The 72,089-nt window shown below is 42.8% G+C and overlaps 2 protein-coding genes across 8 annotated transcripts; one reads left to right on the top strand and one right to left on the bottom strand.

The window, feature by feature from the left end:
• The first annotated feature begins 21,028 nt into the window (after nucleotides 1-21,028).
• Nucleotides 21,029-34,868, top strand: LOC106581096 (ATP-sensitive inward rectifier potassium channel 1-like). Its single transcript, XM_014162813.2, has 2 exons — nucleotides 21,029-21,174; nucleotides 30,520-34,868. The coding sequence occupies exon 2, from the start codon at nucleotides 30,537-30,539 to the stop codon at nucleotides 31,635-31,637; it is 1,101 nt and encodes a 366-aa protein (XP_014018288.1). The 5' UTR covers nucleotides 21,029-21,174; nucleotides 30,520-30,536; the 3' UTR covers nucleotides 31,638-34,868.
• A 5,817-nt stretch (nucleotides 34,869-40,685) lies between these two features.
• On the bottom strand, nucleotides 40,686-71,640 carry LOC106581097 (Friend leukemia integration 1 transcription factor). Of its 7 annotated transcripts, XM_014162814.2 has the most exons (10): nucleotides 71,376-71,626; nucleotides 68,725-68,813; nucleotides 60,613-60,824; nucleotides 60,121-60,275; nucleotides 59,174-59,377; nucleotides 52,360-52,428; nucleotides 44,413-44,472; nucleotides 43,772-43,831; nucleotides 43,579-43,626; nucleotides 40,686-43,306 (listed from the first exon to the last, which is right to left on the bottom strand). In XM_014162814.2, the coding sequence occupies exons 2-10, from the start codon at nucleotides 68,767-68,769 to the stop codon at nucleotides 42,780-42,782; spliced, it is 1,380 nt and encodes a 459-aa protein (XP_014018289.2). In that variant the 5' UTR covers nucleotides 68,770-68,813; nucleotides 71,376-71,626; the 3' UTR covers nucleotides 40,686-42,779. The 7 variants fall into 7 exon arrangements, with proteins under 7 accessions (XP_014018289.2, XP_014018292.2, XP_014018296.2 ...); XM_014162817.2 differs by lacking the exon at nucleotides 43,772-43,831; XM_014162821.2 differs by lacking the exons at nucleotides 68,725-68,813; nucleotides 71,376-71,626 and adding an exon at nucleotides 65,130-65,148.
• Between the last annotated feature and the right edge of the window lie 449 nt (nucleotides 71,641-72,089).

Below are 72,089 nucleotides of genomic sequence, written 5' to 3'. Positions count from 1 at the left end.
GTCTTCAACAGAACCTTAACATTCTAGAGCAATATTGCCATAATTGGGCCCTGGCAGTAAAAAAAAAATAAAATAAAATATGAATATCATGATTTTCCAGAAAAAACCCAGATGTCAGAAACACAAATATCTATTCACCCTGAACAACACCATAATTGAACACACTAAAAATTACTCGTACCTTGGAACATATCTGCATCAGGAAACTTTAATACGGCAGTTAATGCACTCAAAGAAAAAGCCCGCAGAGCATTGTATGCAATAAAAATGAAATTATTCAAAATCAACATCTCAATTAGAATTTGGACCAAAATATTTGACAGTGTAATCCTACCAGTAGCTCTTTATGGAAGTGAGGTTTGGGGGCCACTCACTAAACTGGACTTTAAAATGTGGGAGAAACATCCTATTTAAGCCCTACATGCAGAAATCTGTTGGAAAATTCTACAAGTCCAGAAAAGTACACCAACTAATGCATGTAGAGCAGAATTGGGCCACTTCCAGTGGAAATGAAAATACAGAAAATATCATTACAATTTTGGCGACATCTAAATTCAAGTCCATATTCAAGTCTGCATTTCAAAGCACTTCAAACCCAAAAGCTGAGGCCAGAAACAAGCCCTCTCAGTAAGCTGGTGTTAGACCTAACCAACCAAGCTGACACCAGCACTGCTTCAAAAGAAAGAATTCCAATTTTATAAAATCATGAACCAATCAAAGGACTCATATTTACAACATTGGAAAAATGAAACAAAATCCCAAAGCCGACTAAATTGCTATCTGGCCCTAAACAGAGAATATGAATTGGCTGATTATCTCAACTCTATTGCACTCCACACTGCCCTTTCCCGCCTGGACAAAAGGAACACTTATGTGAGAATGCTATTCATTGACTACAGCTCAGCGTTCAACACCATAGTACCCTCAAAGCTCATCACTAAGCTAAGGATCCTGGGACTAAACACCTCCCTCTGCAACTGAATCCTGGACTTTCTGACAGGCCGCCCCCAGCTGGTGAGGGTAGGTAGCAACACATCTGCCACGCTGATCCTCAAGACTGGAGCTCCCCAGGGGTGCGTGCTCTGTCCCCTCCTGTACTCCCTGTTCACCCACAACTGCATGGCCAGGCACGACTCCAACACCATCATTAAGTTTGCAGATGACACAACAGTGGTAGGCCTGATCACCGACAACGACGAGACAGCCTATAGGGAGGAGGACAGAGACCTGGCCGGGTGATGCCAGAATAACAACCTATCCCTCAACGTAACCAAGACTAAGGAGATGATTGTGGACTACAGGAAAAGGAGGACTGAGCACGCCCCCATTCTCATCGACGGGGCTGTAGTGGAGCAGGTTGAGAGCTTCAAGTTCCTTGGTGTCCACATCACCAACAAACTAGAATGGTCCAAACACACCAAGACAATCATGAAGAGGGCACGACAAGGCCTATTCCCCCTCAGGAAACTAAGAAGATTTGGCATGGGTCCTCTGATCCTCTAAAGGTCCTACAGCTGCAACATCGAGAGCATCCTGACTGGTTGCATCACTGCCTGGTACGGCAATGGCTTGGTGTCTCTCCGCAAGGCACTACAGAGGGTAATGCGTATGGCCCAGGACATCACTGGGTCCAAGCTGCCTGCAATCCAGGACCTCTACACCAGGCTGTGTCAGAGGAAGGCCCTAAAATTGTCAAAGACCCCAGCCACCCCAGTCATAGACTGTTCTCTCTACTACCGCATGGCAAGCAGTACCGGAGTGCCAAGTCTAGGACAAAAAGGCTTCTCAACAGTTTTTACCCCCAAGCCATAAGACTCCTGAACAGGTAATCAAATGCCTTCCTGGACTATTTGCATTGTGTGCCCCCCCCCCCCAACCCCTCTTTATATATGCATAGTCACTTTAACTATACATTCTACCTCAATTGGGCCGACCAACCAGTGCTCCCGCATATTGGCTGACCGGGCTATGTGCATTCTGTCCCACCACCCGCCAACCACTCTTTTATGCTACTGCTACTCTCTGTTCATCATATATGCATAGTCACTTTAACCATATCTACATGTACATACTACCTCAAATCAGCCTGACTAACCGATGTCTGTATGTAGCCTCGCTACTTTATAGCCTCGCTACTGTATATAGCCTGTCTTTTTACTGTTATTTTATTTCTTTACTTACCTATTGTTCACAATACCTTTTTTTGCATTATTTGTTAGAGCCTGTAAGTAAGCATTTGTTTTTACCCCTTTTATCTCCCCAATTGGTAGTAGTTACAGTTTGGTTTCATCGCTGCAACTCCCATACAGACTCGGGAGAGGCGAAGGTCGAGAGCCATGCGTCCTCCAAAACACAACCCAACCTAGCCACACTGCTTCTTGACACAATGCACATCCAACCCAGAAGCCAGCCATATCAATGTGTCGGAGGAAACACCGTACACCTGGCGACCTGGTCAGCGTGCACTGCGCCCGGCCCACCACAGGAGTCGTTAGTGCGCAATGAGACAAAGATAACCCTGGCGGCCAAACCCTCCCTAACCCGGTGATAAGAGAATGATCTAATAAAGTAAATGAATCAATAAACCATGATGAAATATTAATCATAGAGCAGGGTTAATGAATAATCAATGTAATGATCAATGTAGGGATCGATTAGTCTGATTAATTCATGAAAGTCCAGGAACCACTGGAGAGGGAAAGAAATGTGTGTATGCCATTAGGAGGGACAGCAGGAGACAGATGGTCAAGGGAGTAAAAGCTTCAAAGAGTTCCTAACCTTGAGGGAAAAGAACAGGCTGAGCTCTGGATAGTGATAAACAAGTGTGTGAAGTCTATGGGGGATGCATGTCACCAACAGTTTGTGTGTAAATGCATATGCGTAAGTAAGAACTATATAATGACTGTTTTGTTATCCTGACCTCAGAACGTTCTCTGAATAAAGCTACAGAAACCTTTTGCAGAAAGCTGAGTCCTTGCCTAATTATTTTAACCCATTGTCTTACAAACCTTGGGCATTAGTTAAGGCGAATTGATTATTGATTATTATCATCAAGATATAAAATTATTTTAACACCCGGACAACGCTGGGCCAATTGTGCGTCGCCCCATGGACCTCCCGGTCGCGGCCAGCTGCAACAGAGCCTGGGCTCGAACCCAGAATCTCTGCAATGCAGTGCCTTAGACCACTGCGCCACCCGGGAGGCCGTAAGTAAGCATTTCACTGTAAGGTCTACACCTGTTGTATTCGGCGCACATGACAAATAAACTTTGATTTGAGATACGAAGCAAAGACAGATCCTTACCAAGTACAGGCTGAGTGACCACCGATTGGGAATAGAAACCGGCAGACATAAAAAGACATGGCTACCCAAAGAGGAGCATGTATGTGGTCACTGCAAGACAGGGGAGGTAGAGACAGAGATGCACTTTCTCCTTTACTGTGATAAATATTCCTCACAAAGAGATTCATTTTTCACAGAAATGACTACATTTATTCCAGATTTTAACTTATTAAACCCAGAGGAAAAACTAAAAATACTCATGGGCGAAGGAGCAATGGCTCCTCTTGCAGCCAAATATGTATTTGCCTGCCATAGCCTGAGGGACACTGAATAATAACATCTGCATAGTGAGCAGTAACTTACTTATTATTACTATTATTGTTATTACTATTATTATTGTTGTTTATCATTCCAAATAGTAATGGTATGGGTGGTAATGGTAATGATAGCAGTTTAGTGATGGTGGTGGTAGTAGTAGTGGTAATGATGATAGTAGTTGTAGTACTGATGTAATGGTGAAGATGACCGTTATTTAGTCATAAATTAGTTATAGTTTCATTTTCCATATTTATATTTTTAGATTTATTACATTACATTCTACTATTGACTGTTACCATTTTATTGTTACTATTTTTGTATTTAATTTTGTATTATTATTTACTGCCATTTCATATTATTATTTGTTATTGTTTACAATTTTATTACAATGTATATTGTTGCTTTGGCAATATTTGCACAATGTTTTTAATGCCAATAAAGAAGCTTGAATTTGAATGAGAGAATGAGAGAATGAGAGAGAGAGAGAGAGAGAGAGAGAGAGAGAGAGAGAGAAGTAGAGAGATGGTGAGGTAGAGAGAGAGAGAGAGAAGTAGAGAGATGGTGAGGTAGAGAGAGAGAGAGAGAGAAGTAGAGAGATGGTGAGGTAGAGAGAGAGAGAGAGAAGTAGAGAGATGGTGAGGTAGAGAGAGTGAGTATAAGGAAAGAGAGAGTGAAGTAGAGAGAGAGTATAGGGAGAGATAGAGAGTGTGGGAGAGAGAGGATAGGGAGAGAGGTAGAGAGATAGAGAGTGAGGCAGAGAAAGAGTGGGAGAGAGAGTGAGGCAGAGAAAGAGTGGGAGAGTGAAGTAGAGAGAGAATGTAGGGAGAGAGAGGATAGAGAGAGAGTATAGGGAAAGAGTGGATAGGGAGCAAGAGAGAGGGAGAGAGAAGGAGGTAGAGAGAGGTAGGGAGAGAGAAGGAGGTAGAGAGAGAGGATAGAGAGAGAGTGAGGTAGAGAGAGAGAGTGTGGGGAGAGAGAGAGTACAGGGAGATAAAGAGTATAGGGAGAGAAAGAGTGAGTATGGGAGAGAGAGGATAGGTAGGGAGAGAGAGTGAGGAGAGAGAGAGAGAGAGAGTGAGGTAGGGGGAGAGAGGGAGGGAGAGAGTGAAGTTGAGAGAGAGTATAGGGAGAGAGAGTATATGAGAGAGAGGATAGGGGGAGAGAGAGAGGTAGAGAGAGGGAGTATAGGGAGATAGAGTATAGGGAGAGAGGTAGAGAGAAAGGTAGAGAGAGATCACAGTATACTTGAACAGAGCAATACTCAATCATGAGGCATCAAAGCCAAAGGATCTGAGTAATATTAAGAAATGCTATAGATGGAAGGAATGTAGTTTAGAAACCTACCAAAAAACAATTAGGCAACAACAAATTCAATCCCTTTCAGACAACTTCCTGGACAAAAAGTTCCACTGTAATAGTGAAGGTGTAAACGTGGCAGTAGAAAATCTTAACAGTATATTTGACCTCTCAGCTTCTCTATCAAATCTAAAAATATCAAATAGAAAACCGAAGAAAATGAACAACAATGACAAATGGTTAGATGAAGAATGCAAAAATCTAAGAAAGAAATTGAGAAACCTGTCCAAACAAAAACATAGAGACCTGGAAAACCTGAGTCTACGCCTTCACTATTGTGGATCACTAAAACAACACAGAAATACACTACGGAAAAAGAAGGAACAGAGCGTCAGAAATCAGCTCAATGTAATTGAAGAATCCAGAGACTCTAACCACTTCTGGGAAAATTGGAAAATACTAAACAAACAACACAAAGAGTTATCTATCCAAAATCGAGATGTATGGGTAAACCACTTCTCCAGTCTTTTTGGCTTTAAAACAAAGAACAAACAGCAAAAACATGTACATGATCTTCATACAAATCTTAGAATCATCTATTAACTTTTTATGGTATGAGGGCAGTATTTTCATTTTCGGATGAAAGCGTGCCCAGAGTAAACTGCCTAATACTCGGGCCCAGAGTCAAATATTTGCATATTATTAGTAGATTTGGATGGAAAACACTCTGAAGTTTCTAAAACTGTTTGAATGATGTCTGTGAGTATAACAGAACTCATATGGCAGGCAAAAACCTGAGGAAAATCCAACCAGGAAGTGGGAAATCTGAGAATTGTAGTTCTTTTGAATCCCTATCGAAACTACAGTGTCTGTGGGGTCACGTTGCACTTCCTAAGGCTTCCATTGGCTGTCAATAGCCGTTAGAAATGTGTTTCATCCTTCTCCTGTTACTGGGCAGAAAATAGGAGCTCAGTCAATGAGTGGACTGCCTGGGACCAGTGAGTTGTTTCCTGCGCAGGCACGTTTGGCGCGACGCACCTTCTTTTTCCTCTGTAATGAATACGCTATTGTCCAGTTGGAATATTATTGACGTTTTATGTTAAAAAGACGCTAAGGATTGATTGTAAACAATGTTTGACATGTTTCTATGAATGGTAATGGAACTATTTGACTTTTCGTGTCTGGATTTATGCTCGCATGTTATGCCTTTGGACATAAATATGGAGTATTTCAAACAAAAATAACATTTCTTGTGGAAGTAGGAGTCCTGGGAGTGCATTCTGACGAAGATCAGCAAAGGTAAGAGAATATTTATAATACTAATTCTGAGTTTAGTTGACCCCAGAACTTTGCTTTGATGGCTGAGCTATGTACTCAGAATATTGAAAAATGTTGTCACAAGTATCGTAGTGGAGAGAAGACCAAGGCGCAGCGGGTATGTGGATACTCATATTCTTTTAATGAAAACACGCAAAGCATCCACAGGGAAAACAATAAACAGTACTCACGACAACAGGAACAGTTTTGCAGGCTCACAAAACGCAGTGCAAAAACAACTACCCACAACCCCAAAGAAAAACACACACTACTATATAGGACTCCCAATCAAAGGCAACTCAACACACCTGCCTTCAATTGGGAGTCCAATCACCAACACAACACTTAACACACAAAACCCCTGCCACGTCCTGCTGGTCAGGATGTGACAGTACCCCCTCCCCCTCAAGGTGCAGACCCCGGAATGCACCTTAAAAAAGAAAACACAAAAAAATCCCCAATACCCCAACAAAACCAATAAACAATAACCCCTAAACAATAAGGGAGGGAAGGGAGGGTGGCTGCCGTCAACGATGGCACTGTGCTACACCCTCCCTCCCCAACCCACGTATCCTGGAGGTGGCTCAGGTGCGGGACATGGACCTTGCTCCACCTTTCGGCATCGCCCATTTCGGTGGCGCCGATAGCTGCGCCGGGCAGACGGGCCACTCGGGCTGACCCTGGCAGACGGACCACTCTGGCTGGGCCGGAGGACAGGCGGGCCACTCTGGCTGGGCCGGAGGACAGGCGGGCCACTCGGGCTGGGCCGGAGGACAGGCGGGCCACTCGGGCTGGGCCGGAGGACAGGCGGGCCACTCGGGCTGGGCCGGAGGACAGGCGGGCCACTCGGGCTGGACCGGAGGACAGGCGGGCCGCTCTGGCGGCTCCGGGCAGTCGGGCCGCTCTGGCGGCTCCGGGCAGTCGGGCCGCTCTGGCGGCTCCGGGCAGTCGGGCAGCTCTGGCGGCTCCGGGCAGTCGGGCAGCTCTGGCGGCTCCGGGCAGTCGGGCAGCTCTGGCGGCTCCGGGCAGTCGGGCAGCTCTTGCGGCTCCGGGCAGTCGGGCAGCTCTGGCAACTCCTGACTGGCGGGCAGCTCTGGCGACTCTTGACTGGCGGGCAGCTCTGGCGACTCTTGACTGGCGGGCAGCTCTGGCAACTCTTGACTGGCGGGCAGCTCTGGCGACTCTTGACTGGCGGGCAGCTCTGGCGACTCTTGACTGGCGGGCAGCTCTGGCGACTCTTGACTGGCAGGCAGCTCTGGCGACTCTTGACTGGCGGGCAGCTCTCTCTGGCGACTCTTGACTGGTGGGCAGCTCTGGCGACTCTTGACTGGCGGGCAGCTCAGGCGACTCCTGACTGGCGAGGCTGGGCTGACGCACTAGACGCCTGATGCGTGGGGCTGGTACTGGACGTGCCAGCCTGGAGACACGCACCTCCATGCTAGTGCGTATAGCGGGAAACACCGGACCGTAGGGGCGCACTGGCGGTCTTGAGCGCAGGGTTGGCATCACCCCTTCAGGCTCGATGCCTACTTCACCCTGGCACATGCGGGGCGCTGGTACTGTGCCTACCGGCCTGAAAATCCCAGACCTCACCACAGCCCCAACCCCAAAGCACGGGACCTGTCCCGTCTGTCTCTGCCCTACAAGGGTACGGGGAGCTGGCCTGGGGCTCCAATCTCGCCCCGCCAAATAGCCCTTATGCCCCCCCCCCACAAAAATTATTGGGGCTGCCTCTCGGGTTCCCTTAGCTCCCTTAACTTGTCCTCCCAGAATCTTCGCTCCTTCTGCCAAGTCCATCCATCAACGCTGTTCTCCTGTGGCTCCCTCCTCCTCCGCTGCTTGGTCCTTTTTAGGTGGGTAGTTCTGTCACAAGTGTCGTAGTGGAGAGAAGACCAAGGCGCCGCGGGTATGTGGATACTCATATTCTTTTAATGAAAACACACAAAGCATCCACAGGGAAAACAATAAACAGTACTCACGACAACAGGAACAGTTTTGCAGGCTCACAAAACGCAGTGCAAAAACAACTACCCACAACCCCAAAGAAAAACACACACTACTATATAGGACTCCCAATCAAAGGCAACTCAACACACCTGCCTTCAATTGGGAGTCCAATCACCAACACAACACTTAACACACAAAACCCCTGCCACGTCCTGACCAAAACTAATACAATTGCTCCCTCTGCTGGTCAGGACGTGACAAATGTGCTTTCTCCGTAAAGCTATTTTAAAATCTGACACAGCGGTTGCATTGAGAAGTATATCTATAATTCTTTCAATAACTGTTGTAAATTTTATCAATGTTTATGATGAGTATTTTTGTAAATTGATGTGTTCATTCACCAGAAGTTTTGGTGGGAATACATTTTCTGAACATATATTTTGATATAAATATGAACTTTATCGAGCAAAACATACATGTATTGTGTAACATGAAGTCCTATGAGTGCCATCTGATGAAGATCATCAAAGGTTAGTGAATATTTTAGATGTATTTTTGGTTTTTGTGATGCATGTCTTTGCTTGGGAAATGGCTGTGTGGTTTTTCTTGTGAAGTTTATGTCCTAATATAATCTAATTTTATGCTTTTGCCGTAAATCCTTTTTGAAATCGGACAATGTGGTTAGATTAACGAGAAGTTTATCTTTAAAATGGTGTAAAATAGTTGATTGTTTGAGAAAATGAAATTATGAGATTTTTGCCTTTTTTTATTTCTCGCCATGCTATTCCACTGGCTGTTGAATAGTGTGTCCCACCTAGCCCATAGAAGTTAAAGACTACCAGAACCCACTAGATTCTCTAATGACCTTGAATGAAATACAGGACAAATAAAAACCCTCCAACCCAGAAAGGCCTGTGGTGTTTATGGTATCCTCAATGAAATGATCAAATAAACAGACAACAAATTCCAATTGGCTAAACTAAAACTCTTTTACATCATCCTTAGCTCTGGCATCTTCCCCAATATTTGGAACCAAGGACTGATCACCCCAATCCACAAAAGTGGAGACAAATTTGACCCCAATAACTACCATGGGATATGCATCAACAGCAACTATGGGAAAATCCTCTGTATTATTATTAACAGCAGTCTCGTACATTTCCTCAGTGATAACAATGTACTGGGGAAATGTCAAATTGGCTTTTTACCAAATTATCGTACGACAGACCACGTATTCACCATGCACAGCCTAATTGACAAACAAACAAACCAAAACAAAGGCAAAGTCTTCTCATGATTTGTTGATTTCAAAAAAGCCCTAGACTCAATTTGGCATGAGTTTCTACTATACTAATTGATGGAAAGTGGTGTTGGGGGAAAAACATACAACATTTTAAAATCCATGTACACAAACAACAAGTGTTGCGTTAAAATAGGCAAAAAACACACACATTTCTTCCCACAGGGCCAGTGCTGAGACAAGGATGCAGCTTAAGTCCCACCCTCTTCAACATATATATCAACGAATTGGCGAGGGCACTGGAATAGTCTGCATCAGACCTGGACCCTGACAGTAAATCTCAGTAAGACAAAAATAATGGTGTTCCGAAAAAGGTCCAGTCACCAGGACCACAAATACAAATTCCATCTAGACACCGTTGCCTTAGAGCATACAAAAAACTATACATACCTTAGCCTAAACATCAGCGCCACAAGTAACTTCTACAAAGCTATGTCAGCAAAAGGAACATAAAATTCCACATACCAATTTGGATCTGGCTAAAAATACTTGAATCAGTTATAGAACACGTTGCCCTTCATGGTTGTGAGGTCTGGGGTCCGCTCGCCAACCAAGAATTCACAAAATGGGACTAACACCAAATTGAGACTCTGCATGCAGAATTCTGCAAAAATATCCTCAGTGTACAACGTTGAACACCAAATAATGCATGCAGAGCAGATTTAGGCTGATACACGCTATTTATCAAAATCCAAGAAAAGAGCTGTTAAATTCTACAACCACCTAAAAGGAAGCGATTCCCAAACCTTCCATAACAAAGCCATCACCTACAGAGTAATTAACTTGGAGAAGTGCCCCCTAAGCAAGCTGGTCCTGGGGCTCTGTTCACTAACACAAACAGACCCCACAGAGCCCCAGGACATAAACACAATTAGACCCAATCAAATCATGAGATTATTTGACACATTGGAAATATATATATATACTGCTCAAAAAAATAAAGGGAACACTTAAACAACACAATGTAACTCCAAGTCAATCACACTTCTGTGAAATCAAACTGTCCACTTAGGAAGCAACACTGATTGACAATACATTTCACATGCTGTTGTGCAAATGGAATAGACAACAGGTGGAAATTATAGGCAATTAGCAAGACACCCCCAATAAAGGAGTGGTTCTGCAGGTGGTAACCACAGACCACTTCTCAGTTCCTATGCTTCCTGGCTGATGTTTTGGTCACTTTTGAATGCTGGCGTTGCTTTCACTCTAGTGGTAGCATGAGTCTACAACCCACACAAGTGGCTCAGGTAGTGCAGCTCATCCAGGATGGCACATCAATGCGAGCTATGGCAAGAAGGTTTGCTGTGTCTGTCAGCGTAGTGTCCAGAGCATGGAGGCGCTACCAGGAGACAGGCCAGTACATCAGGAGATGTGGAGGAGGCCGTAGGAGGGCAACAACCCAGCAGCAGGACCGCTACCTCCGCCTTTGTGCAAGGAGGAGCAGGAGGAGCACTGCCAGAGCCCAGCAAAATGACCTCCAGAAGGCCACAAATGTGCATGTGTCTGCTCAAACGGTCAGAAACAGACTCCATGAGGGTGGTATGAGGGCCCGACGTCCACAGGTGGGGGTTGTGCTTACAGCCCAACACCGTGCAGGACGTTTGGCATTTGCAAGAGAACAACAAGATTGGCAAATTCGCCACTGGCGCCCTGTGCTCTTCACAGATGAAAGCAGGTTCACACTGAACACATGACAGACGTGACAGTCTGGAGATGCCGTGGAGAACGTTCTGCTGCCTGCAACATCCTCCAGCATGACCGGTTTGGCGGTGGGTCAGTCATGGTGTGGGGTGGCATTTCTTTGGGGGGCCGCACAGCCCTCCATGTGCTCGCCAGAGGTAGCCTGACTGCCATTAGGTACCGAGATGAGATCCTCAGACCCCTTGTGAGACCGTATGCTGGTGCGGTTGGCCCTGGGTTCCTCCTAATGCAAGACAATGCTAGACCTCATGTGGCTGGAGTGTGTCAGCAGTTCCTGCAAGAGGAAGGCATTGATGCCATGGACTGGCCCGCCCGTTCCCCAGACCTGAATCCAATTGAGCACATCTGGGACATCATGTCTCGCTCCATCCACCAACGCCACGTTGCACCACAGACTGTCCAGGAGTTGGCGGATGCTTTAGTCCAGGTCTGGGAGGAGATCCCTCAGGAGACCATCCGCCACCTCATCAGGAGCATGCCCAGGCATTGTAGGGAGGTCATACAAGCACGTGGAGGCCACACACACTACTGAGCCTCATTTTGACTTGTTTTAAGGTCATTACATCAAAGTTGGATCAGCCTGTAGTGTGGTTTTCCACTTTAATTTTGAGTGTGACTCCAAATCCAGACCTCCATGGGTTGATAAATTGGATTTCCATTGATTATTTTTGTGTGATTTTGTTGTCAGCACATTCAACTATGTATAGAAAAAAGTATTTAATAAGATTATTTCATTCGTTCAGATCTAGGATGTGTTATTTTAGTGTTCCCTTTATTTTTTTTAGCAGTGTATTTTTAAACAGAGCACACTAGTGCTATTTGGCCCTAACAGAGAGTACACAGTGGCAGAATACCTGACCACTGTGACTGATCCAAAATTCAGGAAATCTTTGGCTATGTAAAGACTCGATGAGCCTTGCCCGCTATTGAGAGAGGCCACCGAAGGCAGACGTGGCTTTCAAGAGAAGACAGGCCATGTGCACACTGCCCACAAAATGAGGTGGAAACTGAGCTGCACTTCCTAACCTCCTGCCAAATGTGTGACCATGTTAGAGACACATATTTCCTTCAGATTACACAGACCCATAAAGAATTTGAAAACGAATCCAATTTTGATAAACTCCCATATCTATTGGGTGAAATACCACAGTGTACTATCACAACAGCAATATTTGTGACCTGTTGCCACAAGAAAAGGGCAACCAGTGAAGAACAAACACTGTTGTAAATACAACCTGTCACGTCCTGACCAGTGAAAGAGGTCATTTGCCATAGTAGAGTGGTCAGGGCGTGGCAGGGGGGTTTGTTTTGTAGGTATTTGGGGTTTTCTGTTTCTATGTGGGTTTGTTCTAGTTATCATTTTCTATGTGTTGGTTTTCATGTTTGGCCGGGTATGGTTTCCAATCAGAGGCAGGTGTCTTTCGTTGTCTCTGATTGGAAGCCATACTTAGGCAGCCTGTTTTTCCTTTGGGGTTGTGGGTAGTTGTTTTCCGTTCTAGTCCAGTGTACCTGACGGGACTGTGTTGGTTGTTTGTTATTTTGTCAAGTGTGTTCATTAAAAAGTCTGAAAATGAGCACTATCCACGCTGCGTCTTGGTCTCCATTTTCCATTTTCCCTTTTGTACTTTAACTATTTGTACATCATTACAACACTGTATATAGGCACAATATGACATTTGAAATGTCTTTACTGTTTTGGAACTTTTGTGAGTGCAATGTTTGCTGTTAATTTTGAATTGTTTATTTCACTGTTGTTTATTACCTATTTCACTTCCTTTGGCAATAAAGTCAATAAAATAACATTTTATTGAATTTAAGGGCTTTATGTTTACATTTACATTTACATTTTAGTCATTTATCGGACGCTCTTATCCAGAGCGACTTACAGTAAGTAGTGAGTGCGTACATTTCATACATTTCATTTCATTCATTTCATAAATGTTTTTCCCGTAGTTATGTCAATAAAGACCTTACATTTTATTTAATTCAATTGAGAGAGAGAGGAGGGAGGGAGAGTAAGAGACATATAGAGGGAGGAGGAGCAGAGTTAACAGGAGGAGGAGGAGGTACAGTGAGAGGAGAGGAGAGGGAAGAAAGGATCAGGGGAGGGAAGTTTGAATCTGGTGTTTCCCTGGGCAAGGTCATTAGAACGATGAGCGCATCTCTCCTGTAAAGCTCCCATTGGGGGAGAGGGAGAGGAGAGAGGGAGAGTGAATGGGATCTGGGTGCATGGGGAGTTTATATTAGCATGGTGTCAAGGGAGAGACGTATTGTACAGAATTTTTAAGTTTCAAGCTTGAAGACAATAGTTTAATTCCAGAACCATAGTATTATGTAAATGTGTTCTGGGGGACTTTTTATTCATTAATTCAGCCATTTCCATACCCATGAGTATACATGTGATGTACAGTATTTACAATGGAGTTGCGCTATTTTTGTGAGCTACATTGGATCCCAATAGTAAATAGGAAACTGTGTTTACTGTGCACACAAAAGCTAAACTCTATAAGAGCACGATGGGATACTGTGAATGGAAAGAAAATACAGTACATATTCTAACTAATTAATTTAGCCATGTACACTGAACAAAAATATAAACGCCACATGTAAAAGCGTTGGTCCCATGTTTCATGAGCTGAAATAAAAGATACCAGAAATGTTCCATACACACAAAAATCTGATTTCTCTCAAATGTTGTGCACAAATTTCTTTACATCCCTCTCAGTGAGAATTTCTCTTTTGCCAAGATAATTCACCCACCTGACAGTGGTGGCATATCAAGATGCTTATTAAACAGCATGATCATTACACAGGTGCACATTGTGCTGGGGACAATAAAAGGCCACTCTAAAATGCCACAGATATCTAAAGTTTTGAGGGAGCATGCAATTGGCATGCTGACTGCAGGAATGTCCACCAGAGCTGTTGCCAGAGAACTGAATGTTAATTTCTCTACCATAAGCCGACCGACATCAAACCGCAGACCACGTGTAACTACGCCAGCCCAGGACCTCCACATCCAGCTTCTTCACCTGTGTGATCGTCTAAGACCAGCCACCCGGACAGCTGACAGTTGTGGGTTTCCACAACCGAAGAATTTCTGCACAAATTGTCAGAAACAGTCTCAGGGAAGCTCATCTGCGTGCTCGTCATCCTCATCAGGGTCTTGACCTGATTGCAGTTTGGTGTCGTAACCAACTTTAGTGGGCAAATGCTCACCTTCGATGGCCACTGGCACGCTGGAGAAGTGTGCTATTCACAGATGAATCGCCGTTTCAACTGTACCAGGTAGATGGCAGACAGCTTGTATGGCGTTGTGTGGGTGAGTGGTTTGCTGATGTCAACGTTGTGAAGAGAGTGCCCCCATGGTGGCGGTGAGATCATGGTATGGGCAGACATAAGCTATGGACAATGAACGCAATTGCATTTTATCGATGTCAATTTTAATGCACAGAGATACTGTGATGAGATCCTGAGGCCCATTTTTGTGCCATTCATCCGCCACAATCACCTCATGTTTCAGCATGATAATGCATGGCCCCATGTTGCAAGGATCTGTACACAATTCCTGGAAGCTGAACATGTCCCAGTTCTTCCATGGCCTGCATATTCAGCAATTGAACACATTTGGGATGCTCTGGATCGACGTGTACAACAGTGTGTTCCATTTCCCGCCAATATCCAGCAACTTCGCATAGCCATTGAAGAGAAGTGGGACAACATTCCACAGGCCACAATCAACAGCCTGATCAACTCTATGCGAAGGAGATGTGTCGCACTGCATGAGGCAAATGGTGGTCACACCAGATGCTTACTGGTTTTCTAATCCACACCCCTACCATTTTTTTAGGTATCTGTGACCAACAGATTCATATTTGTATTCCCAGTCATGTGACATCCATATATTAGATCTTAATGAATTTATTTCAGTTGACTGATTTCCTTATATGAACTGTAACTCAGTAAAATCATTGAAATTATTGTATGTTGTGTTTATATTTTTGTTCAATGTAGTAAAAACAGGTCAGGCAGGACAGCTATATTGCTGTAATTGATGAACCTGGAGGTTGACTGCACATCTCCTTCACATCCAGGGACCATATGTCTGACCCTTTACTCAAGCCCTGTCCTCATTTACCATGGACTGATGGGAGGTCAGGCCACAGGGTTGTTGGATGTGACCCTTGAAAATGTGTCAGACACCTCCCTCCCTCCCTCCCTCCCTCCCTCCCTCCCTCCCTCCCTCCCTCCCTCCCTCCCTCCCTCCCTCCCTCCCTCCCTCCCTCCCTCCCTTGCATTCCACTGCCTTTTCCCAGGGTTCATTAGTTGTGATTGATCCTCTTGTCAGAGCGCAATGAACTGAAATGTTACCAGCTCCCAGGAACAAGAAGGACCACGCAGGAGGACCAGGCGGAAGCAGAGCAGGGAAATCAGAGCATGCCAAGGACTCACACCACGTATAAACTCCTCATCAAGGAAGAAACAGGACTATGGAGGAATGGAGGAAGGGAGGGAGAGATTGCTTAAAAAATAATATTCCATAATCACTCTGCTCTGTTGGCTGACTAAACAGTGCAGCAGAAAGTTATAGGTTTTAACTGCTTTTAAGGTACAGTCCCTGCGTTAACATCTACAATATTTCTCCTCTTCACTAAATTATCCTTTTGCATTTGGTATTAAGCAGAGGGCCACCATTGATAGCATGGCAATGATACAATCATAATGAAGCATATCTATTGGCACCAGAAAATGATTCAATTATTAATTTATCGTCTGTGCTAGGACTGACTTCAATAAAAGCAAACATCTTGAGCAAACAGCTCTTGTAGATCATTGTCTTGGATTGAGCTGCTGGTCAAAGAGTGAAAGGATATTTCAAGAACAACCCCAGATTAAACCATCTATTTACCAGCCAAACATCAATATACGTACACATGTTTGATGCAAGAGCTAACTTATGGGAAAGAGAACATCTATTGGTGTTAAATTATGAATTATCTAATCGTGCGTGGACCTACTTCTTTTATCTGGATACATTATTCATCTAGGTCTACTCAATCTCATGTAATGGGTTTTTATCCCGTTGTTCGGACACTTTCATTTCCTCTATGGGGATCTTAACATAAATCACATGGGGAGATAAAAGTTAACATTACAGGACCACTGAACAATTTATCTGCGACACCACAGTTAAAAAGATGGTCAATGTTTTTGAAGTACTGGTTCTCCGGCTTCTACCTCCTATCAGAGACACTATTTAAATTGAGAACTGCAAACATTTCTCTAGAATAGGGTTGGGATTTCAACTTCAAAACAGAAAGCAAGGATGCATTCGACTGGAAGACTAGACCACTTCCACACGATTGTGTGTTGTGCGTGTGAAGGATAGCCCTGACACTGACACCGTGGAGAGAATAAGTATAGCAGTAAATAATTGAAGAATTGCACTGACAGCTGCTGTGGTTTGTGTGCATGTACAGTTGCAAGTATGGCTGCAGGTTTGTTGTAGAGGTGAATAACTAGTACAGGCTGTGGCTGTTGGATGGGCTGGAGAGAGAGGCTTGTTGTAAGCCATCTCTTGTAACAGTGTTTTCTACCACCCAAACAAACAACAGCTAAATGTGAAGAACTGTACCTGTAATTGTAAATGATAGGGGATCTAGTTATGGTGTGGTGGTATCTATAAGAGCAGACGTGGAGAAATTAAACCAGTCAGGGGGAACAATAGGAAGAGCTTGTTGGGCTTTAACTTAATGTTCTCTCTTACAAATGGTACTCTTTCCACCTCTTAGTGGCATATAACATTCTACAGATGTAGGATCTTAATTTGAGCCTGTTTGCTACTGCAAGAAAACAATCCTGCGGCAACAGGAAATGTGAATTATAAGGTGGATTATAATTACTGGACATTTTTGTATAGGTTGATACATATTTCCTAAGGGAAAATCACGTCTGAAAGTGGTAATGACAAACTTTAGAATACTTTTTAAACCTCAAAAACAACACAAGTTTTAAATGTCCTGCATTAGGGTGATCAAATTAAGATCCTACATCTGTAAGAAATTACATTGGCACTCATATCACAACACACGCCACTGCACCTTCACAGAACAGAACAGAGCGAGAAAGGCCGCTGGAGAAAGGAATTGATTTTCAGCTTTTCAGAGGCTCAGATTTAATTTAGGCCTTTTCTTTCACTTCGTTGTAATTACCTTCTTCAAGCTAGACGGCTTCTTAATCGTCATGAAGTCTTGGGAGGGGAGGACGTGCCATGGGAGGACAGGAGCTAGGTAATGCAACCTGTTCTCACAAGGCAGGGGAGGAAGGGAAGCACGCACACACGCACTCACGGGCGCACGCACACGCACACACGCACACTCTCTATGTGACTCTGAGAGTCTCTACCTGCACTTGTAAGATGCCAGCATGGTAACTTGCAGCCACAGTGTGTCTGATGTGTCCTGAGGAAAGCCTGCAAGCCACAACAAGGTATAACTGGAACAGTACCATTGATATGTACAGCCTCACTCTCCTTATCCACACAAATACATCACAACTGTATGCCCCTGTGCTAGAATCATAATGGAAAAAAGCTTGCTTTTCTGAATGTTTTCATTTCTCATCTGTCAGCGAAAGGTGCTCGCCAATGCATTCAGACAATGAGGCAGCTGCATGCCAAACAAATCATTTTAAAAGTGAAGGACTGTTTGTATGATCAAAAGCAGCCAATAATTTCTGAGTGCAAGCCAAATTTCCATGTCAGACAATGCTTTTTATTTTAGCGTGTAGCAGCCTATCGTTTCTGCCAGAGAATCTGCAGGGCAGACTGATGTTTGAAGAATATGAATGTACCTCAATATGATGACTCAGCAGAAAGCAACCCTGTTCAACCCTGTTGAAAACCGTAACTATTCAGAGCAAACCATCATAGCATGCACACTTCCACTCATTGCTGAAACCAAACATTTGAGACAACAGTTTTTTTTTATAATATATTAAAATGAAAAAAATACTAAATTCTCCTGTAACTTCAATTAACTAACTGCAAGCCTTTGCTGAGCGCTTGAGGCCAAATTCTGCAGTTTGCTTTGATTGTAGGCTACTTCAATTGGATTTTGCTCTGCTGAATGTTGTCTTAGTATTTGCTAAAACCTGCTTTTCTGACCAAAACTTCTAAACATTCCATAAAAAACTGCTGGAAATATCATTGATTGAGTGAAGTTGCAGCTTAGAAAGAGTTTTTAACCTTATATTAAGATCATACTGGCTCATACATGCTTATAACAGGTAATAATGCGTTATACCTGGTTGTCACTAGTTACCGCAAAGTCATAAACCCTGCCTATTTTTTAAAATTTCTCTTCTTAACATTTTATTTTAAACCTACACCTAACCTTAACCCTAACTTTAACTAACCCCTGAAATTAAGACCAAAAGCAAAAAAAATGTTTAATGAATTTTTACTATATAGCCCATTTTCCCTTTGTGGCTGTGGTAACTAGTGGGAACCATTATACATATGTAATAATTTCAGTCAGCCATGATCCCTTCTTGTGTGTCGATATACCTATATAAAGGGTAATATTTATTGGAACCCTCTGAAAGATAATAATGCCACCTTTTTCTAGAAACAATACGAGGTGAAAGACGACACGAACAGCAATTCACACCATGTTTACCCCCTACATCTCGCATTCACACATCTCCTCCACGCCCAATGAATGAACATAATACCTGTCTTACACAAGAGAGCTATCTGTTTTGATCGAGGACATGGTCTTGGGTACAGTACATCTCCTTCCTTTGTTAGTCTTTCATAGTCTAACCTATTTATGTTGCTAGGTCTAAGTCAATACAGTACTAAGATTGAATCGTACTACACCGGCTCCGTCCCTTGTCAGATGTGGCAGGGCTTGCACACTATTACAGACTACAAAGGGAAGCACAGCCAAGAGCTGGCCGGTGACACGAACCTACCAGACGAGCTAAATAACTTATATGCTTGCTTTGAGGCAAGCAACACTGAAACATGCATGAGAGCATCTGCTGTTCCAGATGACTGTGTGATCACACTCTCCGCAGTCGATGTGAGTAAGACCTTTAAACAGGTCAACATTCACAAGGCCGCAAGGCCAGGTGGATAACCAGGACGTGTACGTCGAGCATGCACTGACCAACTGGAAAGTGTCTTCACTGACATTTTCAACCTCTCCCTGTCAAGTCTGTAATACCAACATGTTTCAAGCAGACCACCATAGTCCCCATGCCCAAGAACACTAAGGTAACCTGCCTAAATGACTACAGACCCATAGCAATCACGTCTGTAGCCATGAAGTGCTTTGAAAGGCTGGTCATGGCTCACATCAACACCATTATCCCAGAAACCCTAGACCCACCCCAACAGATCCAAAGATGATGCAATCTCCATTGCACTCCACACTGCCCTTTCACACCTGGACGAAAGGAACACCTATGTGAGAATGCTATTCATTGACTACAGCTCAGCGTTCAACACCAAAGTACCCTCAAAGCTCATCACTAAGCTAAGGACCCTGGGACTAAACACCTCCCTCTGCAACTGGATCCTGTACTAGGAGCACCCATGTGGTCAGGGTATGTAACAACACATACGCTACACTGATCCTCAACATGGGGGCCCCTTAGGGGTGCATGCTCTGTCCCGTCCTGTACTCCCTGATCACTCACGACTGCACGGCCAGGCATGACTCAAACAACACCATTAAGTTTGCTGATGACACAACAGTGGTAGGCCTGATCACCAACAACGATGAGACAGCCTTTAGGGAGGAGGTCAGACACCAGACCGTGTGGTGCAAGGACAACAACCTCTCCTGCAACGTGATCAATACAAAGGAGATGATTGTGGACTACAGGAAAAGGAGAACTGAGCACACCCCCATTCTCATCGACGGGGCTGTAGTGGAGCAGGTTGAGGGCTTCAAGTTCCTTGGCATCCACATCATCAACAAACTGCCATGGTCCAAGCACACCAAGACAGTCGTGAAGAGGTCACGACAAAACCTATTCCTATTCCTCAGGAGACTGAAAAGATTTGGCATGGGTCCTCTGATCCTCAAAAAGTTATACAGCTGCACCATCGAGAGTATCCTTACCGGTTGCATCACTGCCTGGTATGGCAACTGCTCGGCCTCCGAACGCAAGGCACTACAGAGGGTAGTGCGTACGGCCCAGTACATCACCTGGGCCAAGCTTCCTGCCATACATGACCTCTATACCAGGCGGTGTCAGAGGAAGGCCCTAAAAAGTGTCAAAGACTCCAGCCACCCAAGTGATAGACTGTTCTCTCAGCTACTGCACAGCAAGCGGTACCGGATAGCCTCGCTATTGTTATTTTACTGCTGCACTTTCATTATTTGTTACTTTTATTTGTTACTTTTTAAGGTATTTTCGATAAACTGCATTGTTGGTTAAGGGCTTGTAAGTAAGCATTTCACTGTAAGGTCTACACCTGTTGTATTCGGTGCATGTGACAAATACCATTTTATTTTATTTGAAATGCAGCAACACTATTTGACTTAACAGCAAATACAAGCGTGTGTGTGAGATTGTGCATGTGTGTGTACTGTAAACAGTGGCACACAGCTTCCTCTTGATCTATACATTGAGAGCCCTGCCCAAGACACGGGTGGGGTAGCAGGGGGCAGTCAGGCTGGACCTGGGTACTGGCGCTGTGTGGGGTAAACACATGCCCACGCAACAGTCGTGCTGGAGGGCTGTACGGGTAGCCTACTTTATGTTTGTGTGTAAATATCACCTGATGTGATTCCAATCCCAAGTTTTATAAAAGCACACACATCTGTAACACTGAGAGAGCTGTCAGAACACTAACTACAGTTCAAAGAGCACACCATCAGAGACTGGCTGAGAGACGGAGACAGAGGGGATCCCGTGTGCAACACAACTTTATATTTCCACAGTTTCCACACTGACAGGATCTCATCTTCTGTAGTTGGACCATTATCATCCAGTGAGTACTTGGTATTCTCCTGTTATAACAACAGTGTAATGATGATATCTATCATGTTTAAATGCACTCACTTTGAGCCTAGGGTGAGCTTGTCGTGTTACAGCTACTCTCTCCTACAAATATGTGTTGCATATATTTTTATTTGGCATTCCGCTAATGTTCTTCTTGCTTCCAAGAAGCACTACTTCCCAAAACACTATCAGTGAAAAGTGACATGTCTGCCAGTAAACATATTGTATTTAATTTTATTTTATTTAACCTTTATTTAACAAGGCAAGTCAGTTAAGAACAAATTCTTAATGGGATTGATCTGACTCCACTCCAAACTTTCTATGCAGGTGCATGTATTGGCTAGTTTGTGGTCTTGTAAATTGTTGAGGATCTTAACATTAAAAGGAAATGGTCTTGGGAGAAATATTTGTTTTATTGTTATTGTTATTTGAGATATTTACAGCAACCACAGTCTCTCTTTCAAAAGGGGAACATAATTTGCAAACTTTCTGACCTCACTGTAGAAGCAAATTATACAACATCTGCCTACATTTATCAGTGTAAATATTGAGTGAAGTATTTAATTGGCTCAAACAATAAAATGTGAATAAATGTAGTCATAACATTGCACTTAATCACAAACTGATGATTACAAGGGTGGAAATGGTCCCTATTACCTTGTCATTGGTTGCAGAACAGTGTGTAATATGCCGAAATAAATAATTATATGATTTTCCAGAGGAAATCATTCATTGTTGAAGAGTTATTACTGAAATGACAACTGAACCATACAATACTAATACAAGTATCACTATTTCAAAAGTATATTATTGTAATGCATCAGCCAAGGATCATATCAAAGTAAACCTCAAATGATCTCAGAATTTGTTTCATAATGTTACAGTAACAATGCAGAAGAAATAATGATTAGGTGTGAAAGGGTTGTGAGGTCCAGAGAGAAAAGCTTCACAACAGAACATAGTGTGTGATTATTGGATTGTTGTTTGTGAAAGACAGGACGCTTCCAAGCATTGAGCGTAGAAACAAACGCACCAGCTTATGGCACTGGTAATTTTGTGCACAACACTCCCTAACAAGCACACCACCATCCAACTCAGTGTTTGGCCTAACAAGTGCACCACCCTGACCCTGTAAATAGCCCATCCAACCAACCAACCACCTACCTCATTCCCATATTTGTTTTTGTTTTTCTGCTGTTTTGCTCACCAGTATTTCTACTTGCACATCCTCATCTGCACATCTATCACTCCATTGTAAATTGTTAAATTGTAATTACTTTGCCACTATTGGCCTATTTATTGCTTTACCTCCTTACTTAATTTGCACACACTGTATACAGATGTTTCTATTGTGTTATTGACTGTACGATTGTTTGTCCCATGTGTAACTTGGTGTTGTTTTTGTTGTACTGCTTTGCTTTATCTTTGCCAGGTCGCAGTTGTAAATGAGAACTTGTTCTCAACTTGCCTACCAGGTTAAATAAAGGTGAAAATAAAATTTACAAAAAAAAATCAAACTCAGTATTTGGCATAGCTGGGCAGCAACACAGGACAGATTTATTCAGAAAACTCCTATGCCTTTAATCTTGTGTCACACCCTGATCTGTTTCACCTGTCCTTGTGCTTGTCTCCACCCCTCCAGGCCCATATTCCTCACTTATCCTCTGTCTGTGCCAGTTCATCTTGTTTGTCAGCATGCAAATGAAATAAATCAAAGTTTATTTGTCACGTGCGCAAAATACAACAGTGAAATGCTTACTTACAGGCTCTAACCAATAGTGCAAAAAAGGTATTAGGTGAACAATAGGTAAGTAAAGAAATAAAAACAACAGTAAAAAGACAGTGAAAAATAACAGTAGCGTGGCTACATACAGGTACCGGTTAGTCAGTCTGATTGAGGTAGTATGTACATGTAGATATGGTTAAAGTGACTATGCATATATGATGAACAGAGAGTAGCAGTAGTGTAAAAGAGGGGTTGGCGGGTGGTGTGTGGCGGGACACAATGCAGATAGCCCAGTTAACCAATGCACGGGGGCAGTGGTTGGTCGGGCCAATTGAGGTAGTTTGTACAGTGGGGGAAAAAAGTATTTGATCCCCTGCTGATTTTGTACGTTTGCCCACTGACAAAGAAAGGATCAGTCTATAATTTTAACGGTAGGTTTATTTGAACAGTGAGAGACAGAATAACAACAATAATATCCAGAAAAACGCATGTCAAAAATGTTATTAATTGATTTGCATTTTAATGAGGGAAATAAGAATTTGACCCCCTCTCAATCAGAAAGATTTCTGGCTCCCAGGTGTATTTTATACAGGTAACGAGCTGAGATTAGGAGCACACTCTTAAAGGGAGTGCTCCTAACCGCAGCTTGTTACCTGTAAAAAAGACACCGGTCCACAGAAGCAATCAATCAATCAGATTCCAAACTCTCCACCATGGCCAAGACCAAAGAGCTCTCCAAGGATGTCAAGGACAAGATTGTAGACCTACACAAGGCTGGAATGGGCAACAAGACCATCACCAAGCAGCTTGGTGAGAAGGTGACAACATTTGGTGCGATTATTCGCAAATGGAAGAAACACAAAAGAACTGTCAATATCCCTCGGCCTGGGGCTCCATGCAAGATCTCACCTCGTGGAGTTGCAATGATCATAAGAACGGTGAGGAATCAGCCCAGAACTACACGGAAGGAGCTTGTCAATGATCTCAAGGCAGTTGGGACCATAGTCACCAAGAAAACAATTGGTAAGACACTACGCCGTGAAGGACTGAAATCCTGCAGCGCCCGCAAGGTCCCCCTGCTCAAGAATACATATACATGCCCGTCTGAAGTTTGCCAATGAACATCTGAATGACTCAGAGGACAACTGGTGAAACTGTTCTGGTCAGATGAGACCAAAATGGAGCTCTTTGGCATCAACTCAACTCGCTGTGTTTGGAGGACGAGGAATGCTGCCTATGACCCCAAGAACACCATCTCCACCGTAAAACATGGAGGTGGAAACATTATGCTTTGGGGGTGTTTTTCTGCTAAGGGGACAGGACAACTTCACCGCATCAAAGGGACGATGGACGGGGGGCCATGTACCGTCAAATCTTGGGTGAGAACCTCCTTCCCTCAGCCAGGGCATTGAAAATTGGTCGTGGATGGGTATTCCAGCATGACAATGACCCAAAACACACGGCCAAGGCAACAAAGGAGTGGCTCAAGAAGAAGCACATTAAGGTCCTGGAGTAGCCTAGCCAGTCTCCAGACCTTAATCCCATAGAAAATCTGTGGAGGGAGCTGAAGGTTCGAGTTGCCAAATGTCAGCCTCGAAACCTTAATAACTTGGAGAAGATCTGCAAAGAGGAGTGGGACAAAATCCCTCCTGAGATGTGTGCAAACCTGGTGGCCAACTACAAGAAACGTCTGACTCTGTGATTGCCAACAAGGGTTTTGCCACCAAGTACTAAGTCATGTCTTGCAGAGGGGTCAAATACTTATTTCCCTCATTAAAATGCAAATAATTTTATAACATTTTTGGCATGAGTTTTTCTGGATTTTTTTGTTGTTATTCTGTCTCTCACTGTTCAAATAAACCTACCATTAAAATTATAGACTGATCATTTCTTTGTAAGTGGGCAAATGTACAAAATCAGCAGGGGATCAAATACTTTTTTCCCCCACTGTACATGAATCTAGAGTTAAAGTGATTATGCATATATGATAAACAGAGAGTAGCAGCAGCGTAAAATAGGGGTCGGGGGGCACACAATGCAAATTGTCTGGGTAGGCATTTGATTAGCTGTTCAGGTGTCTTATGGGTTGGGGGTAAAAACTGTTGAGAAGTCTTTTTGTCCTAGACTTGGCACTCCAGTACCGCTTGTCATGCAGTAGTAGAGAGAACAGTCTATGACGGGGGTGACTGGGGACTTTGCAATTTTAGGGCCTTCCTCTGACACCGCCTGGTGTCGAGGTCCTGGAAGGCAGGCAGCTTAGCCCCAGTGATGTACTGGGCTGTACGCTTTACCCTCTGTAGTGCCTTTTGGTCAGAGGCTGAGGAATTGCCGTATCAGGCAGTGATGCAACCCATAAGGATGCTCTCGATGTTGGAGCTGTAGAAACTTTTGAGTATCTGAGGACCCATGCCAAATCTTGTTAGTTTCCTGAGGGGGGATAGGCCTTGGCGTCTTCATGACTCTCTTGGTATGTTTGGACCATTCTAGTTTGTTGGGGATGTGGACACCAAGGAACTTGAAGCTCTCAACCTGCTCCACTACAGCCCCGTCGATGAGAATGGGGGCGTGCTCGGTCCTCCTTTTCCTGTAGTCCACAATCATCTCCTTAGTCTTGGTTATGTTGAAGGATAGATTGTTATTCTGGCACTAGCTGGCCAGGTCACTGACCTCCTCCCTATAGGCTGTCTCGTCATTGTCGGTGATCAGGCCTACCCCTGTTGTGTCGTCTGCAAACTTAATGATGGTGTTGGAGTCATTCCTGGTCATGCAGTCGTGGGTGAACAGGGAGTACAGGAGGAGACAGAGCACGCACCCCTGGGGGTGATCCAGTGTTGAGGATCAGCATGGCAGATGTGTTGCTACCTACCCTCACCACCTGGGGGCAGCCCGCCAGGAAGTCCAGGATCCAGTTGCAGAGGGAGGTGTTTAGTCCCAGGATCCTTAGCTTCGTGATGAGCTTTGAGGGCACTATGATGTTGAATGCTGAGCTGTAGTCAATGAATAGCATTCTCACATAGGTGTTCCTTTTGTCCAGGCGGGAAAGGGCAGTGTGGAGTGCAATAGAGTTTGCATCATCTGTGTATCTGTTTGGACGGTATGCAAATTGGACTGGGTCTAGGGTTTCTGGGATAATGGTGTTGATGTGAGCCATTACCAGCCTTTCAAAGCACTTCATGGTATGGACGTGAGTGCTACGAGTCTGTAGTCATTTAGGCAGGTTGCCTTCTTGTTCTTGGGCACGGGGCCTATGGTGGTCTGCTTGAAACATGTTGGTATTACAGACTCTATCAGGAAGAGGTTGAAAATGTCAGTGAAGACACTTGCCAGTTGGTCAGCACATGCCCAGAGCACACGTCCTGGTAATCTGTCTGGCCCCGCAGCCTTGTGAATGTTGACCTGTTTAAAGGTACATAGGTTACGGAGAGCGTGATCACACAGTCGTCCGGAACAGCTGATGCTCTCATGCATGTTTCAGTGTTGCTTGCCTCGAAGCGACCATAGAAGTGATTTAGCTCGTCTGGTAGGCTCGTGTCACTGGGCAGCTTGCAGCTGTGATTCCCTTTGTAGTCTGTAATAGTTTGCAAGCCCTGCCACATAAGACGAGCGTTGGAGCCTGTGTAGTACGATTCAATCTTAGCCCTGCATTGACTCTTTGACTGTTTGATGGGCATAGCAGGATTTCTTATAAACTTCCGGGTTAGAGTCCCGCACCTTGAAAGCGGCAGCTCTACCCTTTAGCTCAGTGCGAATGTTGCCTGTAATCCATGGCTTCTGGTTGGGGTATGTATGTACAGTCACTGTGGGGACGACGTCCTCAATGCACATATTGATAAAGCCAGTGACTGATGTGGTGTTCTCCTCAATGCCATCGGAAGAATCCCGAAACATGTTCCAGTCTGTGATAGGTAAAAAACAGTCATGTAGTTTAGCATCTGCTTCATCTGACCACTTTTTTTATAGACCGAGTCACTGGTACTTCCTGCTTAAATTTTAGCTTGTAAGCAGGAATCAGGAGGATATAGTTGTGGTCGGATTTAGCAAATGGAGGGCGAGGGTGTGCTTTGTACTCGTCTCTGTGTGTGGAGTACAGGTGATCTAGAATTGTTTTCCCTCTGGTTGCACATTTAACATGTTGATGGAAATTTGGTAGTACTGATTTAAGTTTCCCTGCATTAAAGTCTCCGGCCACTAGGAGCGCCGCCTCTGGGTGAGTGGTTTCCTGTTTGTTTATTTCCTTATACAGCTGACTGAGTGCGGTCTTAGTGCCAGCATCTGTCTGTGGTGGTAAATAAACAGCCACGAAAAGTATAGCTGAAAACTCTCTAGGCAAGTAGTGTAGCCGGCAATTTATCACCAGATACTCTATTTCAGGCGAGCAAAATCTAGAGACAGATAGATTTCGTGCACCAGCTGTTGTTTACAAAAAGCCCCCTCTCGTCTTACCGGAGTGTGCTGTATCTTGCAGGTGCAGTGTATATCCCGCTAGCTGAAAATCCATGTCATCATTCAGCCCCGATTCCGTGAAACATAGGATATTACAGTTTTTGATGTCCCGTTGGTAGGATATTCGTGTTCGTACCTTGTCTAATTTATTGTCCAATGATTGCACATTGGCAAGTAATATTGACGGTAACGGCAGCTGCTTTCCCACTCACCTTCTGCGGATCCTCATGAGGCATCCCACTCTGTGTCCTCTGTACCTGCGTCTCTTCCTCTTGCAAATAACTGGGATGTTGGCCTTGTCGGGTGTTCGGAGAATGTCCTGTACGTCCTACTTGTTGAAGAGAAAATCTTTGTCTAATCCGAAGTGAGTGATCGCTGTCCTGATATCCAGAAGCTTTTTTTTGCCATAAGATACGGTTGCAGAAACATTATGTACAAAATAAGTTACAAATAATGCAAAATAAAAACACATAATTGCACAAAAGACAGGAGCCCTGTCAGCTCCTGTCTTTTCCCAGCCTCTCTTTTTCTCGTCATCCTGGTTTTTAACCCTTGCCTGTCCTGACCCTGTACCCGCCCGCCTGACCACTCTGCCTGTCCCTGACCCTGAGCCTGCCTGCCGTCCTGCACCTTTGCTACTACTCTGGATAATCTACCCCTTCCTGCCTTGACTTGTTGTTTGCTTGCCCCTTGTGTTACAATAAAACATTGTTACTTCACACAGTCTGCACTTTGGTCTTACCTTGATTCCTGATATCTTGCCAGGGACCATCAATCAAATAATTCTGTGCTTTCTACAGTTGAAGTCGGAAGTTTACATACACTTACTGTAGGTTGCAGTCATTAAAACTTGTTTTTCAACCACTCCACAAATTTCTTGTTAACACACTATAGTTTTGGCAAGTCGGTTAGGACATCGACTTTGTGCATGACACAAGTCATTTTTCCAACAATTGTTTACAGACAGATTATTTCACTTATAATTCACTGTATCACAATTCCAGTGGGTCAGAAGTCTACATACACTAAGTTGACTGTGCCTTTAAACAGCTTGGAAAATTATAGAAAATGATGTCATGGCTTTAGAAGCTTCTGATAGGCTAATTGACATCATTTGAGTCAATTGGAGGTGTACCTGTGGATGTATTTCAAGGTCTACCTTCAAAATCAGTGCCTCTTTGCTTGACATCATGGGAAAATCAAAAGAAATCAGCCAAGACCTCAGAAAAGAAATTGTAGACCTCCACAAGTCTGGTTCATCCTTGGGAGCAATTTCCAAATACCTGAAGGTACCACGTTCATCTGTACAAACAGTAGTACGCAAGTATATACACCATGGGACCACGCAGTCATCATTCAGCTCATGAAGGAGATGCATTCTGTCTCCTAGAGATGAATGTACTTTGGTGCGAAAAGTGCAAATCCAACCCAGAACAACAGCAAAGGACCTTGTGAAGATGCTGGAGGAAACAGGTACAAAAGTATCTATTATCCACAGTAAAACGAGACTTATATTTACATTTACATTTTAGTCATGTAGCAGACGCTCTTCTCCAGAGCGACTTACAGTAGTGAATGCATACATTTCATTTCATTACATGCATTTTTTTTGTACTTTTTTTGTACATATATCAACATAACCTGAAAGGCCGCTCAGCAAGGAAGAAGCCACTGCTCCAAAACGGCCATAAAAAAGCCAGACTACAGTTTGTAGCTGCACATGGGGACAAAGATCATACTTTTTGGAGAAATGTCCTCTGGTCTGATGAAACAAAAATAGAACTGTTTGGCCATATTGCCCATTGTTATGTTTGGAGGAAAAACGGGGAGGCTTGCAAGTCTAAGAACGCCAAAGCCCTGACCTCAATCCAATAGAACATTTGCGGGCAGAACTGAAAAAGAGTGTGCGAGCAAGGAGGCCTACAAACCTGACTCAGTTACACCAGCTCTGTCAGGAGGAATGGGCCAAAATTCACCCAACTTATTGTGGGAAGCTTGTGGAGGACTACCTGAAACGTTTGACCCAAGTTAAACAATTTAAAGGCAATGCTATCAAATACTAATTGTGTGTATGTAAACTTCTGACTCACTGGGAATGTGATGAAATAAGTAAAAGCTGAAATAAATCATTCTCTAAACTATTATTATGACATTTCACATTCGTAAAATAAAGTGGTGTTCCTAACTGACCTAAGACTGGGAAGTTTTACTAGGATGAAATGTCAGGAATTGTGAAAAACTGAGTGTAAATGTATTTGGCTAAGGTGTATGGAAAATTCCGACTTCAACTGTATATAGTTGTAGTAGGCTAGATGTTTTTAGGAAGGTTATGATTATCTGACTGATTTGGGCCAGTGGAGTGAACTATTTCAACAATAACGTTTTCTCTAATGACTTGGGGTCTTAACTATGGCATGTGCCCAGGATTGCAGGATTTACATGTAGATTCACATGTGCAAGTGATGCATAGCAACTGCTAGTAACTAGAGCAACACTTTAAGTAAGTAATAAGACTGATGGTTGGGGCAGGTGAAATCATTTAATTGATCATAGACTGACAGGGGCGTTTGTGCTACTAAGTTGTTTCACATAATTATATTTTGATGAGAATTATGGTCAGTGGGACTTTTACCTTGTGTTTTACCTAATTAGTTCAGTAACGATGTGTGAAATTAAGAATTAAAGGAGGTAAAACATGATCTATTTCACAAGTCTGGATCCAAGAGTGAATGTTACACAACTTCATTATCTCTTACATCCTCTTAAAGACCAATGCTTGGTTTGTCATTATTGCTTTTAGAAAGTTGTGAATGGCAGAAATTTCATTTGAAGAACAATGATATTGAAGGAAAATTACATTATTTATCATTGAATTCTAGTTTATAATTTGTTACATTCAATTCAAAGCATCCAAGAGCCTTGAACAAAATATAAATATTTAGTCTGCAGTTTTAAGACACCTTGAATTTCATGACTGGCATACAGGTAGGTATAGGTTACAGGGTCGGATGAAGGTTTATCTTTGAAGATTAAACATATTAATGAAAAACTCCAGTATTCTGTATTAATAGTATCCAGTCTGTATATATCTAACAGTTCTTGGATGACAAGGATATTGATTTATTTGTCTGGGTGTGTTAAATAACAAATTGTCCTCTCTAACAGACGACAGCACCTAGAAAATGGTGTTTGGCATCCGGAAGCGCATCCAGGACCACCTGGTGGAGCGAAGAATCCGCAGAAGCCGGCTGGTGACCAAAGATGGCCACTGCAACATTGAATTCGGCAACGTGAAGTACGGCAACCACTTTGCCTTCCTCGTGGACTTCTGGACAACCTTCGTGGAGTTCCGCTGGCGCTTTGTCCTCTTCTTCTTTATCGCCTCATTCACCCTGAGCTGGTTCATCTTCAGCCTGCTGTGGTTCTGGATCGCCCGGAACAACGGGGACCTGACGTGGCAGAACCCGCCAAGCAACCACACCCCCTGTATGTGGAACGTCTACGGTCTCACTACGGCCTTCCTCTTCTCCCTGGAGACCCAGACCACCATCGGGTATGGTGTACGCGCTGTCACCCCCCAATGTCCTGGTGCCGTAGCCCTCATCATTATCCAGACTCTCATAGGGGCCCTCATACACTGCTTCATGTGTGGAATCATTGTGTCCAAGATATCCCTCCCTAAGAAAAGGGCCAAGACCATCTCATTCAGTGAGATGGCTGTCATCTGTCCTAAGAAGGACTTCCTTTGCCTTATGATAAGAGTGGCCAACTTACGCAAGACCCTGATGATCGGGAGCCAGATCTACGGCAAGCTGTTGAGGACAACAGTCAAACCCGACGGGGAGACAATCATCATGGACCAGGTGAACATTGAGTTCATGATGGACGCTGGGAAGGACAACCTCTTCTTTGTGTGCCCTCTCACACTCTACCATGTGATTGACAAGACTAGCCCTTTCTTTGAGATGGCAGTGGACACTCTCCGTAAGCAGGAGTTTGAGCTGGTGGTCTTTCTGGAGGGCACAGCCGAGACCACCAGCTCAGCCTGCCAGGTCAGGACTTCCTTCATTCCTCAGGAGATCATGTGGGGTTACAACTTCCTACCCATCATCTCCCGCAGCAAAGAGGGCAAGTACAGAGTGGACTTCTCCAACTTCTCCAAGGTAGTGTCCGTGGCCACTGCACACTGTGCCTACTGCTTCCACAACATAATGGGACACCACCTCCCCTCCATTAATGCAATCGACAATGTTGGATTTGAAGTTATTGATATCCTAGAATAATTTAATACAACCAAGATGTGAACTTTTGGATGGCAATTTGTGAATAATTTTTTTCATCTTGTAATATTTATATAGACGGTAGGGTCTGAAATGATTGACACCCTTTATAAAGATGACCAATAGTGACTATAAAAATTTATTCAAATACTGAGCTATAATTTTTGCAATTATATTATTTTATACTAAGAAAATTGCTCAGAGAAAGAGATTTTGTTTAACAAGTAATATATTGGGGTCAAAAGTATTGACATCCCTAAGATTCTTATATATAAAGTAGTCAAAAGTTTAGCATTTGTTTCCATATTCCTAGCATGCAATGACTACTTCAAGCTTGTGACTACAAACTTGTTGGATGTATTTGCAGTTTGTCTTGGTTGTGTTTCAGATTATTTTGAGCCCAACAGAAATTAATGGTAAATAATGTATTGTGTCATTCTGGAGTGAGTTCTATTGTAAATAAGAATATAATATGTTTCTAAACACTTCTACATTATTGTGAATGGTACCATGATTAGAAATAATCCTGAATATATCGTAAATAATGATGAGTGAGAAAGTTACCCAGGGTCAAAGATCATACCCCTAGACATGCTAACCTCTCACCATTACCTACTTGATCCTCTGACCCTCTACTTCGTTCAAGAGACTTAAAAAGCTGAAATATTTTATGCCTTGCAGAGACGTGGCTGTATGACTATGTACGTAGGACTCTGCTGTTTCTCCTTTCAGCGGCATAGTCGGATGAAGCCAGCCTCTGGCAAGTCCAAAGGGGTCCTCTGCTTCCAGTGTGAAGGAAATCTTTAGCCTTTGCTCAACTGATATAGAATACCTCATAGACCCTTTTATCTACCAAGAGAGTTCTCATCTGTAATCATTACGGCCATATATATCCCTCCACAAGCCAATATCACTCTGAAACTCAACAAACTGTATGAGACCATAAACAAACAAGAAACTGCACACCAACTGATAGGTGCACACCTCCCACTGTATCTGGAACCTGGACTTCCTGACGGGACGGCCCCAGGTGGTGAGGGTAGGCAACAACACCTTGGCTATGCTGGCCATCAACGCAGGGGCCCCTCAAGGGTGTGTGCTTAGTTCCCTCCTGTACTCCCTGTTCACCCACACCTGTGTGGCCATACACGACACCAACACCATCATTAAGTTTGCTGGAGACACAACTGTGGTAGGCCTGATCATCGATGGCAATGAGACAAGATTTACAGGAATGAGGTCAGAGACTGGGCAGTGTGGGGCCATGACAACAACCTCTCCCTAAACATCAATAAGACCAAGGAGCTGATCGTGGACTACAGGAGAAATAGGGGAGAGCACGCCCTTCATCCACATCGATGGGGCTGTTGTGGAGCGGTTTGAGAGCTTCAAGTTACTTGGCATCCACATCACTAAGAACTTAACATGGTCCACACCCCCCGCAAAGTCGTGAAGAGGGCACAAAAAATTGGCGAAGACCCCATCCACCCAAGCCATTGACTGTTCACTCTGCTACCGTCTGGCAAACAGTACCGGAGCATCGGCTCTCTGACCAACAGGCTCCGAGACAGCTTCTACCCCCAAGCCATAAAACTGCTAAATAGCCATAAGACTACTAAATAATTCATATATAAACGGAGTGTACAAAACATTAGTAACATCTTCCTAATATTGAATTGCACCCCCTTTTGCCCTCAGAACAGCCAGAACAGCCTCAATTCAGTTGTGTCAAGTTGTGATACACACAGGAAACTGTTGAGCGTGAAAAACCCAGCAGCCTTGCATTTCTCCATACACTCAAACTGGTGCGCCTGGCACCTAATACCATGCCCCATTCAAAGGCACTTAAATATTTTGTCTTGTTCATTCACTGTCTGAATTGCACACATACAAAATCCATGTCTTAATTTTTTGTCATTTAGCAAACGCTCTTATCCAGATTGACTTACAGTAGTGAGTGCATACATTTTTCATGCTGGTCCCCTGTGGGTATCGAACCATGTTCTACCAACTGAGCCACACTGGACTATCTTTAACCTGTCTCCTCTTCATCTACACTTATTGAAGTGGATTTCATAAGTGTCATCAACAAGGGATCATATCTTTCACCTCGATTCACCTGGTCAGTCTATGTCATGAAAAGAGCTGGTGGTCCTATTGTTTTGTATATTCAGTGTAAACACACGAAATACACACTCACTACACTGACACTCTCACACGAAACCCACACACATGCACATACACTACATACACATGCACATAACACACACACGCATACCGACCACACAAACACACATATACACACACACGCATAACGACACAACACAAACACAAACACAAACACACAGACACACACACACACAGACACACGCAAACATACACACACACACACACACTTTTACACTCATATGCTCTGTTCTTTATTTTACTCTTATTATTATCTATCCTGATACTTATCCTTCTTTTATGTACATATCTACCTCAAATACCTTGTTATTATCTATCTTGATACTTATCCTTCCTTTATGTACATATCTACCTCAAATACCTTGTTATTATCTATTCTGATACTTATCCTTCCTTTATGTACATATCTACCTCAAATACCTTGTTATTATCTATTCTGATACTTATCCTTCCTTTATGTACATATCTACCTCAAATACCTTGTTATTATCTATTCTGATACTTATCCTTCCTTTATGTACATATCTACCTCAAATACCTCATACCCCTGCACGTTGATCTGGTACTGGTACTCCCTGTATATACTGTAGCTCCATTCTTGTGTATTTTACTCCTCTTGTGTTACAATTTTTCGTTGTATTATTATTTCTTAACTCTGCATCGTTGGGAAGTGCTTGTAAGTAAGCATTTCACGGTTAAGGCTACACCCGTTGTTTTCGGTGCATGTGACAAATATAATTTGATTTGATTTACTCTAACTTGATTGATAGCCTGAAATGGCTTCTTGGTAGCTAGTTATAAAGTTGGGAGATTGGGAACTATAATAAAATTGCTAGGTGGCTAGTAGTATTATAGAGAAACAACAACAAAAATACACTTCTTTTAATCGGACAAATCTGAGGTGACACGTGCACCTATGGGCATGACGTCTTGGATTATTATTATAGTTATTTATTTTTTTGCCGTTATTGTTGATGTAATTATCTCACTTCACTTTAGCAACATTTGCTTTGTCATTCATGCTAATAAAGCTTATCTGTATCTCAATTTCATGTGTCCTTAGGAATGTACTCAATCAATCAATCAAATGTATTTATAAAGCCCTTACATCAGCTGATGTCACAAAGTGCTGTACAGAAACCCAGCCTAAAACCCCAAACAGCAAGCAATGCAGGTGTAGAAGCACGGTGGCTTGGAAAAACTCCCTAGAAAGGCCAGAACCTAGGAAGAAACCTAGAGAGGAACCAGGCTATGAGGGGTGGCCAGTCCTCTTCTGGCTGTGCCGGGTGGAGATTATAACAGAACATGGCCAAAATGTTCAAATGTTCAAAGATGACCAGCAGGGTCAAATAATAATAATCACAGTGGTTGTGGAGGGTGCAACAGGACAGCACCTCAGGAGTAAATGTCAGTTGGCTTTTCATAGCCGATCATTCAGAGTATTTCTACCGCTCCTGCTGTCTCTAGAGAGTTGAAAACAGCAGGTCTGGGACAGGTAGCACGTCCGATGAACAGGTCAGGGTTCCATAGCCGCAGGCAGAACAATTGAAACTGGAGCAGCAGCACAACCAGGTGGACTTGGGACAGCAAGGAGTCATCAGGCCAGGTAGTCCTGAGGCATGGTCCTAGGGCTCAGGTCCTCTGAGAGAAAGAAAGAAAGAAAGAAAGAAAGAAAGAAAGAAAGAAAGAAAGAAAGAAAGAAAGAAAGAAAGAAAGAAAGAAAGAAAAAGAGAGAGAGAATTAGAGAGAGCACACTTAAATTCACACAGGACACCGGATAAGACAGGAGAAATACTCCAGATATAACAGACTGACCCTAGCCCCCCGACACAAACTATTGCAGTATAAATACTGGAGGCTGAGACAGGAGGGGTCGGGAGACACTGTGGCCCCGTCCGACGATACCCCCAGACAGGGCCAAACAGGCAAGATATAACCCCACTTTCTTTGCCAAAGCACAGCCCCCACACCACTAGAGGGATTACCTCAACCACCAACTTACCATCCTGAAACAAGGCCGAGTATAGCCCATGAAGATCTCCTCCACGGCACAACCCAAGGGGAGGCGCCAACCCAGACAGGAAGATCACGTCAGTGACTCAACCCACTAAAGCGACGCACCCCTCCTAGGGACAGCATGGAAGAGCATCAGTAAGCCAGTGACTCAGCCCCTGTAATAACAGTAAGTGCCATGGGATCTTTAGTGACCACCGAGAGTCTGGACACCCATTTAACATCCCATCCGAAAGACAGCACCCTACACAGTGCAATGTCATCATTGCCCTGGGTCATTTAGATATTATTTTAGACCAGAGGAAAGGGTGCCTCCTATTGGCCCTCCAACACACCTTCCAGCAGCATCTGGTCTCCCATCCAGGGACCGACCAGGAGCAACCCTGCTTAGCTTCAGATGCAAGCCAGCATCAACATGATTTTAAATAGAACCATAAGGAAACCTGTAGGAAACTTTATGCTGAAGTACTGAAATTCCCACAGAGGAACATTGTTAACATTCTCAAAATAATTTGAGAACTTTACTTGAAATAGAACAATAAGGAAGCGTTATGGGAAGGTTGTATGCAAAACCACACTCTCACCAATCTCTAAGAAACATATGGTTCTCAGAACGTTATGTGCTAGCTGGGTAGTGAGTGTAGGCCTATGCATGCACATTATCCTACTGTATGTGGGTTGTTAACATTCTCAAAATAATTTGAGAACATTACTTGAAATAGAATGAGGAAGCGTTATGGGAAGGTTGTATGCAAAACCACACTCTCACCAATCTCTAAGAAACATATGGTTCTCAGAACGTTATGTGCTAGCTGGGTAGTGAGTGTAGGCCTATGCATGCACATTATCCTACGGTATGTGGGTTTTTAAATATATCTGTTGCAATAAGCATCATATAATTGTGGCAATCTGTGGGCCCAGAATCACACCCTCACTGAAGCTACATTGTAGTTATGCCCTTTTTAAAATATCCTATTTTCAATGGAAGGGTCTTTAATAGTTTTTGGACAAATGACAGCATCTCAAGATGTAGGCTTATGCCTGTTCATAAACCGCATGGCCAATGAGAAATTATTATATTTTCTCAGAAGGCTTGAATTAACACAGCGGACTAAACTCAACTCATGGTGAAGGAAGTTTCTTATGAAACTGATACCAAGCTTTATGGAATTCAGCTCTGAATACATTGATTCGCCCAAGGTCAATACTTAAAAAAATGAAAAAACATCTGAAACGCTTACCTTGTACCTACAGTTGAAGTCTGAAGTTTACATACACCTTTGTCAAATACATTTAATACTCAGTTTTTCACAATTCCTGACATTTAATCCTAGTAAAGCCATGTTGTCCTAAAGCCATTTTGCCACAACTTTGGAAGTATGCTTTGGGTCATTGTCAATTTGGAAGACCCATTTGCGAGCAAGCTTTAACTTCCTGACTGATGTCTTGAGATGTTGCTTCAATATATCCACATAATATTCCTACCTTATGAAGCCATCTATTTTGTGAAGTGCACCAGTCCCTCCTGCAGCAAAGCACCCCCACAACATGATGCTGCCACCCCCGTGCTTCACGGTTTGGATGATGTTCTTCGGCTTGCAAGCCTCCCCCTTTTTCCCCCAAACATAACGATGGTCATTACGGACAAACAGTTCTATTTTTGTTTCATCAGACCAGAGGACACTTCAAAAAGTATGATCTTTGTCCCCATGTGCAGCTGCAAACCGTAGTCTGCCTTTTTTATGGCCGTTTTGGAGCAGTGGCTTCTTCCTTGCTGAGCGGCCTTTCAGGTTTTGTTGATATATGACTTGTTTAACTGTGAATGTAGATACTTTTGTACCTGTTTCCTCAAGCATCTTCTCAAGGTCCTTTGCTGTTGTTTTGGGATTGATTTGCACCTTTTCGCACCAAAGTACGTTCATCTCTAGGAGACAGAATGCATCTCCTTAATGAGCTGTATGACGGCTGCGTGGTCCCATGGTGTATATACTTGCGTACTATTGTTTGTACAGATGAACATGGTACCTTCAGGCATTTGGAAATTGCTCCCAAGGATGAACCAGACTTGTGGAGGTCTACAATTTCTTTTCTCAGGTCTTGGCTGATTTCTTTTGATTTTCCCATGATGTCAAGCAAAGATGCACTGAGTTTGAAGGTAGGCCTTGAAATACATCCACAGGTACACCTCCAATTGACTCAAATTATGTCAATTAGCCTATCAGAAGCTTCTAAAGCCAAGACATAGTTTTCTGGAATTTTCCAAGCTGTTTACAGGCACAGTCAAGTTAGTGTATGTAGACTTCTGACCCACTGGAATTGTGATACAGTGAATTATAAGTGAAATAATCTGTCTGTAAACAATTGTTGGAAAAATTACTTGTGTCATGCACAAAGTAGATGTCCTAACCGACTTGCCAAAACTATAGTGTGTTAACAAGGAATTTGTGGAGTGGTTGAAAAACAAGTTTTAATGACTCCAACCTAAGTGTTTGAAACTTCTGACTTCAACTGTCCTCTCTAGTTTGGGCCCTTTCTTTGCTGAAATCCATACTTATTTTTATAAACGTTAAATCAAATACAACCACCACTGTTTCCTTGTTGAGATTCAATTGGCACATGTGTATTTGATCTGACTTTCCATCTTAGAGCAACAGCAATGAGAAAACAGTCTGTGGCTGTATTTGATTAATGTTTATTGCAAAAGTATTTATTTCAGCAAACAAAGGCACAAACATCAGTACAAGGTAAGCGTTTCCTTAAAAAAAATGTTAAGTATTGAGCTCGGCGAGTTCCACAAAACCTGGTTTCTGCTCCATTCCGTTGGTGTTCATCAGAAACTTCCTTCACCATGGAATAGAGTTTAGTCAGCTAGCATTAGCATTGTCTTTACATTATGATGGAAACTAAGTGAAAAACATCTCTTTCTAAACAATACCTCGCTGTTGTATAGGCTACGGAGTAGCAAACTGTGACTTCATTTAAAAACAACAAAATTATTGTTATTTTTCAACCAACCTGAAATGTCAACACAGTGACAGCATTTTGAGACACAAGACTCGAATATGCTTTCCCGCCAAATTGTCTACTGAACTTGAAGACAATGCTGCCCATTGCTAAATGGTCCTTGCTATCTGGGATCCTTGAGACGTGCCTACCTCATTTAAGTTGAAATGAAAAATTGTAAGGGTTAAGGTTAGGTTCAGGTAAGGGTTATGGTTAAGGTTAGGGTTATGGTAATAGTTAAGGTTAGAGTTAGGGTTTAGGATAGGGTCATCCCAAGGATACACACTAGCACTGACAAAACAAAAAAAGATTTTTGTATGTTTATATGAATATTGCTAGCAACAAAAGAATAAGCTAATTTGAAATTACCTACAGCAGAAAATAAAATATCTTCTTTCTAATGATGTCAACTTTATTTCTCAACTCCTAATATTGAGCAAATTACACTCATTGCCGCTCATTACACTCACTGCAGTGTTTGACATAGCCTTTGAAAAAGCACCCGCGCGGACGGGTCACGCAAGTGCCGCTGGCTGCTGCTAAACTTTCTTGGCTTGGACATACATTTTTGCCAACACATGGCTCACCTTTGTTTAACCAGCTAAACAGCTGCTTTTAGCTAAATGTGTTTGGAGTTTCTTTTTTTTCTACCAAATATATACATTTTAAAATGTTGGTTACTTCTAACTGCCAATATAATTCACCTGATGATCAGACAGGACATGTGGAAAAAATAACATTTGTTAACATATGATGGAGGTCCAGGGGTCACCGGTTTGTCACGGCGCAGGTCCCTGGGCAAGAAAAGGTTGAAGACCTCTGATCTAGGGCGGTTTACACAGTGAAGTCATCCCCCGCATTGGCCAATACTAGCCACACGGTGGCGACAGTGAAGCGCTTTTTTCCCTGGTGATGTGCATGACTGCCATTGTTGATTTTAAAGGTGGTATGGGATGGATGTGATGGGTGTGACCTTCTCTGTTTAATGGCATACAATCCCTTTTTTATCACGCCCAGGCTATTTCACAACCTTTTAAATCCATGCAGAAAATCAAAGCTTTCAATGGACATCATGTTAAACATTTCATATGAAACGTACTGCCTGATGAGACCTGCGTTGCTTAACTGACCCTACATGATACATCGATAGATTAAATTGATAGTATAGGATAGGAAAGTGTTTTTCTCCCCTCTCTCTCTCTCTCTCACACACGCAGGCGCACACACACTGACAACCCATGCTGTTATTTTGTACGACTCCATTGTGCGTAGGCTAATGGCAGTAAACTGAATACATTACTGTAAATAACGCAGTTATCATAAACATAGACCTGACATCATCTATGATAACAGGAGGACAAAGGCCCCACCTCCCATCCTTGTACCTCTCAAGTTGGGAAGGAATCTCAATATACCCTTCTGAGGCTCTTACATAACACTTCTAACAACGCCCCCCCCCCAAAGAAAACTGTAGTCATTTCAAATTGTTAGCACAGGTACTGTAGGAAAATGGGTTGATGGTTGGTGTCATTATTCTAAACATCAGAGAAACCTATAAAGTATTTCCTGTTACAATCTCTTCTCCAGAGGAAATGTTTTTTCTCCTCAAATAATTTTGTTTAACACTGAAATTCTAAAAATGAATGAAATTGGGTTACAGTCCGGTTGAAATGGCTAGTAATGATGATTAAGTATTGATTGAAACAGGGCTACACATCAACTAGATTTCTTATAGTGATGCAGATAAAAGGAATAATATGAAAATGATGGATTTCATGTTGTAACTTTGCCTAGTAGCTAAAGAGCACTATTCTACTTTCTGGCAGACAATGGACCAAGAGAAGTAAATATGTTCAGAAGTAAAAACGTTTATTTTGTCCAAATAAAATTCCTATTTCAAAAGGTATTACTTAATACATGGCAGGAATTACAACAATAATAAAATGGTTAATTGCAAAATTACATAATATTTATATATTTAATATCCAAAATACATTGCATATATGAAGTAACAGTTCCCTTTCATTGGACATTACTATTTATGAGAGGTGGACGTAAAGGGTACTTTTTTGATTATTACCTTCATGTTAAATTTAACAAATTCCCTTTAGTTCAAACCTCTAAACCAATGGAGCTTCAAGAGATGCTTCCTGTGAATATCAGGGGTGTCTGCGCTCATTTGCATAATATACCTGGCCAATTTAAAGGCACAGACAAAAGCTGCCAATTTCTGGGTGGTTGGCTTAATGGTATGAGATATGGAAAGTGTTGTTGGCCTATTTTAGAATTAAAAGCAACCCTAATCATGGTATATACAGAATAACAGATTGACTATAGGTATAGGATTATGATTCAAGCAGGCATTTGTGGTTTTGATGATAACTAGAACAAATCTTGTGTTCACAAATAAAATTAAAAAATAATTAAAAAATGTAAAAATGTATTGCCCAAATGTACAGATATAAAACGTTTAAAAATGTTGAACATACTACATATCAGTAACGGACTTTTAAAAAATTGCATTTTTGACCGAGGTCAACTCGTATTAATTCTCTTGACTTTTTAAAACTGTGTCACATATGAAAATAACTCTGCATAATTTATACAGTAAGTTGCTTTAATGCCTAGTTGACCGATGTTCACAAAATAATAAAAAATATGTCTGACGAACGCACAGCGTTCGCGAATCTGAGGATTTCTCTGTTTTCATCCTTTCTTACTTTACTGGTTTTGTTCTTTATTTAGTAAACCATTTATTTTCAAGAAGTACTGAGACAAAAGTCCAGATTCAGCTGTTTAAATACACTTGTTTCTATCATACAACAAACTTTAACCATCTGAAAATGCACGTTTTAAAATGGCAATGCTGTATGAATGCACAGACACAGTTAGGTGAGGGTTGACATGACATGACATAGTGCTATGGTAAGTCACTCTGTGTCGACACTTGACTGGCCTGGACAGAAGAGGGAGAGACCACCGTGAGACACGGAGCTCTTCTAGAAACAACTGTGATTGTCCAATTGATGATGTGTTCCATGGACCAGAGGGCATTCACATTAATAATGACTTGGTCCAACAAAATATCCGGGAATGGAAAGAACCAATGGCTGAAGAGGACAAACATAGTTACTGTAACAACAGCCAACTGGTGTGTGGCCCCCTGAAAACATAGCTACAGCGCTTCACATCCAACTCTGGTCTCCAACTCGCCTACTTCCAGTTTGGAGGATAAGTTAAGTGTGAATCAATGGCATATTCCAGTTGCCAACATTTAATTTTCATTCAGTGCTGAGAAGTCCTTTTCTTTGGAGCCCTACCTCCACAGTTCCAGATGATGCTCCGCATACATAAAGGGTTGCAGATGGATTGACAAACTGATAACAGAACTTCAGACAGACAGACATGATGTGGATCTGAGACCCCAGAGACTGAAACGAGGAACAAGGCAGGAGCTTCACTGTATGAGGAAAATGTAGATTGAGGCCCATAGAGAATGGGTCCATGTCTGTGATCAGGCACACAGTAGGTATGAGAGCCTCTATGGTCTCTTGATAAGGTTGCGTCTATGTGGGTAACCGTGTCCAGATTTTGGGGGCACTCTGAACTGGCCCATGGGTGCAGCTTTCAGGGGACAGAAAGGCAGAAAAAACACAGACGCACTGTTACGCACATCAACAAAAGAAAACAAACATGGAAACAGTATTGTCTTGTAAATAAGTAGTACTCCATTTGGATCACAGCATCCAGTTTTTTTTTATCCTTCAGTTAGCATCCTTCATTTTGCCAGTTAAGAGCAGACTTTGGGTGGAGGTGGAGAATCCCCCTTTCTCTCGGTCTTAGTTGATTTAATTTCATTGCGAGAGTGCAGGTCAGCCCTGGTGGGTTTGGTTTTGGGGAGAGGAGGGGAGGTTGGGGGAAGACGTCACGGTGCAGTGGGGTTTAGTAGTAACTGCCCAGGTGGGAGGGCACGTGGGAGTTGGGGTGGCGGGGGACGCTGTGGTTGGGGTAGATGCCCCCTGGAGAGCTCCAGTATGGAGCGGTGGGTCCAAAGAAGTTAGAAGAGGTGACGGGCATGGGGGGAGGGTGTGGGGACACGAAGTTGACCTTCTGCTGGTGAGCATGGTAGGAGGGCACGTATGCCAGGTCCGAGGGGTATTTGTACATGGAGGACTCTGTGGGGTGGGGCTGCAGAGCCTGGGCGATGCCGTGGAAGTCAAACTTGTAGGCGTAGCGCTTGCCGTGCACCTTGGTCATGATGTTCTTGTCGTAGTAGTAGCGCAGGGCGCGGCTCAGCTTGTCGTAGTTCATGTTGGGCTTGCTCTTCCTCTCGCCCCATCGCCTCGCCACCTCGTCAGGGTCAGTCATCTTGAACTCTCCGTTGGTGCCCTCCCAGGTGATGCAGCCGGCATTGGCGCTGTCTGACAGGAGCTCCAGCAGGAACTGCCACAGCTGGATCTGTCCAGAACCTGACCAGGACACACACAGGTCAAATCAACAGCTGTTCTATAACTGAACACCTAACAGCCAGTTGATCAAAGACCCATAACTCATTATGTACTTCCTGAATACTGCAATAAAGTAGAATGCCAATTCTAAAGTAGAATTCCAACAATTCTCAGCAGATAAAAATGTCCATTTTTAAAGAGCAATACACCGGGGCCATAATGAAGCAATGTATGTTGGGAAATGTAGTTTACATCTAATATATGATTGGTCTCATACATTCTCTCGTACCTACCTGGGTTGGCCAGTCGACTGCTGGTGGGCCCCAGGATCTGGTAAGGATCTGTGGAGAGAGAGAGAGGTCTGTTAGTCTGTATCTATCACTATAAATTAGGTTGATACTCATCGCAGTGAGATGGGTGTAATCCACTGTCTTAGGTGGAGTGCACACACATGATGGAAGAAATGAGCAGGGTGAAATACATTACCTGGCTGAGGTCTGGGCTGTTCAGTGGACTTGGACACACTCTGTGTGACCACCGGCGAGCCTGAAGTGGGAGGGGTTTGGAGGGGAAAGAAACAGGAGGAAAGAAAGCCAGTTGGGCAGTCATGGATAAACCACGGTACACATCTTAACGGCACGTCAGCCCCGTTCCAAAGAAAACAGGGCAGTAACTGGTGGCTAGGGTAAGTGCTTAAAGTTCCCAGATTTCAGGGTTTGACGACTGAGGATTTACTCATTGGTGGTCTGCCTTGCGTGCTTGGGTTGAGAGTCGGCTCTCACAAATTGCTCTATGAAGCTTTGAGCTTTGGGGCGGCAGGTAGCCTAGTGGGGCGGCGGGTAGCCTAGTGGGGCGGCGGGTAGCCTAGTGGTTAGAGTATTGGGCCAGTAACCGAGAGGTTGGTGGATCGAATCCCCAAGCTGCCAAGGTCAAAATCTGTCGTTCTGCCCCTGAACAAGGCAGTTAACCCAGGCTGTTAACCCAGGCTGTCATTGTTAATAAAAATGTGTTCTTAACTGACTTGCCTAGTTAAAAAAAATAATATGATGCATGATGCGTAGGACCATATAGTAATTCCTTGCGTGGTTAGTCTTTCTGCGACTCAGTAAAGTAAAGAGTATGCTTACCTTTTCCACTGTGCATGTTGTTCGACCATCCAGTCCGCCGTACAGCATCATATGATGGGTCTGAGAAGCAGAGATAAAGAGAGATTTGTCAACATTAAATACTATACTGCCCTTACTAACATTTAATATTGGAGTATTTAATTTACTTCTCCTATAGACGGGTTGGCTGACATCGTCACGAAAATGATGCACACGCATCGATGAGGCAGAAGGCCGTGTGGTGTTATGATTCTGAACCATCAGATAGCTAGCAACAATTACAAGAAGCTGCCATGTATTTATGTTTCCAATAAACATTGGAGGTGAAAATAGTTTACATGTTGTCAACAATCTAAACCAACCCCGACTGTTTTGCCCATAGTTGCGCACACGTCGGTTTTGTTGCTAAACAACCAAGCAGCCTAAACACGAGTGGGAAATAAACTGATTCTAACTCGACAACATGAACCCTCCACCTCATCTCATAATATACGCTAGTCCGGAATTAAAAGGGGTAGTGGCTCTTTTCGATATGTGGCTGTGTATGTTCTTGACTGTGCTCTCTACCTCCCCATCTGCAAGCAAACCCATCTCAGGAACACAACTTGGCTTTATACGAGCAACGAGATTGTCACAGAAATAAGGCAGGGAAATTATGCCAAGAGCCAGCTATAAAAAGGTTGGCCTGCCTATCCAAGCCTGTCCAAGAAACCATGTGCGGCAGGATATCTGGCCCAGGTAATGTGGGTTCATCTGGCATACAACTATGTCTCAAAAATAGAGGAACCAACAAGATGTCTTCGATAAAATGACAGTTTCATGAGCAGGTTGCACCATGGTGACCACAAACAGGAGGGCAAAATACACACATACAGACACAAAACAGACAGATAGACATCCTAGAAATGGATGATTGTAAAATGCTGCAACAGTAACTGAGTTGGAAAGAATTGCCCCACGTTTGCGAGGTTCACAACTGACTGAATGTGGTCTGGGAAGCTGGATTGCTACCAGTTGTAATCAGTCTCCTTGACATGTGCAGATAAAAAAGAGGATGTATATTTTCTCCATCAAGGCATCAAAAGCAGTACAGCACATTCTAAATTGAAAGTAGAAACAATTTCATCTTAATTTGGCTGGCAATGACTGTAGCACCCCTGACAGTTAGCTTTGTTACCGGCTAAGACTGTACCACATGCAGAGAGTCACTAGATAGGAGGACATATAACAGCCAGTGAAGCAAGACACACATTTAACCGATGTAATGTCCTACTAATATGACATAGCTGATATAATGTCCTACTAATATTACATATAGCTGATATAATGTCCTACTAATATTACATGTAGCTGATATAATGTCCTACTAATATTACATGTAGCTGATATAATGTCCTACTAATATGACATAGCTGATATAATGTCCTACTAATATTACATATAGCTGATATAATGTCCTACTAATATGACATATCTGATATAATGTCCTACTAATATTACATATAGCTGATATAATGTCCTACTAATATGACAGCTGATATAATGTCCTACTAATATTACATATAGCTGATATAATGTCCTACTAATATTACATATAGCTGATATTATGTCCTACTAATATTACATATAGCTGATATAATGTCCTACTAATATTACATATAGCTGATATAATGTCCTACTAATATTACATGTAGCTGATATAATGTCCTACTAATATTACATATAACCAATGTAATATCATACTAATTTAACATATAGCTGATATAATGTCCTAATAATATTACATATAGCTGATATAATGTCCTACTAATATTTCATGTAGCTGATATAATGTCCTACTAATATTACATATAGCTGATATAATGTCCTACTAATATTACATATAACCAATGTAATGTCATACTAATTTAACATATAGCTGATATAATGTCCTACTAATATTTCATGTAGCTGATATAATGTCCTACTAATATTTCATGTAGCTGATATAATGTCCTACTAATATTTCATGTAGCTGATGTAATGTCCTACTAATATTTCATGTAGCTGATATAATGTCCTACTAATATTACATATAGCTGATATAATGTCCTACTAATATTACATATAACCAATGTAATGTCCTACATTATAATGACTATATTCATCTTTTAATGTTCAAATTCTCATGTCACCAGTGTTTTTACACTTGGTTACATAAGTGGTGATCATATAAGCCCCTGCTGAGGTCAACATCAGCAATTAAGAGACACAGCAGGTGTCTAACGTGAGGACGTAAGATTCTAAATCGTAGTGTGTGTGTGTGTGTGTGTGTGTGTGTGTGTGTGTGTGTGTGTGTGTGTGTGTGTGTGTGTGTGTGTGTGTGTGTGTGTGGGTGTGTGTGTGTGGGTGTGTGTCACGTTACATATACAGCCAATGTGACAGCTAGAACATAACATGCTTCACAGTGGTGATACAGACACCCGTCTTTTAATCAACCCCAGCTTCCAATTGGCTCATTCATCCCCCTCCTATCCCCTGAAACTATTCCCCAGGTCGTTGATGTAAATGAGAATGTGTTCTCAGTCAACTTACCTGGTAAAATAACGGTAAAATTAAAATAAAATAAAAAACAGGATGTCTTGACACAACTAACCTTCCAACACCCCATAATGTGGCTCCCTCTGACTCATCAGGGACCTCAGCGTCTAGAACTGGTTGAGATCCATGTCATGGCTTCTCTAAACATTATCCAACACTGCCCTCTTGTGGTCAGAAGCATGCTAATCTTATATAACAAACATTTGGAAATGCAGACCTTCCACTGGTTTACTTCAACCAACATTGAATAAATCAAAATGCACATCCATTTTAGTGTTGAGTACTTCTCAACCACAAACCTGATTCAAAGCTGTAATAGAAAAAAACACTGGCTTTCTAGAAGGCAATATCACTAGAATGTGTTTTATTGTCTCTCATAAATTATAAATCTACAATGAAAATTGGAAAACATTTCGCATTCAATCACATCTCGGAACACTTTCACAGGATGTTATTTAAACTCATTTCCTTTTACTCATGTGTGTTTGTGCTTTATAAAAGTATTGGATGAAATACCACAGTGTGCCATCACAGCAGCAAGATGTGTGACCTGTTGCCACAAGAAAAGGGCAACCAGTGAAGAACAAACACCATTGTAAAAACAACCCATATTTATGTTTATTTATTTTCCCTTTTGTAATTTAATTATTTGCACATAATATGACGTTTGTGGAACTTTTGTGAGTGAAATGTTTACTGTTTATTTTTATTGTTTATTTAACTTTTGTTTATTATCTAGTTCACTTGCTTTGGCAATGTTACCATATGCTTCCCATGCCAATAAAGCCCTTAATTGAATTGAGAGAGAGAGAGAATAACAGTCAGGGTCTCAGCAGAGGCGGTCAGGTTCATGCTGCAGTGGGGTGGTGGGATAGTCTAGGAGCAACGACTGGAGGAGAGTCCTAAGAGAGTTGTGTTTCCTGCCTGCCTCGCCTGCAGACAACCTCTCTTTGTTTTACTGCCCCCCCCCCCCCGTGAAAAAAAAACATACAGGGGCTACCTCCTTCCAAAATAAGTGTCACAAACAGAAGGGGGAGAGAGAGAGAGAGAGAGAGAGAACCAAGAGACCCAGGCAGACGAAACACAACATTGGAATGTGAAAAGAAAACAATGGCGTTGTATCCCACCACTGTCTGATAAAGAGTGGAGGAGGTGGTTGGATAGACGACGCTCGGCTCCACTACGTAGCCTTTTGACATGAGAGAGGGTCACATCCCTGCAATATCCTCATATTAAGGGTTCACCACTATAGACAGTGGGGAAGTTCCTATACCTGTTTCGATTAGGGTCTGAGTCAGACCAGAGGGGCAGGGGTGGACATGAGACGTAAGTGGGGCATCATTCAGCAGAGGAGACGAGAGGTCAGGAGAGTTGAGGAGCCAAGAGGAGACGAGAGGAGAGGTGGGGAGAGGAGAGGGGGTAGCCAAGCAGACAGACTGGGAAGGACGACCAGAGTCCAGATGAGCACAGCAGGTCAGGAACACAGTCAGCCATGCAAACTCAACAGACACCCCAGAAGTATGGCACGTCGGAGTCCCTCTCCCTCTTTTTCCAGGTTCTCTCTGAGTGGAGCCAGTTTCCACTCTGGGCTGGGGTGTGGTGCAACGCTCACTCGTCCTGGGAGACTTGACTGCAGACCAGCTATTCAAAACAAGGGCTGAGAACCAGCGAGAGAGAAGTCTAGTCATGGACCGCTTTTAACCCACAGTCTCAGCCAAAGACACAGACTCAGACAGAGCATGGCTTTATATACTGAATACAGGTGCTTTAAAAGCCATCTGTGTGAGAAAAGAAAATAGGTATTTGAGGAAGAGGCAGATGCCAATCTTTAGCATACACAATGGACATACAATGGCTAGAGTACTGTATGTATGCCTGGCTATACAACAAATGTAAATCAGCAGTCCTCCACTTGGGAGGCCATAGAGGGAAAGATAAAAGACAAAGAATAGCCCATCAATCTTTAAAACGTCCCTCTCTGTGAACACTGAGGAGCCATGTGGTAAATTACTGAATCTCCAAACTATCTCCCTGTACCCTTTAGCTCAACACACATGTAAGCAAGCACATGAACACACACACACACTTCATGGCTGCTGCATTCCATGTTTTATTTGCTAACTTTTATTCATAACCTAGCTTTTTACATCAGACAGTCTGGAAAAGATTTGGAGGTCTCCTGCTGAATAATGGTGCTTACTATACCCTGAGAGAGCTGAGATGGTATGTGACCCTTTTCTACACGCAATATGACTGTGAACATCTGGCGATAGAAAGTTGATAAAAGTCTCAATGCTGGCATTTCCTGAAGCAAAAGGAGCACTGTTATTATGGAGCCTATAATAGAAATCACTTCTGTGTGTTGGGGAAATGGTGTTGAGGGGAGTTCACCTGCTGGGTCTGCCATTCAGAATACCTGCCACTGAGAACCAGGAAGAATCGGGCAGAGGTGACACTGCAGAATCTTATTGAGCATGTCTATTGTTTTTTGTCTATGTCTATTGTCTAAAACTCCCAAAATAAAATCATATAAAAAAAAAAGATTCTTATCGAGCATGCCCATTGACCTGATGGTATGAATCAGGGTGAGAACAGTGTAGCTCAGCGGTTTAACAGAACAATTTAGCTTAGCGGAGGAATAGAACAGTGAAGCTCAGTGGTGGAATAGAACAGTGAAGCTCAGTGGTGGAATAGAACAGTGAAGCTCAGTGGTGGAATAGAAAAGTGAAGCTCAGTGGTGGAATAGAACAGTGAAGCTCAGTGGTGGAATAGAACAGTGAAGCTCAGTGGTGGAATAGAACAGTGAAGATCAGTGGTGGAATAGAACAGTGAAGCTCAGTGGTGGAATAGAACAGTGTAGCTCAGTGGTGGAATAGAACAGTGAAGCTCAGCGGTGGAATAGAACAGCGTAGCTCAGTGGTGGAATAGAACAGCGTAGCTCAGTGGTGGAATAGAACAGTGAAGCTCAGTGGTGGAATAGAACAGCGTAGCTCAGCGGTAGAATATAGGGAACAGAACATTGTAGCTCAGCGGTGGACTAGAGGGAACAGAACAGTGTAGCTCAGGGGTGTACTAGAGGGAACAGAACAGTGTAGCTCAGCGGTGGACTAGAGGGAATAGAAGAGTGTAGCTCAGCGGTGGACTAGAGGGAACAGAACAGTGTAGCTCAGCGGTGGACTAGAGGGAACAGAACAGTGTAGCTCAGCGGTGCACTAGAGGGAACAGAACAGTGTAGCTCAGCAGAGGACTGGAGGGAAAAGAACAGTGTAGCTCAGCGGTGAACTAGAGGGAAAAGAACAGTGTAGCTCAGCGGTGGACTAGAGGGAACAGAACAGTGTAGCTCAGCGGTGGACTGGAGGGAAAAGAACAGTGTAGCTCAGCGGTGGACTGGAGGGAAAAGAACAGTGTAGCTCAGCGGTGGACTGGAGGGAAAAGAACAGTGTAGCTCAGCGGTGGACTGGAGGGAAAAGAACAGTGTAGCTCAGCGGTGGACTGGAGGGAAAAGAACAGTGTAGCTCAGCGGTGGACTGGAGGGAAAAGAACAGTGTAGCTCAGCGGTGGACTGGAGGGAAAGGAACAGTGTAGCTCAGCGGTGGACTAGAGGGAACAGAACAGTGTAGCTCAGCGGTGGACTGGAGGGAAAAGAATAGTGTCGCTCAGCGGTGGACTAGAGGGGTGTGTTAAACATTTATTAGTCTCTTCCTCTCTCCCTACCTAGATACACCCTTTTCCTGTGAGCCAGGATATCACTGTTATTGCAGCCTGTTCTCATGTACTGTATGTGGTGGTGACTTCACAGTCCACATGTAAAGGATATGTACCTCATTTCACAGACACTAATATAGGCTTAGGCGGGTCTGACTCACCAAGTCTGGAACCAACAGGATCCTGAACAGCTTCTACCCCCAAACCATAAGACAGCTAAATTGTTCATTAAATAGTTAACCAAATAGCTACCTGGACTACCTGCATTGACCCTTTTTGCACTAACTTTTTTGACTCATTACATAGTCTGCTGCTACTGTTTACTATCTGTAACTTTATTCCTAGTTATACAGTATGTACATATCTGCCTCAATTACCTCACACCCCTGCACATCGACTCGGTACTGGTACCCTGTGTATATAGCCAAGTTATCCTTACCCATTATGACTCTCACGAACACCTACAGTACATGTCAGTTGTTTTGCTCTAGTACGTCCACAGGCCTCACAAAACTCATCTGAAGGTCCCCCGGTGCCAGTTGAAAAAATGTATGAAAGTCTATATGGAGACTGTTTAGTTCCCAGAATCAGGGGTTATATCTCTCAGATATTGGACACACACTTCAGAACAAACTTCCTTTAGATTTTTATTTTGTGACTGTCTGTTGTGAATCTGTTTTTTTTATATACTTCAAGGGGTATTCCAATTCAAAATCAAATAGCCACATGGTCCTTGGTATGACCTTCTTAAAACAATTCCATATAGCTTAGTAGAACCCTCCCCCCTCCCCCAGACATGGGTTAGACTGTTATGGGTTTTTGAAATAGATTCAGAGGTTTTTAGGGACCATAAGTTCACATTTTAGCTGTCTGCAAAAAAAAACTGTCTCCAGCAACCTGATCGGAAAGAATCAACAAGCCTCATAAACACCAAACACAGAATGCTAATCTACACATTAAAACACTGAACAGTGGCCTACACCACTCCCAAACCTGCACAAATACAAATCCCCCCCTAAAACCTTTCCTCCCCACCACCACATGTTCCCTCCTTGATTGAGTCAAAGTTGTGAAAACAAAAACAACTAATCTCCCTTTCTGTCTCCTTCTCTCTGTTTGCATTGTGGCTGAACCACCTGTCCTTTAAATACACCCATCCACAAAAATGACCTTAAACGTTCTATCTCCCTGAGCCCCCCACCATATCCTGCTTTATCTCCTCCTGTGGATAGTGAGGTTAGCCACGGCGTGCCTTTTGTCTTGCTAATTCCCTTCCATTCTGAGGTGGCACTCACTTTCCCCCATGTGCAGGTAGGCCATGAATAGCACAGACTGGGGTAGCGCTGCCTGGTATTATTCCCCTGTACAAAAGATTCACCTGTTAATAACTGCGTCTCTGCCTGGTGCTGCCAGGACCTTGGTCTCGGTGCAGCTGCTGCCTCTGTGGCAGCAGACAGAGAGGAACATGCCGCAGCTCTATTGTTTTGGCTAAATGATCATGCTAAATGAGAACACTCTTTCTGTCCTCTCTCTCATTCTCTCTCTCTCTCACTCTCTCTCAACATATACCTGGCTCTCTTCGATACAGGAAACATAGTCCCCTATAAAAACACCTCTGAAATAGAAAGAAGTTGCCCATATTTAACGTTAGCAGTAAGGTTTTGGAAGATAATGCTGTCCTACCTTCTTTGGCAGCCAGGCTTGGAGACTGATCCATGTGAGATGGAGTGTTGTAGGATAATGATGAGCTACCTGCAACATGCCAGATAGACACAACGTCAGAGCTGTATGATTTTAAAGTTTACAGTTATCTGTGCATAGGGCATGATTAATAAAAAATTATGGCTAATAGGTTATACAGTATAGTATACTAATTCAAGTAATTCATTTTAATGATTCATTATTCATTATACACTGAGTGTACAAAACATTAGGAACACATGCTCTTTCCATGACATAGACTAACCAGGTGAATCCAGGTGAAAGTTATGATCCCTTATTGATGTCACCTGTTAAATCCACTTCAATCAATGTATGAAGGGGAGGAGACAGGTTAAAGGATGATTTTTAAGCCTTGAGACATTTGAGACATGGATTGTGTATGTGTGCCATTCAGAGGGTGAATGGGAATGAAAAAATATTTAAGTGCCTTTGAACAGGGTATGGTAGTAGGTTCCAGGCGCACCGGTTTGAGTGTGTCAAGAACGTCAATGCTGCTGGGGTTTACATGCTCAACAGTTTCCAAGAAGGGTATATCAAGAAGGGTCCACCACCCAAAGGACACCAAGCCAACTTTACACAAATGTGGGAAGCATTGGATTCAACTCAATATTAGGAATATGTTCCTAATGTTTTGTACACTCAGTGTACAACGGTTAGCTGTGAGTAGGAACACTGGCCAATACCCAGAGGGTGGCAGTAAGAAGATCATTGATTTCTGTAAGTAGATCTAAATTCCTTTCATTTGAGATGCCTCTTAAAATTATACTTAAAAATTGCCCATGGTACATTGTAAACAATCAATCCATTCTACCTAATAAAGAATCGACCCAGCAATATTTTAATATGTAAACCTTTAAACTCGGAACGCTGTGCTGATTCAACAATTCCACCACAAACCTCCTGACTATTAAAGTCCATAAACCAAGACTACAGTATGTATAATAGCATGATTGCTTTTCATTTCACCTTATAGAGCAGAACTGCTCTGCATTCCTCTGCTGACACAAGCAGCACCAAAACGCTCTCTTAATTTTAGCTGCCCTGAGGCACAAATCAGAGAGGAAAAACAGACCAAAAATGCACTGGGAAAACACCAGTGCTACTACTGCTATGGAGAATGTAAGATTGAATACAAAGACTACTACTATGGGGAGTTGCTAGTTAGGAAGGAACTCTAGGAGGTTTTCTGAATGGGCAGGAGGAGATGAAGAGATGAATAACAGTATAGGCTACAGCTTGGGAAGCCTTGGAGTGGCGTGCCTTAGCTCATTTTGGAGGGTGTAGGGGAATGAGAGGGCCCACAGCAAGGCAGATCTGGGGGCTGTTTTTGGGGGAGCTGGTGGAGGGAGGCGGGGTAGGGGGGCTCTACACACAAATTCTAACCCCCACCCCATTCTCGCTCCACCCCAGCCCACCCCACCCCAAGGCTCTGGTCCTGATTTGGACCTGGGGCCGCTGAACAGGGGAAGCATTGTGTGAGATAGGGTCCCTGCACAGCAATCAAACGCAGCTCCCCATACAAACATTATTCCACACTCTCAGTGTAAGCGCACGGGGCAGGCACGGCACCGACTCATCCTCAGGGAGAGTAAGAGAAGTAGAGAGAGAGAGGGAGAGGGAGAGGGAGAGGGAGAGGGAGAGAGAGAAAAGGGGCTAGGGTAAACCCCTCCCCTACTGCGTTCCACATGGGGGCCGCCCCAGAGAAAACAGATCCAAAAGAGAACACTGGGACCGCTATTATAAGGAAGAGAGAGAGAGAGAGAGAGAGAGAGAGAGAGAGAGAGAGAGAGAGAGAGAGAAGAGAAATGGGGAACGCCAACACTGACACTTTAGGCGAGGGAGGCTTGGCTACACCGCCTATTTATTTGGACGCGCTCTTCACCCTCGAAAAACAAACACTTCCCAGTAATCTGACTGCACAGTGGGATGACTGGTTAATGTTCAGCCTCCTCCAACCGAGCAACATCTGCCCAGAGTCTGTTCCTCTATTACATAATACCTCCATTAGCATTGTTTTATTTTCTTTCTTTTCAATGAATGATGACTCTTTAAAATTCCCCTTCCCTCCGTCTTGACACACCATAATATTGACAGACATCCCTGTGAGATGGTTAGACGTCATTGGCCTTTGCTAAGCCCTGGCTTGTTGTTGATCCTACCAAGCTAAAATCTATACTACCCCCTCAAACATGTACATACCCTTCTCTCCATCAACAAACTGAGGGGCACCCACGTGGGCGGTGAGACCAGTGCCCCTTAAAAGGAGGCCTAGGAGACCCCATTCACTAGACTACATTAGCCCAGTTCCCTGTCCAATCCAAACCAACCAGAGGTGCTGTGTAATGGTACCTAACAGCTAACAACAGAGGCAGGCAGACAGGCCTCTGAGCCCCTACACTGGAGTGCTAATCTGCCAATAGAAAGAACTAATGCAGGGATACCTCCATAAAAACCAAAAGAGAGAGCGACTGGCTGCAAAGGAGAGCACTCCAGACCACCTTTTCCTCTGCAGCCCTCAGCCCAGATGTTTATGGTCTGCATAAACTATTGAGGGCTTGAGAATTTCCCCACTCTGGAGTGGGCTGCACCAGCAGCAGCAGTAGGATCAGGAGCAGAGGCAGCCCAGGAGGCTGGATCAGGAGCATAGGCAGCCTGGGAGGCTGGATCAGGAGCAGAGACAGCCTGGGATGCTGGAGGCTGGACAGGAGCAGAGGCAGCCCGGGTGGCTGGAGGCTGGATCAGGAGCAGAGGCAGCCCGGGAGGCTGGATCAGGAGCAGAGGCAGCCCGGGAGGCTGGAGGCTGGATCAGGAGCAGAGGCAGCCTGGGAGGCTGGGAGCCCAGACTTATCACTTTCTCCACTCCCTCCTGTAAATCCATCCAGCCACAGTCAACCACACAGAGCAGACCAGACCATAGCAGGGACAGCTGGGAAAGAAAGCACTGCAGCTATTCTCCTATGGCACTCAATCAAAGCCACTTCAGGCCATTTCCACACACTTCAATAAAAACTCCCACTCTTTCTTTCTCTCTTTTTCTCTCTCTCCCCCCTTTCTCCTGTCTCTGTGTCTGAGGATACAGTCTCTCCTTGATGGAGGTTTCACCGTTCTGTGCTTGGTTTGTTCCAGCACATGTGGTATCAAACCGACCTACATGGGTGCAATAAAGCAAACAGTCCGCAGTCCCTCCCTGACAGACTAATTTGAACAAATTCTCAAATTGCGCCCCAAATTGAAAGCACATTGCAGATAGGGTGGCCATCGCGTATAAAAATCTGGATAAGTGACCAACTATGGGGCCAAAATAATGCACAGGCAACCACCCTTATTACTGTTCGCAGCTGGAGACAGAGATTCAGATATGTGCAGAATGTCTTGCTGGCATGTGCATTTATTATATTACTCCCTGTGTATGACTAAGAGTAATCAGACAGGTGTGTGATGTTACTGTTAGCTTATAGCCGCAGGGAGGGGAAATGTCCATGCCCTTCTCTGGCCTACAGTGAACAAGCTTAATGACACTGAAGAATGTTAATCAGAGTTTCAATAAACCGACCCAAAAGTAACACACATGGTGTACACAGATGTGTATGAAATGATTCCAGCTCGTCGAGGACGGACCGTCGTCGGGTTAGGAAGAGAGTGGAGGGGGGAGGATGGGAGAGGGTGAGGCATCAGACTGCCTGTAATCACTAAAAACGTCCAGGGCCTGCCTCTCCCTCTCCTTGTATATGTGTGTCTGAGTCTGAACCGAGAGCTCGGCTCCGCTCCAGCTCCAGCTCTCCTCGTGAGTGAAGCCAGTGGTCTGCATTCTGGATGGGCTAGCTCCTTGTCTGTGATTGTGTTTGTTTGTGCTGCAGGGGGAAAGAGATCATCTTCAGTTTCCAGGATAAATCCTGGAAGCTCTCCACCCTCTTCCGACGTCGTGCCTTTACTAACACAGTTCCTCCCACCTCAACCCGAGCCCCACTCCCAATATATGCCCTAGTGCTGCTCATTTCTCAAAAGGCCTGCCACTGGTCAGCCAGACACGGGACGAGGAGAGAGCATTTGTCTCATGGCTTGGGAAGGGGTCCAAAGCAATTTCAATGGCCGAGCGGAGGATTCCGAAACATCTCTTCTGTTTCCAAAACACACAACAACTAAATCAAAAGAATTGTGGTGGGGGGAGGAGACGCAGTGCAGCACGCCTAAGCCAGGCTAAGTCCCGCAGCAACCGTTCCTAATGAAAACTGCTCTGCAGAGAGGGCGCGGTGGTGGTCCATCAGACACACAGAGCCTCCAGTCCATGCTGCATTGTAACACAATGGGGCTGTTATACTCACGGCAGCCATCCCCATTCCCTGGACCCAGACGCCACGCACAGCACAGAGAAAACTGTTGACACCCACGGAATACATTTCCCATTACATTACAGCAAGACCCATCACAATTTTTAAGAGAAATGTTTAACCATTAGCAAACCATTTGGGGCTCCACCCAAATGGTGGAGTTTTGCAGCCGCAGCTGCTATTCTTGCAGTACAGTGAAAACAGCAGAGGATAACCCTCATACATACAGTAGAGGGTGAGATATATTTACTGGTTTACTTAAATAACTGATCTTATGGATGGCCTCCAACATTATGGCTTAGTATGTTTTGTGATGGTCATCCATCAACTCCATACAATGCAGTGGATGTCTATAAAACCTGAACTATACAGCACAGCACAGAATGGTACACAGTCCAGATGACCTGTACACGATGCCAGATGCTGCCTGTCCTCCTGATATCTTGCTTATAGATGGCATTTGCATTATGGTGCAGAGAAACCTTGTTTCTTTACAACCGTGTCTCGCTGCCAAAACATGCGAGGCCGTAATGTACAAAAGGCCTTCCAATTAATCAGCAAAGCTGCCTCCATTGTATATTACAGATACACTTCCTATGCTCTGCTGAACACATAGACCTCACTTACTCGCGTGATTCCTGAGGCAATGCACATGGGCTTCATCTTACTGTGGCATATGTGGAGTAAGGCACTCCTAAGTGGAGGGAGAACGGGTTACAGTCCAGAGATGACGGTTATATACAGGGAAAAAACTCTTAAGTCCTGGCTGCAATGGCTGTATGTGCCAAGGCCTGCGGGGTGACCATTTTGGAGAAATGGGGTCCAGGTTTCCAATAAGGCTGTATCATTGTCTGGCGACTGTAAAACGATGACTATGGTGACAAAACACAGTGAGTCATCTTATTCCCCTTGGTTTGGAATTCTTACCCTCAGTTGACATCCAAAAACAGGGGCGATGGGCTGAGAAACAGACTAAAAAGTCTGTGCTATTAAAGCCTCCTCTACTCTATTTGAAAAACCAATCCAGGCAAAATACCAATGTAAAAAATGACAAACGGGTAAACTGCATTTTCTGGCATTCTCAAATACCCGGGTGAGCAAGACTGGATGTACAGTATGTCAATGTGAGACTGTAGTACAAACTGGCTAATGGAAGAGACAGAGATCTTCTGTTTTGTCAACTTATCACTGTTTGTTACCACATTGAGAACAAAGATCACTAACAAACTACAGTTCTACACCTCTATGATCCATCAGACATATACCGAACAAAGATATAAACACAACATACAACAATTTCAAAGAGTTTACTGAGTTACAGTTCATATAAGGAAATCAGTTAATTTAATCTATGGATTTCATATGACTGGGAATGCAGGTATGCATCTGTTGGTCAAAGATAGATACCTCAAAAAAGGTAGGGGGTGTGGATCAGAAAACCAGTCAGTATCTGGTGTGACCACCATCTATCTGCCTTATGCAGCACGACACATCTCCTTCGCATAGAGTTGATCAGGCTGTTGATTGTGGCCTGTGAAATGTTGTCCAACTTCTATTCAATGGCTGTGTGAAGTTGTGGGATATTGGCGGGAACTGGAACACGCTGTCGTACATGTCAATCCAGAGCATCCCAAATATGCTCAATGGGTGACATGTCTGGTGACTATGCAGGCCATGGAATAACTGGGACATCAGCTTTCAGAAATTGTATACAGATTCTTGCGACATGGGGCCGTCCATTATCATGGTGAAACATGAGTTGATTAGAGAGTACGAAGACACGACAATGGCCCTCAAGATCTCATCACGGTATCTCTGTGCAGTCAAATTGCTATCGATAAAATTCATTGTCCATAGCTTAAGCCTGCCCATTGCATAATCCCACTCCCACCATCGGGCACTCTGTTCATAACGTTGACATCAGCAAACCCCTCGCCCACACAACGCCATACACGTGGACTGTGGTTGTGAGGCTGGTTGAACGTCCTGCCAAATTCTCTAAAACGACATTGGAGGTGGCTTATGGTAGAGAAATTAACATTAAATTATCTGGCAACAGCTCTGGTGGACATTCCTGCAGTCAGCACGCCAATTGCATGCTCCCTCAAAACTTGAGACATCTATGGCATTGTGTTGTGTGACAAAACTGCAAATTTTAGAGTGGCCTTTTATTGTCCCCAGCATAAGGTGCACCTGTGTAATGATCATGCTGTTTAATCATCTTCTTGATATGCCACACCTGTCAGGTGGATGGATTATCTTGGCAAAGAAGAAGTGCTCACTAACAGGGATGTAAACAAATTTGAGTACAACATTTTGTAGAAATAAGGTTTTTGTGCATATGGAACATTTCTGTGATCTTTTATTTTTGCTGGGACCAACACTTTGCATGTTGCATTTATATTTTTGTTCAGTTTAGATCAACTAAAATGGCTGCCAGAACTTACTTTCCCTGAGATAATTGAGATGAGAGAGCAGGACTTCAGCGTTGTACATGGTGGTGAGTCGGAGGAAGTCGTCCTTGCTCATCTTACACAGTTCCTTGCCGTCTGTGTTTTGGAGCATGGCCGTGTCCATCTCCAGCAGGCCGTACTCCTTGATGGCCCACTCTAGCCACTGGCGGACATGATCCTGAGACCACAGCGATGGATCTGGTGGAAGACAAGGGGACAGGGGTAATGTAAACACCACTTGACAATCTACTCTTTTCACAGTGATTGAGAATGCAATTCAAGTTTTAGTCTCATAATTACTTCAAAATTATGGCTAATGTATCCATCTGTTATTGTCACTTGTTTATTTATCTAGTTATTCATTCATCTATCTTTCAATTCATTTATGTGACCCATCCTTTCCCAGATTGTGTAGCCTATGTAATCATACACCTGCATCTATTCTACAGTATATCTGATGTACCATAAATCTCTTCCAAGACTGACAGAGAGAGAATGTTTCCCAAAGAATGTATCCCTCATAAATAACACTGTAATATGTGAATCAATTAGCTAATGTAAAGAGCTCTTTGACTGAACAGACCTCTGTTGCCTCTATGTGTTTAGTCATGCTCCCATGAGTAAGCTAAAACATTACTAACAAAAGCATCAAAGATCCTTCACCCATGACCCAGCTAAATAGATCTGGGGCTAATAAAAACATTTCTACGACATCAGAAAATGAATGCCAATTGAGAGCCTGTTTACACGCCCTCCATCTGACTATGATGAAAAACTACTGAGAAATAAACATTTCTCACAGCCTGGAATGGAGAGTCATATAACTTGTAGGTCTAGTTTATGAACAATTAATAACACGAGAAATAAAATAAAAACAATATGTAATTTTTGTTCATTATAAAGAAATACCACATGGTTTGTATCATAGAAGTCATTGTTACCTGCGGGGACGATCACTCTCCTCTCATTGGTAGTCATGTTGGGGGGCGGAGCATTCTTCTCATCCATGTAGCTTCCGTAACTCATCTGAGATGTGTCGTTGCCCCCCACCAGCTTATTGCATTTACCCCCCACAGTGCAGTCCACTGGGGACTCCCTGCACACACACACAGTGTCGGTGTCAGGGAGAGACAAGACATCTTTATATTGTCTCAAAGCGTGTATTAAAGGGCGATGAAAATGTTTTGAAATATAGACAACCACTGGGCCAATGGAGTGGAGCTAGAGAGCCCAATGGAATGTAAGTGTCACTTTCTGCAGGTGGCCAAAAATCATATCTAACTGTGCACAAGCAATTGTTATGATCAACTGTCCTTTTGAATCTAGACTAATCTAGAGAACATCAACTCTAATCAGCAGAGATTAAGACATACAGGGACAAGACATAAAACCTGGAGTCTAGTGCAATGGACTTTGCATACTGCCGAACATACCTGGATCCATTGATGTGGTCATACTCTCTCTTGACATTGACTCGGACTGGCTGGTTAATCCACTCTTGCTGAGGGGGTAATGGGTTGATTTTGTGGGGCTGGACGTAGTCCTGTGTGCCAGATGCAGTCATGTCTGTCTTGGGTAGAGGGGCAGCAGCAGCGTAAGGAGGCTCGAACAGGGACTGGTCTTCACTCACCACTGACAGTGCCTCCTGCAGGCCAGAGGAACAACAGGTTATAGTGGGGCTCCTCTAGAACAACAGAGAGAACCTGTGATCTCACAACTTCAATCTCTCACTTGTTGTAGACACATTTTGTTTAGAGTAATTATGTGCAGTTATGTCTCATATCACAATCTGGCATCCTAAGTGGTTTGTGTATAGAGCAATTGGGCCTATTTAGCAACTACAGCTTCCTGTTGATGTTACCATGACTTCAAACATGACTACAATTCGGATGACTACTACACACAACAAGATCTAGTCTGAGTTTTCCTTCCACAGAGAAGGAACGGCAGCTGAAGACTCAACAGAATCAGCGATGGGGTCAGCTCTACATTGACCCTAGTGCAGTGGCTCTGCTGGAGCAATGTACGCTTATTAAAGAAAATAAACGTCTCCACTGGAACACTCTGTCTGTGTCCACGTGTTCCGTCTCATGCCTGGTAACTGATGCATGGAATACATATCAGATCTATCATTGTCAGAGATGTATATGGGCTAATGGGAATACAATACTTGCTATTCCAATGATGTGACATACAATAACCTATACACAGAGCCAAAGAGCTGTAGAGTATGTATGAGATATTCAGGTAAATGGCTCTGGCTGTATAGACTGGGGCAGCCTCTTAGCTAAATCAGTTTTAAACCCTTTGTTTACTATTAAATAAGGAGTTGGTGAAGCCTGCCTTGCCTCACCTTTGTCAATTAATCATTTTAATGAAACAAAGCAGCAGCAACAGAGACAAACTGATCTAGTCATTAAAGTTAAGCCATTTCAAGGATTATGCTCACGTCTGACACACATCTGATCTGATAGCATCTGATGTCACCGATTAGACAGAGATATCTGTAATCCTGAGGGATTAAAGATATGTTCAAAGATAACATACTAGATCAAGACAATGATGTGCCATTAACACACAGTTCTTCCCCTGGCGAACAACAAAGTATGTACGCATCAAAACACGTCTGACTTTGTTCATGAAATAGCAAACATGGATTAAAAAGGCGAGTTTTGCTACATTTCAATGAGTCCTAACAAGTGAAAAAGTGAAGCAGAGTTTGCCTGGGGACTGAAGTTCCAGTGATACATACAGTGGCCAGTCTGCTGTTTACAGCCTGTGTACTCATTTCCTGAGGTGTCTATCTTGGGACAGGGTTTTCTATCTTCACCGCTAATCAGAAGAATACACATATTATATTCATGTACAGTACGTTTCAGCAAACTAATGCTACAAAGTACATTCACTAACACTGACTGTATGTGTCTGTGATGTGCCAAAGGTTCCAAACTGACCAAGGTGACAGCTTTTGAGGCCATTCATTGGGAGTCATCAGTCAAACCATCATACTGTAGCTGGACACTGGCAGTCTGGCAGCCATATACCCTATCAGAGTGGTTTATACGGCAGCTGGCCAGGGCAGTGGATTATATGTTGAGAGCAGTGAGGGAATGTGCAGCTCTGCTATTATGGCTGTTGCACATTACATTTACACTGACATATCAGCCCCTGCCATGTAATCCATGATTGGCAAGTGGCATGTGCCGATCAAGATTACAGGTTTTAAAAATAGTGTGAATGTATGCACTTCCAAACAGTCTAACACACCACTCTGAGTCTATTTGGTATGTGTGTTCTGTATCAGTGTGGAACACACACACCGCCTATGGTATGGGTGGGACAGAGATACAGTTAATTGATCTACATTTGTCTCTTCTGAACATCTTGTGCCAACAACCCTTCCCATGTAGGTTATTCAAGTAGCCTACCATTTTTTTTCTCAGGGAACAATGATAACCTCACTCCAAGTCTTGCTTTCTCTAAATTATTTACTGTACATGTCCATCATTAAATGGTACATATAGTGCCATTATCATCTCAAAATAGTGTAATGTTGTTCACCACCCTCATTCATAAACTAACAGATCTTTCTAAACTCTTCTTGGGAAACTGACAGTGGAAGCTGCCACGTGCCTGGGTCACCACAGATGCTTTACAGTCAAACAGCCTGCCTGCAAATGCATCAAGTCGTGTTTTTTTTAAAGGGTAGCGCACTGTGCGCCAGTGCCCAGTGCGCTACTTCCAGACTGCACGGGTCTATGTTGTTGTCCACACACCCATCAGCATCGTTGCGTTCAGGGTGCATTCCTGTCCTTTGTTTGAGGAGGAAAGGGAAACCTGTCAGGAAACCAGATTGTGTAGAACAGGAAGCCCCCCCCCCCCCCTTTTTTTTAATGACTAAAGTCTGAATACAGTTAGTAGTCAATCAAATATACACACAGAGACATACACAGTCCTGATACATGTATAATAATGAGTTATTATTGTTGTTATAGTATTGTCATCATTACATGATAATTTAGGATAATATAAACAATCATTTCACAAGGCCTACATTTTTCTATTTTACATGTTTGAGTATTAAACAATCACAAACCAGTCGGGTGAGAATGATTTAATATAAATTAAACTTTTCTGTGCAGTCAACGCTTATACTGTTCAAAAACTTACACCACACCCAGCCGCCACTTCAACCACACAAACCAGCTTCTTTCAACCAGCAAAGAAAACACACTGACAGACAATATGTTTACATGGCTATTATAATACTCCAGTTCGTTGGAAATAGGAGCAGAATAACTTGGCCATGTCTACAGGACAATCGGCCATGTCTACTCAAACTCAAGACACAATACCGTGGTGCGAAATGCAGGGACCTAACCATCAAACATCTGCATAGCAATGCATCTGGAATTTCACTACCGGAGGCTGCATGGCTAACCGAAGACCGCGCTTGAATACCCGTCCCTTAAAACTAAAATATGCACTCTCCCAGTAATGAATTACTTTTGTGTTCAATATAAGCATAAATACCCAGGTAAGCATGTGAGCCTTTTGTTAATAGTGAATTACAAGGAGATGCGCAGTTTTCGCTTCTCAATCACCCCGTGATATTTCCAAATTACATTTTGGCCATTGACAAGGCTACTAAAAATCGCAAATGTTCCACACTCTTTTTACAACCGAAAATATGCGTATAAAATCTATGGTTTTACGCACGGATTGTACTTCCTTGTATATCCTGAAAAATAAACGACATGAACCACCAAAACACCATCATTAACGTTTTGAACCATGAACTGTGAGAGGATCCCAGTCATCCTGCTCTACTATTGCGCAGCCACTTCTTTGACACATCATACATTACTTGACAAAGAACGCACGTTCATCTAACAGTACAGCCATATATCGCCTACATATTGCTTAATCCCGCCTCATCACTATATCAACTGGAGAAATATAATTTCCCTACATTTTGTTATATAAATACATACTTTTCACTGAATAAAATAAGCACTTTGTTTAATTCCAGACGTGAGTCTACGCGCTCGTATCCAACAAAATCTTCTTTTCACTTTCAGAGTTTCCTAAAGGAAAAGGAAACTTCGGGATAAAGAGGAAAATAGAAGGACATCTGGTTACCGATTTCGGATCAAAATAAAAAGCCGTTCATTGCCCAACATTGTAGGCTACTACTCACAGACATAGCAACTCATGCTAAAAGGAGGCGCAACTCCGAAAAGCAAAGCTCTCACAAACTCGTACACCCCGTCCTCCACCCTTACCTTAATAGTTCCGTCCATTTTGCGCAATTTTCAGCGGACCCCAACAATATTCCAAACATGACACGCTCCTGAATTAATTCCAGCCCCCGATATATCTCAGAGAGAAAGAGACAGTTAACCGGATGTTTTTTTTCCTCTACATTTGGGAAGGGAAGTCACCGCTTTTGAGAAGGAAGCTATGTGTGTCACTGCAAGCCCTGCCTTCATTGCAGTTCCAAAAAGCAGGATACTTGTCACAAAGAGATAAGCAGGGAAAACAATTGCGTGTTCCCCCCTGTTAATGTTTTTACTCGGAAACTTTTACTGAATGGTTGCCAGCGATATGCATATGTTGTTGTAGGCTACATTTGTGTATTTTTGTTAAATTTACTTGCCAATGAAAAAGTTATAATTTAAACCCCTTATAGGCTGTTATGTGATTGCAAATATGTTTTATAATCTCCGTATGTATTGCTTTAATGCAATGCGTGAAAAATGTTTCCACAATTCTGATTTTACTGTAGCCCAAATCATTCCCAACTCTATTAACTTCTTATATTCACGTTTCCACTGCGAGATAGATATATAAAACAGAGTTTCACTTTCAAAGCAGACAGATGTTTTCCTCGAGAGTGCTGATGAAATGAACTGCAAATCAAACCAAGAGGAATACGAACTTGAACTACCTGTGCCAAGGGTTGTTGCGATCTAGGCTACTCTTTGTTATAGCCTTCCAAGCCTCTGTGAAGTTTTCCTAATAAAACCCAAGCACGCAGCGCCCCAGAGGCATAATATCAAGGTCTGTTCTACACGTGTGAGTCTGCATCAAACACAGGACGGAATGATAATGGATTGTATATTTCCAAATATTGCTAAGGGGATCCCCGTCTCTTAATATGTTTGGAGTTTAGTTAATGAGTAAATGTGTATGCGTTTCGTTAAAGTAATGATGAAGTGTACCTACTCCCATGTTATGTTATTACATTGTTATTATATTATTATAGGCTTCTATTGTTATTTTGATTGTTGTTGTTGTTGTTATTATTATTAGTATTATTATTATTAGACCTAGGCTATAGTTGAACTACTTTCTTAGGCTACTGGACCCATGGACAAAAATCCCCAGTCCCCATCCCCAACAATTTTTCCTCTACATTTGGAAATTGTCCTTGTCAGTTCATACACAATTTCAGCGCAGATGCTAGACATGGAGCCAGCCCTGAACGTGACCAGACCAATAGGGCTCTGCCTGGGGGAGCGGCCAGGCCACAGAGCGGCCAAACGGAGCCTGCGACGCTGCGACTGACAGACTGGCCGGCCTGTCTGCTCTCGACTTGGGGGTCTGTTGGGGGAGAGGCCCCCTCTATACCACCACATCTGGATCCTGCTTGGGGTCAAGGCTTCTCCTGCCTGAGGCCAGTTCAGCCTCATGTAATTAAGGGAGACACCTTGTTTAACTATTTAGTGGCCGTTACATTTTCTTATTCAACATTCCTGTTTTGGTTTTGAATTGGATTTAGGCCGAATGAATGTCATGGTATACTATTCATTATAAACTGGGTGGTTCGAGGACTGAATGGTGATTGGCTGACAGCCGTGGTATATCAGACCGTAGGGTATGACAAAACATTTACTTGTACTGCTCTAATTACGTTGGTAACCAGTTTATAATAGCAATAATGCACCTCGGAGGTTTGTGGTATATGGGCAATATACCACGGCTAAAAAGGTCTGTATCCAGGCACTCCGCAATACCACACCCCCTCGTGCGTTATTGCGTAATTATAGATTCCAACCATTTTAGGCCCGTTTGCAATAGCAGAGGGCATTGGTATGGCTTAGCGTTTTGAAAATAATAAATGTTTATTATTTGTGATAGCCTGTTGACTAGTAGGCCTATAGTGAATGACTGTCATTTTATGGGCCATATAAGTAGGCCTATTTCAAATATGCCTACTACCCAGTAAAATGCAAACAAAATATTCTGTGATTCGTTGACACCTGAGGTTACTTCAGGTATAATGTGACCAAATTCTGAAATCACTTAGCACTATTGATTGAGTTGGTCACAGAGCCACAGTAACCGAGGCAAATCGCTAACAATCTAAAGACTAAGTCAGAGCAGGCTATAGATAATCAATTTATTCACTCCATTACGCACGGAACATGCATGCTTATGCAAAGAGAGTGGTAACAAATATTTTCTGAGGCCAATAAACAGATGCAAGTTGGTTTTTACAGCGAACCACAGAACATCTGACTTGACGCTGAAATCGGACAGCCAGGCATTTCCTACCACGAGCTGTGGGAAGCCATAGCACCTCCATTGGACAATACAATAAGTGGGTGGACAGCACTTGGGTTAGTTTCAGTTTATGCTCATCGTGAATTTATAGCACTTCACAACTTCACATGCTTACAAATGTTCAATAATAGCCGATTAGGCCTAAACGTCTCCATTATGTTACCAAATGATCCAAGGCTAAATGATGACGGTGATCATTATGTCGGTATTATTATAGGTTTTCATTTTAATAATTAGGCAAGATTATTAACCTACTGAAAGAGGCCTATGTTTATTTTATTCGTGAACAAATATTAATTCATAAAAGACAAAAGAAATGACATTAGGCCTAGGCCTACAGGTAGTCTGTTGTGACTTCTATAAATTCATTTATGTGACAAACGTTTTAGGCGGCCTATTATTCTAACCACTACATAGACATAGATATGGATCGGCCATTTAAGATTGTTCATTAGACTTGAGAGTTCTGGTATGCCCCTTCTCTTTCTCGGGCAAAAATAAAGCCCAAGTAAAAATACTCAGCAAACAAGACCGAACGTTCTGGTCCCTTGCTCCGGGCCATAATTAATTTGAGATGTATTTTTATTGGAGAGCTCGAGTCTCGCCTGGCCTTAATCAAACAAAACCAATGCTAGACCATGAAGCAGAATATTTCTTACAAATTTGTCTTGAGGCGTGCCTGGTTCACATTCTGAACAATCAATATCTTCCCCCAAATGCAAAATAATTCAGTGAAGGTTTAGATTAAAACGAGGGCAATGTGATATTCATTGACCTGACGAACTTTGTGTTCAATATGGGTTGTTTAAGCAATGGTAAACATTCAATGGTTAACCAAAGAACACTTTACACAGGTTCCTGGATTTGTTTCCCCGTCATTGACTTATTGTCTTATTTAGGGAGCAGAAAGGCTAATTTCAAAGCATATTTTCTCCTCAAACATTCCTTGCTGTTCAAGTCTCCCAAAACAAATCGGTAATTGTTCAGAGAACTCAAGCAGTGTGGCCAGTGAAACTTTCTGCAGAGCGCTACAAACGGTATGGATGTATGAAAAGTGCCCTTATATGCAAAGGGAAATAAGTCGACAAAGCATAACAAGTCACTCTTGGAATATTTTGAGTATAAAGATATTATGAACGGCTTGACTAAGCACAAATGTTCATTTTCTTAACCATACAGGCTCCGCCTATATGCAATTGGTCTTCGACCAATGATCTATGACAGAAAGACATGGCATCACATTTCCTATAATATTTTATTACAGCCAGATTCCGATAGCCTACGGAAATGTTGATGTGTTATGGTGAGCACTCAATGACAAGTAGGCATACATTCCCATAATACATGGCGACTGCACTTACACTGATAGTTTCTTAAACTTAGGTTATGGCATGTCGTGGATTGTGCAGTTTAATATAGACTATAAGATTAACAATGGGAATGCATATTTCGTTTCCACAAATCGTCCCAAGGCCTATAAATTGTCAGGTTGCAGGAATTCCACGCTGTACCACGTGATTCAAGGCATAGAGTTTTAAACGTGAAAACCAGATGTCCACTATTTGCTTTGTTTACATTCTTTGAGACTGTGGCGGAGAGAGAAAAAAACTGCATGATGTCAAATATAACAATGTGCTATAACGGTCCCGCACTGAAGGCAAAGACATTAAATGAATCGTGATGTCCAGACAAATGAACAGAATCACATTATACAGTAGGCTACCATAAAATGTTTGAATGCAGGCCTATTCTTGCATAACGGTTATAACAGGGTAACAACAACCGAACAGAGAGAGACAATTGTGACAAGATTTAATATACCTATCATATTAGGCCTAGGGTATGCTTACCGATAGCTATTTAAAGAATGACAAGAAGATGGTCATTATTCACAAAGGATCATCATGAATAGAAAATTAGGGAGGACCCAGACCGTCCAGCAAAATGACCTGCTCGAAGAGAAGAGGTTGTCTTACCTTGACGTAAGACGAAGTGTCAGGCACGGTCTGAAACATGTTCATGGAACCGAGAGGGTCGAGAGGTCTTCAACAGTGTTCCACGGGCCCTGGGGAGAGGAGAGGTATATTAGCACAAAAAAAGGGAAAAACTGAATAAGAGCAATATATCCTAAAATAATAAGGCAATAAAATAATTATAACAACACAAATAAATATAATAGTAAAACATAGTAATCATATGCTAATAATGTACACAATAATTATATTAGTTGGCTAATGTGCCCAATAATACTATTTATAATAATTATAGGCATATTGATCATCAATTGTGGTTCAATGCAGACGAAAATAATCAATAATGTAATAACAATGTAATGACAAATAAAGCTTATAGTGTGGGGAATAATAAATATTATGTCATGGAAATATGTCATATCTAAATAGTTATGATAGCTATGTCTGTCTGATTGGTGGAAGAATGACTCAGCTTCCTATTGGTAAAGAGCTATAGTATAGGCTAGACTAACACTGGAATCACAAACTCTCCCGCCCACTCCTTCAGTAATGCATTTGACCATCAACAACCTTTCTTCATGATGCACTAATATCCACACATCCGGTATTCAAGCTTCATTCATCCATTAACTCATACTTCATTGATTCTTTTGCTAGCTCATTTTTTAATGTTCAATTAAATAACTTGTATTTTCAGGGCCCCATGCAAATTTTTGTGAATTTTCAATGGCAGTGATACCTCCTGAAAATCTTCTCCTCCGGCTAATAGTTCCGTTTTCTGCACTCTGGTTGTTATCACATTAGTTTTGTTTTGATCTTTTTTTCTATTCGCCCTCAAGTTAAATTAATTATTTATGTATAGGCCTAGCCTCAGGCCACACATTAAATTAAATAAACAATTTGAAAACCTTTTTACTTTCGGAAGCCTTTTGCTATTGTTCATGTTGATGTGATATCAGGGTAAGTTATTGACAAAGTTATCAAAAACCAACACAGCTCGAGATCTCCGGAGCGCGCCAGGAGCGCCTTGCGGTTTTATGAATTGCGTTCTATTCTGTGAAAGCACTTCCACCAAAATATATAGTAGGTTCAGATTTGGTTCATAGGCCCACTGTAAATTGTTGGACTCAGGCTTGGTTCATTCAGCCGTATGGCCGTCCGTGCACTGCTGTTTCCTTCACATATTTAGTGGCACAATGATAATCTAATAACCAGTCACATATTCGCATCCATAATACCACTGTTCATGATTACTGGAAACACTACCATGGTAGAATGACTTTACCTTGCTCGATAGACAACTCAGGTGGAGAGGCAGGGCAGCAGATCCCAAACCCCAACCTTCACTACGTTTCTCCCTAAAGCTTACCACATATTGAAACACTTTTCTCTTTAATAAGTGCAGCTTACAGTCTAGGGTGAAAGGGCAGCTCGAAGACGATGTCTTTGGCCGTTCCCTCAGTGTGGAATTATTGCAACATTTAACATTCCTAACATCAAGCAAATTACACTGAGACAAACACTGGTCTCCAAAAACAGAACGAGTGAATAATGACTACTTTTTACTTGATGTCAATGCAAAGATTGCAGCCATAGACATTAATTTCGATTCATCCGTTGACAGGAGACACTCACTGTCACTGTGAAAACTGGGAATAACGAAAGGTAAGGTAGCACTCGTCAATATAGGCCTACAATACATGGCGCATGGGCCCCTAAAACAACAGCGGCATTATGTTTAAAATCACCACATAGCAAAAATACGATGAAAACCAACGGATGGACCACTACACATCCAGAATTCATGTTATAGCAATCTCTAAATAAGTAAATATGAAACACACGAACTGACTAGTGTGTGATCAGATATTTTATAGCCCACACTCACATATTTTATGGAATACTTTCAAGTTTGGCTGAAATGATTTGGTTATTGAATTTCTGCCGCATCACCTCGGCTACTGATATATTATCTAAGGGGCTTATGATCGTGGCACTATTGATAATTGTTGGTGACCACAATTTTTTTATTTTCAGCTTCTGCAGGCAAACGTTAGGCTCGCCTCATAAAGTTTCCCAAATGCATCCAATTTCTAAACGGTAAAAGAGCATAGAATTCTGCATCTGTAGCCAATTAGGCGACTCAAGTCTCAGGAGGACTGTTGAATAACTGCAGTGGCTTTCCTCCGAGACAGCCCGTGGGCTGAAAGCCTCTAGTGTTACATTTTAAGCATCTTACCTTGCACAAGCGCGTGCTGTCATCCATCATAAATGAGAACGAACTGATTTCCCCTAATCTATGCACTTTTTCTAACCACAGTTCTCACTCATCTAGAAACCTTGAAAGCGAGTTATATTAGGGCAAACCAAAACACATTTCGAAAACAAACTTGTGAACGAAAAAAAAAGAAGTCATTTTTATCGGATGATAGCCCGAAAAGCATTTATTTAAGCTAAATGAAACCAGATCCGAAGACTGGCATGGGATCTTGATAAATTAGATAGTTTTATGAAAAGGCAGGCTACATGAATCTAGAATTAGTAACACAACAGTGAATTGATTTATGGTCACCAAACATTCTGTATGCACAGGTTTGTGGATGGTTAGAAAAGACAACGAGTCGCAATCTTACAAATGGAATTTCCTCACCCACCTGTCGTTATGTTGTCAGTCGTCTATTCTTTCAGTTGAATTATTCCCCAATTGAAATGATTTGTCCCGTCTATTCAAAGTCGGTACCATGGATGACAGTAAGTTATTTTTAGAAGGCGTACGCAGGGTGTATGAATGAGAACCTTAACCTTAAGAGAGCCGCCAGTCGGCAACCAATTGGAAGAGAGCGAAAAACTTCTCGTTGCGTTTAGTGTGAGAGGGAGCCGGAGTTGCAAGTCAACTGAACCATGAAATAAGGGTAATCTAGAAGACATAGGAACAGCACCATAAAAAAAAGCAGGTCCTTTGAAATTTGAAAAAGACTACGGCTTAATGTCCTTCCGCCCTCCTTTCGTAAGCTATTGATTAAATAGTGGCATTTTTACACACCTGTCCATGCAGGCTATGTGTATGTTATGGATAGAACAGGAAATCGAATTAACTTTTTTACAAAAGTTAAATAAAATGCTTTATCAAAATAAATATCATGCCAACTTTGAAACCACAAATTATATTTTATTGATATCATCCCTATGAAACAGTTTCTGTTGTTTAACATCATGTTATTTCACAAACAAAAAGTGCTAACATCATGTCTGATGGAATACGTTTTCCTCCCCTTCACGCATTTACAACAGTGCAGGCCCATTTCATTAAATGCCAATCCATTAGAAAAAAATATCAGAATTTCTCAGATTTTACTTTGGAATGTATC

The sequence above is a fragment of the Salmo salar genome, chromosome ssa20, assembly GCF_905237065.1.
Source record: "Salmo salar chromosome ssa20, Ssal_v3.1, whole genome shotgun sequence".
NCBI lineage: Eukaryota > Metazoa > Chordata > Actinopteri > Salmoniformes > Salmonidae > Salmo > Salmo salar.
The sequence above is the reverse complement of the archived record's forward strand: the minus strand, read 5'-3'. Positions and strand labels throughout refer to the sequence as shown.

Coding starts and splice junctions, on each gene's coding strand:
- LOC106581096 (XM_014162813.2), top strand. CDS start 30,537: ATGGTGTTTGGCATCCGGAAGCGCATCCAGGACCACCTGGTGGAGCGA.
- LOC106581097 (XM_014162814.2), bottom strand. CDS start 68,769: ATGAACATGTTTCAGACCGTGCCTGACACTTCGTCTTACGTCAAG. Junction 60,825..68,724: donor ACACTTCGTCTTACGTCAAG/GTAAGACAACCT, acceptor TCTGGCCTGCAG/GAGGCACTGTCAGTGGTGAG. Junction 44,473..52,359: donor AAGCCTGGCTGCCAAAGAAG/GTAGGACAGCAT, acceptor TCTGCTTCTCAG/ACCCATCATATGATGCTGTA.